This window comes from Odontesthes bonariensis, chromosome 12 (genome assembly GCF_027942865.1).
Source record: "Odontesthes bonariensis isolate fOdoBon6 chromosome 12, fOdoBon6.hap1, whole genome shotgun sequence".
Taxonomy (NCBI): Eukaryota; Metazoa; Chordata; class Actinopteri; order Atheriniformes; family Atherinopsidae; genus Odontesthes; species Odontesthes bonariensis.
In genome coordinates this window covers 16,281,465-16,352,053 of record NC_134517.1, presented here as the reverse complement: position 1 = coordinate 16,352,053, position 70,589 = coordinate 16,281,465, and the positions used below count along the sequence as shown (strand labels likewise).

At 41.2% G+C, this 70,589-nt stretch overlaps 4 protein-coding genes across 10 annotated transcripts; 3 read left to right on the top strand and 1 right to left on the bottom strand.

Moving 5' to 3' along the window:
- Positions 1–15,661: 15,661 nt before the first annotated feature.
- col8a1a (collagen, type VIII, alpha 1a) lies at positions 15,662–18,933 on the top strand. Of its 2 annotated transcripts, none has more exons than XM_075478654.1 (2): positions 15,662–15,920; positions 16,979–18,933. In XM_075478654.1, the coding sequence occupies exons 1-2, from the start codon at positions 15,662–15,664 to the stop codon at positions 18,916–18,918; spliced, it is 2,199 nt and encodes a 732-aa protein (XP_075334769.1). In that variant the 3' UTR covers positions 18,919–18,933. The 2 variants fall into 2 exon arrangements, with proteins under 2 accessions (XP_075334769.1, XP_075334768.1); XM_075478653.1 differs by having other exon boundaries at positions 15,662–15,956.
- Positions 18,934–22,286: 3,353 nt separating this feature from the next.
- Positions 22,287–25,039, top strand: jagn1a (jagunal homolog 1a). Its single transcript, XM_075478652.1, has 3 exons — positions 22,287–22,396; positions 23,071–23,171; positions 24,152–25,039. Exons 2-3 carry the CDS (start codon positions 23,083–23,085, stop codon positions 24,612–24,614), a joined length of 552 nt encoding a protein of 183 aa, XP_075334767.1. The 5' UTR covers positions 22,287–22,396; positions 23,071–23,082; the 3' UTR covers positions 24,615–25,039.
- Positions 25,040–25,676: 637 nt separating this feature from the next.
- On the top strand, positions 25,677–40,703 carry tfg (trafficking from ER to golgi regulator). 3 transcript variants are annotated; one of them, XM_075479301.1, is made up of 8 exons: positions 25,677–25,820; positions 28,893–29,106; positions 29,261–29,344; positions 31,364–31,513; positions 32,523–32,690; positions 32,821–32,967; positions 39,279–39,371; positions 39,482–40,703. In XM_075479301.1, the coding sequence occupies exons 2-8, from the start codon at positions 28,923–28,925 to the stop codon at positions 39,880–39,882; spliced, it is 1,227 nt and encodes a 408-aa protein (XP_075335416.1). In that variant the 5' UTR covers positions 25,677–25,820; positions 28,893–28,922; the 3' UTR covers positions 39,883–40,703. The 3 variants fall into 3 exon arrangements, with proteins under 3 accessions (XP_075335416.1, XP_075335417.1, XP_075335415.1); XM_075479302.1 differs by having other exon boundaries at positions 32,818–32,967; positions 39,485–40,703; XM_075479300.1 differs by having other exon boundaries at positions 32,818–32,967.
- A 1,857-nt stretch (positions 40,704–42,560) lies between these two features.
- Positions 42,561–68,477, bottom strand: abi3bpa (ABI family, member 3 (NESH) binding protein a). 4 transcript variants are annotated; one of them, XM_075479296.1, is made up of 23 exons: positions 68,203–68,477; positions 61,379–61,561; positions 61,154–61,222; positions 60,932–61,064; positions 59,646–59,836; positions 58,820–58,863; positions 58,107–58,155; positions 56,606–56,671; positions 56,355–56,435; positions 53,509–54,531; positions 53,183–53,260; positions 52,625–52,813; positions 51,909–51,974; positions 48,844–48,909; positions 46,676–46,798; positions 46,210–46,299; positions 45,903–46,112; positions 45,620–45,725; positions 44,864–44,943; positions 44,317–44,346; positions 44,072–44,230; positions 43,732–43,854; positions 42,561–43,655 (listed from the first exon to the last, which is right to left on the bottom strand). In XM_075479296.1, the coding sequence occupies exons 1-23, from the start codon at positions 68,297–68,299 to the stop codon at positions 43,540–43,542; spliced, it is 3,372 nt and encodes a 1,123-aa protein (XP_075335411.1). In that variant the 5' UTR covers positions 68,300–68,477; the 3' UTR covers positions 42,561–43,539. The 4 variants fall into 4 exon arrangements, with proteins under 4 accessions (XP_075335411.1, XP_075335412.1, XP_075335413.1 ...); XM_075479297.1 differs by lacking the exons at positions 53,183–53,260; positions 53,509–54,531; XM_075479298.1 differs by lacking the exons at positions 53,183–53,260; positions 53,509–54,531; positions 56,355–56,435; positions 56,606–56,671.
- Between the last annotated feature and the right edge of the window lie 2,112 nt (positions 68,478–70,589).

Sequence of the window (70,589 nt, the reverse complement as noted above, 5' to 3'; positions counted from 1 at the left end):
AAACTGAATAACAAACCCCTGGCCTTGTTGGTGGTGAGAAGGGCAATTTTTATATGACACGGGGGAGTCTTAAAGCCAGTGATTTATGGCTCGACACATGGTATGGGGCAAGAAACAAGAAATACCCTCCTGAGTGTAGCAGGTGTGGGGTGAAGGCTGCGACACTTTGGTCATCTCAGTCAGTGACAAATGGGAGGAGATTTAAGCATAAATCTGTTTTCAAATAGGGCATGTAGAGAAATGGTGAAACTTAACCAACTGAATGTGGGGCTTTAAGAATAATATAAAGAACAATAAGTGGTGGATATAAAATGATTACTATACATCAATCAAATACATTGCCATGCGAATGTGGGGATGATGTTATCAGCTGCTATCTGTTTAGGTTTTTTGGTGCCACTAATAGTAAAGTGACCTTGCAAAAAAACTGTATTTAAATGTATCTATGTTGAAGCACTATAATTCTTGCTTCAACTTGAAATTAACATAATTTCAACTGAATATCAGATGAACCAAAGAAAACCTTTGTTTTTTACTCCTGAAACAGTTAAGCTGCATGAAAACACACATTTGCATTGAGAAATGTCAGTTTTGTGTTCACATACTAAAAAAAAAAAGGAAAAGACACTTGTTTTCCAAAAGTACACAAAAAGCTAATATTGAAAATCATTGAAAAAATCATATGCTGAGTTAGCCTGGCTGACGTGTCCACAATCTCGATGTGGTCTGGGAACTAGGTGTGCATTTTCTCGTATTTGAGGCGTGGTTCACGAATGCCTTGAGCCGTTTATTGTGCGCTACGAATGTCTATCAAATGGCGTCTGGTTCTTCCCATGCTGCTTTGCGCACGAGTCATAGCCAATTGTATCACTTATACCAGATGACGACAGAAATTCGACGAGGAAGAAGAAGAAAAAAAAATAAAATAGAAGTAAACTTGCGCTCTAAGCTACTTAAAACCCTTTCTAAGGCTGCATCGAACGGTAACGTTGTGTCCGCTGCCATGTTGGATTAACACTCTACAAGCTTCGGTGTCGCGCATAGACGTCGTCATAGTCTTGCCCCCCCCCCCCCCGTTCTATGATTGGTTCCCTAACTCAGGCAAAAATAAGGGCAGTGGTTTCCAGGCTGACTTTGCAGTGAGAATGAAATCGCGCGCAAAGCACCATGGGAATTCCCAGGCTAACGCAGAGTAGAAATAATGAATGACTTTCTCTGTCGACAGTTTCAGTTTTTAATTTCCAGTTCAGTATAAGCTGAATGACAACGTATCCACAGGTCTCTGCCTGTTTGATTTTGACATGAATTTACAAACTCGGAGAGCTCACATACATTTGACTCATATCATGCAGGTACTGACATCAGGTTGGGACGTCCAGCATGGGGGAAACACAAGACTCCACAGCCATGAGACTGGACTCCACATGCTAATGTTAGCGTGCTAACAAACTAACTTGTTAGCTCAGAGGATATTCAGTAATATTTACTCTATCACAGTCACAATTTAGAGTGTTTACTATTTCATAAGCAGCACAAAATACAAATTACAGGTGAGAAATATTGCTGGTATCTAAACAAAATCCACAATATTGGATTTTTTTTCGTGGCAGCTATTTTTCCTGACATCGATTTCATTGTTTATGCACAGGGCATGTTCAGTGTGAGTTATAAGGTCAGCGAAGGATGGTCAAGGTTCACAGCTCTGGACACTGGGGCAAAGGGTCAAAATAATAAAAGTCTGAAAAGAAAGAAGTGGATTACACACTTGTTGAAAAGCATTATGACCCTGATTTACTTGTTGTTCTCTGAAAGAATCCCCGCTAGCAGAGTGACATCATGAAGGGGTAAATATTAGTTCAGTGCGAGATCAGAATTGGGTAAACGAAGAATGTATTTTTTTTTTTAAACGTATTAGTATGGGAAGCTTTGAAAAAAAGGTTTGAACACTGGTTCCATCAGCGGTGAGGGAGGAATCACAGCCCGTTGATCAAATGTTGGTCATGCAGACTGATAAGGATAATGGTTCACCATCATCTTGGGGTGTTTCTGGCTGGTCTAAATTCCACTGCTCTCTGTGCCTACAGATGAGGTGACACGGACACTTTTAGATGTTTACTTCTGTTTGCGCTACAAATTCCTGGATTGCCTCATGGTAAAGAGGGAAGGAACGAGGAATGTGGGAGTCTTACAAGCTCTGATGCCATAAACCCATCTGAAAATGTGACCAAACTATGGGACAGCAATTCTTAAACTGTTAAAAGCAGATTCTTAAGAGTCAGTTACTATGGCGATGGGCTAACTGTTGCTTCTTTATGACTGTAAAATGTAAAGAGCACTGCAAATATTTAAGAATGCATACAGTTGCCATGTTGCACTGAAACAGAGACAGTGAGCTGGAGAAACCTAGTACATGAACACGCCAGCACATACAGCTGAACGGACGTCACAAAAAAATAGTCTGTGAGAGTTGATGACCAAGAAAGTGACAGTGACAAATGGTGGACTTGGTCTGGATTGCCTGGCCTGGAGCTTACAAAAATTCATCCTGAGAGCAGCACTTTCCTACACATTGGCTTTTAAACTGTATTTTCTGTCCAACTGCCAATCTGTCTGCCATGTATTGATAAGCAGTATATAAACGGGCCAAATGGGTGTTTATGTTTAGCCAGGATTCATCAGGGACTCTGGACAATGTCAGGCATAATATGCATCATAAACTTTCTCAGGGTGCAAAGGAGGCGTGCCGGCTGGTGGGAAAACAAGGCCACTCAGTCTTGCATACTGCTGTATTACATGCTATGTTAGTGTGTTTTAAATAAGTGCAAACAAAATGAGTGTATATTTGTGTTCGATGATGCTGTTTTCTGGATGCAAGTTGTTAAATGCTATTAACTATGTCTTTATTTCACTCAAACAGGCCAGGAAGGTAAGTGCTCCTGATGGCCTGCTCATGCCCTCTGAATCCTGGACTGCAGCAGATGGAAAGACAGTTGGCATGCACAGTTTTTATTTCTTCAGATAACATAAAACAAAAGCTTCATTACTGTCCTTTCTAACCCCAAAGTCATAGAATGTTTTCACAGCACATGTCCTTCCCTCTGTTTTCCTGCTCTACATACAATTTTCCTAAGTCGCACAAAAAAAAATCCACTAACACACAGAGACATCTGGCTTGTGTCTTCAGTGGGAAAAGGTAAAAATCCACAATCATTCCCAAGTCAGTGGCAAGAACCACTTATTCAGTCTGTGTCCAGTCCATCCAAACTGAGCTTGAATATATTCAGCTGGTCTTGACTTAAAATATAGCAAAAGGTCACTCCTTTTATCACCAGAAATGGTACAATCTGAGAGTATGTCTACACATTCAATATGCACTAGTTTCACAATTCAGGCTTCAAAATTGTGGCAACAACTTTTTTTAGCCTGTTTAAGTTCATGTAACATGTTTTGTGCCGAGTAGAGTCACATCACAGCATGAAAACTGCAACAAATAAGTATAAAGCTTTGTAGTCATTTATAATGTGCATATTTCTAACCCTGACCGTGTATTTTTTAACATGTATACCTTTACATTTACATTAATCCTAACCTCAACCATGTACGTTTAACTCATCAAAAGCACGACGGGAGCTGCATCACTGTGGAGAACTGCGGAAGCTGCTTTAACATTGTCTCAGTGTCAGTTTGGGTGGGTGAGAAGGACACGGATGCGGAAATTCAAAAAGCAAACTAGATTTATTTTCAAAAAACAAAGTTCAAACAAAAAGCGCGGCTGAGCCGGATTCAAAAACCTAAACTGTGGAATAATTATTTAACAAAACAAAACACTTGGCATAGCATGGAGAAACCCCACTTATCTTGGTCGTGGCATGGCATGGGGGATGTTGACGGGTAAGGATCTCACAAAACAATGAGGGAACCTGGAAACTAAATGCTGTGGAGGGTGATTAGGGATAGAGTGCAGCTGATGGGGAAAACACAGGTGCAGTGAATGAACTAAGTGCAGGGAAACTAAAACATGGGAAAACTAAAAACTAAACTAAGACATGATCTAAAACATAAAACTAAAAACATAGTCCCATGGCATGACACAGAGTTGTATAAAACCATAATCATCATCAGAAAGATGCTTGTTGCAGAGTTGAATGATAGTTTGTGTGTTCACCACTGTGATCGACTTCTTTCACGTTCCTTCTGTCGTTAAGGTAAAAAAATATTGATCAGTGCATCTTCAAGTTGTATTTGAGTCATGCTTCTCGTCTGACACACACGCAACACGAGTGTTGGACATGGTGAGACAGGTGTGGTGGAATGATATGTGTGAAGTGGCTCTTACTGAGTTTGGCTCTGCTGTCACGTGTTGGAGGGTGGAGGATGGATGCGGGGCAGTTATGAGGCCTGTCGAGGCTTCATTAATGGAACAGGAAGAGAACTGAAGCACAAAGGTAAACACACACAACTCATTACCCCCTGGCTATCGTGTACCTTTCACACCACAACTCAAAGTGTATGTCTATGTGTGTGTGTGTGTGTGTGTGTGTGTTGTATTTATTGCATTTATATGAGTTTTGTGTTTGTATGGGCGGGCAGGGGACAATTAAAAAGTAAGTTCTCAGAGATTAAAACTGCATTATAGTAGCTGGGCAGTAACTTTAAAGAAATGTGGCTTTTAATAATCACTTCACGAGTGATTATAATCACTTTTCCTGCTATTAAGGCAGGAAAATTGCAACATTACCAGACCAACGTTTTTACAGCATTGCTGCTCTCTGTATAGATGGAAAATGTTTGATAGTCTGAGAGTATCCGCTGCACGAACAGTCTCCAGCGACCAAATCACACCTAAACTTAAGCTGACAAAGCTGACACCTGGTTGTCGGAGATGCAACTGGACAGCCACCGTTTTACACCACTGTGTCGCTTTGAAACCACACATATCCACTGTCCCTCATACAAATACACACATTGAATTTGCCATCAGTTAAGACACACTCGTCTCTGTTCTGTAGCTGAAATCAGAAAAGCAGAGAACGCAGCAGTCTACGCACAGTCATACTGTATGTGCACACTGTGTATATTTAGGTGGTCCAACATGTCAGAGTTACTGTAGTTTGTCGTCAAAAGAAGGTTTTTGTGCACAGGTGTCAAAACTGCCTTGGAAACCGTATGACGCCACAGACCAACAAAGAACCTCTGAGTATAAGTGTATTTTTACTCTGAAGCTGTGGCTGAATGCTCCCCTTCTTATTACTCATCGCCACGGTCGGTGCTGCGTTAAGTTTTCACACTTTTACGAGAACACGTCGAAAAGCAAGGTTCTCATTTTCCTTTTATTTTTCAATATGAATGCAGACGTTGAACTCGCAAGGACAATCCTCGCATGACTAAAACCTTAAGCATTGTGAAAATAGACTCTTTTTTTTTCACTGGTTTCAGTTTAATATTGCAGACTTAGCGTACACAGAGGTGGAAGAAAGTTAGTTAGATGCATTATTATACGAATCCTTGCATTTGCACTTTAGTTTAGCAGTACTACAGAAGCATTAAAACAGACTTCTAGCCAAGTTGAAAGTAAACATTCTTATTCAGTAAACAACCGAAAATAATGTACATATTGTACAGTACATATGGTAACAATGCCAAGATAATTACTTTAGAATTATTATTATAATTATCTCTGACTGTGCAGGTAGTTCTATTGATTTTATACACAATTGTTCCCCTGTAATAAACATAGTCCCTGTAAATACTTCATCATAATCCTGAGTGAGTTTGTGTGACTGTGTGTGTCTGTCTTGATTTATAGGTTTTTGCCAGGTGTCTGCCAGAACAAGTGATCTAAAACAACCAATTCCGGTGTGTCTGGCTTTTTACTGCATTCAGTGGCCAGTATATCATAGCATTAATGAGGGAAACATTCCTTTTTATCTTTGTCATCACCGTCGTCCGCAGCGGACGCTTGACAGGGGGATGTGAGCATGTTTTGCCACTATGAATCATAGCATAACTTTATTGGGAGGTTGTGTTTACTCTCTGTCAAATTTCTATCCCTCCATGCTATCCTCCATCCCTCCCTTTCTCCCTCTGTCTCTCCCACCCACCCCACTGACTCCACCCTGCAGCAGATAAAAAGCTGTGTCCACAAGGTGTGCATCTCTTATGTGCACATATGCTGGGGTTCCCTCTGTGTGGTTTTCTGTCTGCCTGCTTTTCTGTCTGTCAGTGAGACTGCAGTGATTATTCCACAATAAACAGCCACTCAGAAAGGTAAGGTCCTTACTAAAGCCAGTGCCTTCTATTCATTTGATTATACTCGTTTTCCTTAATTCACATCTGTATTTTGCTGAACATTAAATTGCTTTTCTGAGTTGTACTTTAAGTGTTGTTCTGCGACATATGAGTCAACCAACACATCTTGAAACGAGGGCGTTCCGGTTTTCTTTAATCTAATTGTGAAATATGGTGAATGCTTGTTGTGGTGACAAAAAAACAATCCTAACCCTCCTTTGAAATGTAACTACCTTCGGCTTTTGTCAAGTTTTGAATTGTTTGTGAATATTACTCCTGAACTCATGCACGTGTTTTCAGGACAGAAGGATCTTAGAAGCTTCACAAATGTGGCCTTTTGCTCGGGAGCATTATTTTTCCACGTCATCGTCCTGCAGACAAGCAGGCAGAACATCTCCAAAGCCAGACGAGTGTCTTTCAAGCTGCTGCATGCACAGCATCTCTCACAGTGTGAGCTATGCATCCATCTGTGTGTGAGAGAGACGGAGACTGTGCTTAAGGCAAATATCCATTCAAAGGCTCTGTGTGCATGCGTGTGTGCAGAAAGTTGAAGCCAAACTGACAGATTAATGCGATGGGGGCAAGAGCAGCAGTTTGGTGAGAACAGACTGCAGAGCAAACAGCTCCGTCTCTTCGGTCTGATATGCTTTATAAAGCTTTCTTTCTCTGATGCCGTTCAGTGTTTTGTCAGTCACAGCTACGGGACTCCTTCGTGACTTGGTTAAATCTTCATCAAGGATTAAGCCACCTGTACAGATATTTAGGAGGACTGTACAATTGAGGAAGAGTTGAACAAAATTTGCATTCTTATCCCAATATTTTGACATGGGCTTAATTTTGAGCCATTCCTACAATATTGTTGACGTTTTTTTTGTGCCAGGTCTGCCGTCAACAAGTGGTATCAACACAGATCACCCCCCACCAAAAAAAGAAAGGTGTAGAAAATGCTGATGTAAAAAAAAAAAAAGTGCAGCGATTCTCACAGTATGAACCCAAGATATTTAGGGATATTTAGTGTTTTCTCTTCGTTTTATTTGGTAACATGCATCCAGTTTTGCGTTCCAGGCTTGCAACACATTCTTTTCTAGTGGTGAGAATACAAAGTGATGAAGTGTCCATCTTGAATTGGTCTGAACATTTTGTACATTTCCGCTGTGTGATGGTCCATTATAGATGTCTTGAAACCTCGCAAAGTCATTGCCGACTCTAGAGAAGGTTAACATGATTTTTATTTATTTTTTTTGCGTGGTATAGTTTGAAGTGGTATCAGCGAATAGATCTCTGTATTGCAGTCCTTGACAAAGCTTTCCCTGTGTAATCCCTTGCCCGTGTGGTTAAATCAGCTATTGATGAATGTCAGTTTGTGATGCAATGTTGTCTGAGAGATCAGAGATAACTAGTCCAACTTAGCTCTCTCTTGCCCTTTCACTGAAATTCGTTCAGTTCATTGAATCGCTTTATGACATCGATGAGAAAAGATACAAATTCCTTCCAATCTTCTTTGGAGGAACACTGATTTGTTTTCTTTTATTTCAATGATGTTCTTACACATTTGTCGACAAACTGTAGATCTTCTGCCCATCTTTGCTCCTCGAGAACTTGGCCTTTTATGGGTGCTGATTTGTACCAAATCACGATAACAATTATCCGTTGAAATCACCCATAAAGTCCCTGTCCAAGAACTTCTGGAACATGTTGCAAGTCTAACATTTAAAAAAAGAATGTTTATTGACAAATTAAATGAAGTAGACAATAAATAAAAAAACGCTATCGTGGGTTTCATCAAATAAAAGTCAAACTAGATGTATGAATCACTGCATTCTTTTTTAATTATTATTGCCTGTATCAACTTCTCTAATTTGGGGTTGTAGCATGCAAGGGATATTTTGGTTGTCATGCTATCTGTGTTTTGTTTAAATCAGAATCAGGTGTTTTCCCTTTTGCTTGACTTTTTATTTATTTTTTATTGTAGTTTTGTCTTTTGTCTTGTTTTAACTGGATCTGTGTGCATTACATTCAGGGCTGAAGACTTTTTGTAAAGCAAATTTTTTAGGAGGGTGTCAGTTACTTTTCTCGTGTTGCACGGCGTCATTGTGTGCGGCCTATAGGTTTTGACCTTTGTGTGTAAAAGGTGCAGAAGAAGACCTTAAATTTTTGTCAGGTTCTGTGCACAAAAAGTAACCTTTCAAAAGGAGTGTGTGCTCATACAACATTGCACCCCCTGAATGCATTATTCAGCAAACTTCAGGAATGCACAGGACAAAAGGGCAAAAGAATGCTATGAAAACCGAGAATGATGGTTGGGTAAAGGAGAGGGAAAGGGAGGTAAACACTTGGTCATTTAGCTGCACAGCTGTGGCAGTGTGTGTGTGTGTGTGTGTGTGTGTGTGTGTGTGTGTGTGTGTGTGTGTGTGTGCGTGTGTGTGTAGTAGCTATGTTCCTCTGGCATGTGTGTGGGGTTTGTTTGACTGAAAACGTTTGCAGCGTGACTTGAAGAGGTGTTAATTTTACAAGGTGTGCTTTGTGATAAAAGCTGCGTTTAGGGAGGCGAGGAGCTGCAAACGTTTTTCCCTTTTCACTGAGAAACCACCACGAAAGGGCAGCTGAGATTGAGTGCCAGTGTGCTGCTGACTTAAGCATGAATTTGCGGATGGTTTGCGGTGCAGAGAGGAAGGCAGAGCGGTTTGTCAAGTGGCACTCAAAGACAAACGTTGTCTAAAGCTGCCCGTTTTGTGAATTCAATGTAATTTCGCTTGCTATTTTTTGACGAATGCTCCTCATATTCCTTCTTTTTTACACAAACAAACACACGGCACGGGAAAAGCGTTGTGCTGACAGTGCTTCTCAACTTATACATCTCATCCCCCCTGGACTCTTCTCCCTCTTTTTGCTCGTCCAATAGCATGGTGGTTTGAAGAAACGCGCTGTCCCGACCTTTGACCCCCACGGCTGTCTGGGGCTGGCTGCAGGTCACTGAACCAGCACATTTCCAAAGGCAGAACAGGGCGAGCGAGGGCAGCCACACAAGATGGAGACAGAGAGTACAGAAATAAGACTGATGGTGCAGAACAGTTGCAGCTCTGTACACGCAGAGACACGGGAAGGAAGGGAGACGGTGAGAGAAGTCTGTGAAAGAGAAGCGAGTTCTGGAAACACGAGGAGACTGCTAATAATTCCATTCGATTGATGGAAAAGAATTGCTTTTGAGGAAGAATGTGGCACATTAATCACCTCTGTGTACTCGGCTGTCACATCCATCAGCTGAGATCTCTCACTGTGTGTATATAAGCTCATGCTTTTGTGTACTAGTGTGTGTATGTGTGTGTGTGTGTGTGTGTGTGTGTGTGTGTGTGTGTGTGTGTGTGTGTGTGTGTGTGTGTGTGTGTGTGTGTGTGTGTGTGTGTGTGCATGATCAATAGAAAGCTGAACACCAAACACAGGTGTTTCCATGAATGAGGAATCTGCCAGCTGCGACTTTTCTCCATGATCTGCTTTCCGTTTTTCTTTTATTGTGATAAACAAATACTTAATATATGGGATTTCTTTTAATACAGTAGTACAGCAGCAATTACATCATTTCCCCCCAATTCTTTTCCAAAAAATCTGTATATCAGTCGCTCTTTAGCTAACAGAGCTAAAGAACAATTTAAAGGTTTTATCCCCATGATATATTCACCACCTTTTTCTCATTTTATTTTAGGTGCTACCACAATTTCTGTAAGGTAGACATACAATTAGGTAGACATGTAATTCCAAAGCAAAGTTGTGTGATGGATTTTGTAAATAGCAATATGTCTATTTGCCTTAAGAAGATATTTGAAAGTTGAGAACTAGACGTAAAAACATTTATCCATCATGTTTAAATATTCATGTTCTGGTATTCTTATTCCTCACCTGTGTCTTGTGTATTGCATAGCTCTTGCACTTCTAATGAGATTCCAGAGATCGCAGCTTGTATGAACGGGTTCAACACCTGCGTTTGTGGCGACTCAGCATTAAATGACAGCTTACAGCTATGAGTCTCCTCGCGTTGCTCGTCTGATGGACAAATCGCTGTGTTTTGTTTATGAAAAATGCCAAAAAAGATTGACATCTGGAAGCCGTCAAAGAAGCGGAGGCACATAGATGGACACCGAAACACATACATGAAACATACTGTAGACTTACAAGGTAGACTACTTGGAGGTTTGATTATTTTTTCAAACTGCGGGTCCCAGCACAGATGTAGAGAGCTCAGTGATGTATGACCAACTGCAAACGATCCAGACAGCAGATGTTAAACAATGTATCTTCTGAATACGGATATTTGTGCCTCCTTGTCTCCTCGTGCTGATGTCTCATGGTTTGCGTGCAGTGGCTGTCTATAGAGAGGCCTTTGTTAGCCATGTTTGTTGCATAGTTTGCTGAAAAAAACTTAAAAATCTCAGTTACAATTGAATGGATTTTACGATGTTCAGAATCACCATTGGATGAATCCTAATGATTTTGAAGTCCCAATATTAATGTCTATGTTTTTAAACGGGTGAGTGGATAGTCTACAATTACATTTACTCACATTTGAGACCAGTTGTAAAACTTCAGTCTTCTTTTAACCCTTCTTCATGATTGTGTACCAAAGTCAATTTGGTTCATGACTAAATGAAAAAAAATCTAATGGCATCCATAGCCTTAGCTCCTCTAGCTAAATTGGCTGCCAGATGTTAACAGCATTCCCATAGGGTGTCAGAAGCTAAGAAAGTTGAACATTTCGGTAGTTGTAGATGTATATTTAGAAGATGGAGTAAAAGTGAAGGTCTGAATCTATCAGTTGCAGCTTATCTTCTATGGTGTTTCACTAGTTTTTATTACCTGCTTTAATTGCAGCACTCTCATATCAAACATTTTTATACACGAGGAGGGATTTATTGTTGAGGTTAAGGATTATCCCCAGCTATACAACCCGCAGTCCCAATTAATTAATGAAACACGTTTCCTGGTGATTTATCGCTCTTCAAGTTACAAGGTTAAGTAGTGGGTTTCCCTCTTAAACTTCTAATTTTGAAATAATGTCTGAATGTTGCTGAAAGCATTTCCATAGTGAACTGTTTTTTTTTTTTTTTTATCATATAATGCAATTCATTTTAGTATGGTCATTATGTGTTTCATAGCAGTTCAGGTTAAATCCCACTAAATGCTACAACTATGCCATCTAGTGACATAAATTGATAGCTGGATCGTCCCTTTGTCAGCAAAGTATGACATTTAATCATAGAACAACTACTATATGGTAGTATATCAGCTTCATTTCCCAACTTGAGAAATATGACTTGAGGAGCATGTGAATGTAAAAACACATGTTAGGCTAACACTTTCATTCTGAGTATGTTAGCATGCTAATATTTGCGTGTTACTGGGTGTAATATAGCTGCACAGAACATCTGTGACTGACTGACTGCAGTCTTAATGTCTGTAATTCATTATCAAAGGTTGGGAACTAAGTGAAAGCATCCTAGTGCAATGAGAAAAAAAAACAGTTTGAAGAAAGTAGCTCTAAATTATTACAGTGCTAAAGCTCACAAACGCCCCCAGAATGACCATAAACTCTTTTATAGAAGACACAGGCTGTTATTAGACTATATAAATGATCGCAAATAATGTAGACAAAAACTCCATTTCAAAATATTTGGAGTTGAACACATCTAGATGTATAGTTGACTAATTGCTGCTCTTGTTTTGACCTGTAAACAATGTGACGATCGACTATCTGAGCTGCTGCTTGTCTTGGTCAGAAGAATTATACATTTTAAAAGTATTTTTTCAGGTATGGTAGGTATGTTATATATGGTTAGAGGTAAGAGCATCGTGTCCCAGTGTTTATGTACATATCTTAAAATGTTTGGAAAATTAAAAAAAAAGAAAAAAGAGAGAGAGATTCTGGTTTAATATCAAATAAATCTTGTTTCTGGCTGCTAGCACCATCATGTCCCACACTGCAGTGTTGCACTGTTTCAAAGGTTTGTTACCAATTAAACCCTTGCCTTCTAAACCAGTATGAGTAAGACTGCCCTCGCTACGTTACATTCTCATGGCAAATTTTGCTTGTGTTAAGTCTTGTGGTATATCAAATATCCATTTCGACAGCTGAAAACTTGTTTTGGAATGGAAACTATAAATGAGTTCAGTTGTGATCTATTATTGGCAAAGGATGTGCACTTGCACTAAATGTTGTGAATGTTGTTGCTGGCAAAAAACAACATTTGATTTGTTTTTCTGCATTCTATTGTGAATGAAAAATTGTTTTATGAGACTTGCAAGTTACTGAGTTCCGTTTTTATTTTCATTTTACACGGAATGAAAATGTGAAACATTTTGGTTCTTCCTGTTTAGTTGCAAATGAAAGCTCGGCCGGGAGTCATGATTGAGAGTTTTGTGTCATTCTGTTGCACTTGTGCTTGAAAAGCAATGCATAAATAACGACGAGTTGAAAGAGTCAAAATGGTTTAAGCAAGTGCGTAAAACATTCGCCTGAAAATCCGACAAATGCGAGTAACAGTTGACAACTCAAGCAATTGTTACTCCCCACAACTGTACCACATTTAAATGTAACTGCCTTCTGTATGGATCCAGAGAGACGAGAAAAGCAGCTGAGCATAACTTAAATCATTGTAATAGACTTCTTTATAGTAACTTTGTTAGAAGCCAGCCATCTGTTATTCTGTTTTCATGAATAACAATCCGAAAAAAATAGAAATTGCAAGTTAATGTTTACGCTGGAGTCAAAAACTGGCCCTCATGTATGAATAAGCCACCAGGGAGGCAACACTTATGGAGAGCAATGTGTTGGAGAAAAACACACAAGGTAAAGACAGGAGGTGTTTCAATCACTCTGCTGTCGCTACGACAATGCTTCAGTGTTGCCACGTGACACCGAACAGACCCTTGTAGTATGGACACACTGACCAGCAGCTGCAAGTTTTGTCAGAATATTTCCAACACTTGTGCACACAAACATTTGTGCATACACAGAAAACACATACCAAAATTGACCTGGGACGTGCCTAAAGGGCCGTAAAACTGTAAAAATGTTAATGATGTTGGAGATTTAAAATTGCCTGAATGAACATGATGAGTGACGAGAGGATTGTAACATATGCGTGCACACTTAACTTTAATTTTTCTTTTTACAAGTGTAAGTCTTTTATCTCGCTTGTGTGCCTGTCCCTTTTTCATATCAGTTCATATCAATAAGAGCATCCTGATCTTTTCTGGATAATGGTGAATTCCAAAACAATAGAAGAATCATCAGCAATGATGCAAAAAAATAAATCAAGCTGTCCTATAAATCAGTGTCCAGACAAATACAAGCGCCTCTCAGAGATACAAGATAAACACAGCCTTGAATAAACCTTTGAACAAAACGTGTGTTCTTTGGGAAGGGAATCGTTCTTTATGGCCTGCATTCAAATTCTTCGTCCGATAATCACGTTTTTGACCAAAAGGAGTTGCAGTTGAGCTGCAAAGTTCGGACTAGTTCTACACATCTTAAATCTTACAACCCTCTGTCATTAAAACACTACGTTTTCAGCTGTCAGGTGTTAGTTAAGGAACAAGAAGATGACTAAACATTAATGAGCCTCTTAGCTGCTCCTCCACTTAACATATATTTGGTCTATCCTAATGGCATCATTTCCATCCCAGTCAACCAAGTTCAGATGTGCTCTTTTGTTATTGACAGATCATCTGTAGATGATAATAATTCACATCCCAAATTACATACTCAGTGTTCCATCCATTAGCAGCAATTTGGATCCTTTCCACCCTTTGACCTTTTCTCAGGCATCTGGTAATTTTGACATGGCTGTGCCACTGTCTCTTCCAATGAGAGCTGGTCTTTGAAGGAAATCCACCTAGTTTCCACAGCGACAGAGGCCAGACATGCCAAAGTGTACAGAGGAATGCCAATAACTTTTTTAACAAGAACCGGAGCTATTTCTACCTGCTGGTTAGAAGTTGCGATTTATTTCAATATCCTTGTCAATGTCCTTGTCAATAGTATGAGTCTTAAGACTTTACTTAGAGGTGGTAGGAAGAAATGGATTAATAAAATGTGTGAGGCTGCGTAAAGGTTCCTAAGCACATCAAATGGACACTATGTACGACAGTGCTGACTTATTAGTACATGCAGGCTAACAGGAAGAAATGGAAGGTATCAGTAAAAGTTTTGGCAACAGAAGACCCAATAGTGTTTCATTGATGAAAACACAGTCTGACAAAGACTAACTACATAGATAATCAAAATGCATGGTTAACTTGAGAACATTTCTAATACTCCAGATAATTAGTAATATTTAATAACTTAGCACTGGCAAAAAGCACACATTTCTTTAAAATGAACGACACTCTCAACAGTATAAGTTTGCCAACGACTGAAATAATGAACGTCATCTACGAGCCAGGACTAAGTGAGAAGGTGTGAAGTGAAGCATAAAGATGATCTCAGGTTAAAATATTTAGACGCACTTTTGCAAACAAATACCTAAAGGAAAGAAATTCATAAAAATCTACCAAAGCCCCGACATCTCCTAAAAATGTTCTAAAAACGGGTCAATGTTTGACCCACAATCTAACAGTATGCCAGACAGTCACTCCTCTTTCTATCACGCTCTATGCTGAGGTTTGTGTCCCCAAAACATTTGGGCTTTTAATGTGAAGTTGATAATAAAATTACTTGATGCACTAATAATGACTTTGGATATATTGATAGAAAAATGATCGAAGAAAAAATAAGTTCTGTGTCGTTCCCTCTTGTGGACAGTTTTTGTAAGTGTGAACATTCAAGTTGAAATTAATCAACATTCCATGTTAAAACATCTATAAATCAACACCAGACTAATATTATAAATCGCTCACTTAATAATAATCACATATTGATATAAACCTCCTTTTATGCCATATTTGGAACATTTTTGTATGTTAGAATATACCATCATGTATTAAAGTACATCAAGGTAAGTCCAAAATTAAATACAATTGAAATATTTGATAGCTCTGAGAATGGACATGTTAAATGTAATAAAACTCAGATAAATGTAAAAGATGTTGTCTTCCGATGTCTTCTGTGATAGAATGTCAGTGCAGCTGTGTAAAACCACTTTACAGCTCCATTGTGAGGTTTCAATGAATATCCAGCAGAGGGAGACAGAGTGTGACCTCTCAGAACAGACAGAGTATGACTCGATTTACTTCACAGTGTAAACAGAGCTGTTCACCTGGCACAGCTAAGTGATACTGAAAGTACTGCTCAAGTGTTAGCCCGCATTGAAACAAGACAGAGAAAGAGATACAGCTTTTCTTTGATATTTTGCCTTATCTCCTTCCCATACAGGCTTTGGCCATGTCTTCCCTCCCTGCCCCCCTCCTCCTAACTCTGCTACAGCTTGTAGTCCTTACATATGCAAGTGGTGGAGCCTATTATGGACACAAACAACATCCTCAACCATACCAGCAAATGCAGCACATCCAGCACATGGGAATGGGAAAGGGAGGCTTTCCTCAGCAACAGTACCATGGCAAAGACGTGCCCTATATGCAGTATCCCCACTATAGAAAGGAGCTCCCCCAGATGCCCATGCTAAAAGGCAATGAAAACACTCGTAAAGGGGGCAACTTTAATGGTGGCCAAGACAAAGGTAAGAAATTTATTATTTTCAAACAAATACCACAAATCTTCACAAATCCAAGAATTGAGACCTTGGACACGGCCAAGCATGTGCCAAAATGATTGCCAAAAATTTAATTGAATGATACATCATGGATTCTAATAAAGGGGAATATAAATTGTTGTGGTAGATTTAGTTGACCAAAAGAAAAGATGAGAACATTTTAAGTACAAAAAATGTAGCTAGAGCTTAAAGTCATTGTCGTTAGTCATTGTGCTATTGCAGTGGGAAGAAATAACCTGAACCCTGTTCCTGTAGTCATTGTTCTAGTATTGCTGGAGAAGACCTTCTCATGTCTCACCAGTTTACTGTTTGGAATGTGTACAATGTAGAGTATATGTGTATGTTGATGGATTTGTACAGCATTTTTCTTTGCACAATCAGCCAAACTGCTCCCAGAGCTGGCCCACCAGAGAGCCAGTCCTCTTTTTTCAATTTGCTCAGTTTTGTTTTTAAAATCATTAGCTGTACATATTGCAACTTTGCCACAGACATTCAAGGACATTAGCGGATCAAAGCCTCCTCAAGAAATAAGATCATCTCTCTCCCTGCTCTGTGTTGTCTTTCCAGTCCAACCTGTTATCCAGGTAAACACCCACATATCTAATGTCCTCGAAATCCTCCACCTCCTTTCCCAGGATGGAATAGTGTTCGGCTTATTCCTGGTCTTTCTAAAATCAACAATTTTCTCCTTTGTCTTCTTTTAGTTCGAGATGAGGTGATGGTTGCCACACAATTTCACAAATTGGCCCACAGCTTGTCATTGTTCGTGACGATGGCACAATAGTTTCTTATCCTTAATAAAAATACATTAAATTGTTAGTTAGAGCATTCTACAGTGCATAGTTAAAGCTATTGGTTGGGTTCATTTACTACACCTAACTTTATTTCTTCATGTGGACCTGGTTCATTTGGTAATTTCATAACTAAAAGTTAATTCCTGTATTTCCAAATACATCATTTCTGCATTAATATCTATATAATCCTAACAGGTCAGACAATCACTCAAGGTGTAGAGGGTATTCCCCAAGGAGAACCAGGTCCAGCTGGGCCACCTGGACCAGAGGGGCCTCCGGGACCTCCTGGACCTCCAGGGAATGGACAGCCAGGTCCAGCAGGCCGACCAGGACCTCCAGGTCCACCTGGAATACCTGGAATAGGAAAACCAGGTTTGCCAGGGTTGCCAGGAAAATCAGGAGGGAATGGTGAAGCTGGACCACAAGGAGAAATGGGCCCAAGGGGTGGCGAAGGGCCGGCTGGTCAGACAGGGCCTCAGGGTCCCCCAGGACCACCTGGACTTCCAGGAATAGGTAAACCAGGGGTACAGGGATTATCAGGCCAACCAGGGCCCAAAGGAGAGCCAGGTCACAAGGGCCTGCCAGGTCTACCAGGATTACCTGGACCCAAAGGAGACAAAGGGATGGGTCTGCCAGGACAACCTGGCCACAAAGGGCTCCCAGGGCCTCATGGACCTGCTGGTCCTAGAGGCTTGCCTGGTTTTGGGAAACCGGGGTTGAATGGGGCACCAGGTCCACAAGGACCACCAGGAGTTAAAGGACATCCAGGAGAACCAGGACCTCCTGGGTCAGCTGGGGAAGGTGGACAGTCTGGTCCACCAGGCCTACCTGGTCAAGGAAAGCCTGGTCAAAATGGCCTGCCGGGACAACCAGGTATGCCAGGTGGAAAAGGCCACCCAGGGCAACCTGGCTTGCCAGGAAAGCCAGGACTGCCTGGATTTGGTAAACCAGGACTCCCAGGACCAAAAGGTGATAAAGGAATGGGTGGGCCACCCGGACTTCCGGGACCTAAAGGAGATAAAGGTTATGGTGGATTACCTGGCTTGCTTGGACCTCCTGGACCGAATGGTCCACCTGGTCTCCCAGGTCCTATGGGACCCCCAGGAGGTATGGGTGCACCTGGTCCTAAAGGAGACTGTGGAGATGGGGGACCTAAAGGGCTTGATGGAGCCAAGGGTGATCCAGGTCAACCAGGACTACCTGGTAAGAATGGTCTGCCAGGAGACCGTGGAGAGCCAGGTCCAAGAGGTTCACCAGGACCAAGTGGTCCCAAAGGAGATGAAGGCCACAAAGGACTACCTGGCATGCCTGGTCCCCCAGGGATTCATGGTCCAAAAGGACAAGGTGGAATACCTGGCGATGTTGGACCTCAAGGTCCTAAAGGAATCCCAGGACTGGATGGTGCAGCAGGACCAAATGGCCCCCCTGGTCCTCCTGGTCCTAAAGGAGATAATGGTACTCCTGGTAAACCAGGGATTGCATCTAATGGTAATCCAGGTCTACCTGGTCCAATAGGACCCCGAGGAGTAGAGGGCCCATCTGGACCTCATGGACAGCCTGGTCAGCCTGGTCCTCCTGGTCCACCAGGACCACCAGGGGTAGCCGGTTTCTCTCCGGAAATGGCTGGAGTTCTCTCTGAAATGGGCCCAGGGCTAGATGGTGTTAAGGCTGGAAGTTATGGTAAGAAGGGAAAGTATGGCAGCGATGGGGCAGAAATAATGGGCCCAAGTAGTGGGCTAGAAATGCCAGCATTTACTGCTGTGGCAACAACTCCTTTTCCACCTGTGGGCACTCCAGTTGTATTTGAGAAGCTCTTGTACAATGGTCGCCAAAACTATGATCCCCAGACTGGAATTTTCACCTGTGATATGCCTGGCATTTATTACTTTGCCTACCACATTCATTGCAAAGGAGCTAATGTGTGGGTGGCTTTGATGAGAAACAATGAGCCAGTGATGTATACATATGATGAATATAAAAAGGGTTTCTTAGATCAAGCATCAGGGAGTGCAGTATTACCTCTACAGTCTGGGGATACAGTGTATATTCAGTTGCCTTCAGATCAGGCCTCTGGACTTTATGCTGGGCAGTATGTGCATTCCTCTTTTTCTGGGTACTTGTTATATCCAATGTAATAGCACAAATTTCTGGGAGAGAGGCCTAAATGAGAAGGAAGAGAAAACTTATTTTGTAAAATATAAGATATGATCATACATTATCTTAGACTGACCAATCATCTAATGTAAACAAAATGTTGATCTCATCAACAGAGATGAGGTGACAAGATTTATATTGTAAAAGCTTGTAGCCGTTTTTATAAATGGGAGAACTAAGATCTTTTTTCTTTTGAAAAGTATAAGAGAATTCACAAACGGTACACAAAGAACACCTAGAAATGGCTTTAGATGTATTTTCATACACAAAGGTGCAAGAAACCCTTAAGAGTGCAATGTGTTACTATGTACAAACACGTGACGAGAGCATGTGAAGTATATGTAAGATGGCAAAACAAACTGTACAAAGTTTATTACACTGTTGCAACAGTGTCACATTTATTTCCTGCACAACTTCATAATTGGCAGCTAACTCTTGCAGCAGAAATGTGAAAGAAAAACACGATTTGCAAAACATGATTACATAGACTATTTTGGAAGGAAATTATTGTTTATTTATGCATGCATATTCTTATATGAGTACAGCTTTTGTGTCTCTACATATTAAAGCAATTGTATAAAGAATTATCTCCTTAGAAAGACAATGCAGATCATTATGATGTTTGCGCCACGGCAGTTTGTACATGTTTTGTTTTGTTCCTTTAAGGTGAACACATTTCTTGTTGTGCAGCCAGCAAATGACTGACTCATGGGGAAAGTTTATCTGATTCTAATTTTCAGCGGACTGAATGAACTCTATGGGTGCAACCTAATTGACTTTGAGTTACATCAGCTAAAATGAAAAGTTCTTTATCTTCCTAAAGGGCCAAATCACAAGATGCATGAAGGAATTGCATACATCAAGGGCACCAGTGACACGTGGTTGACTGTTCATTTGCTTACCTTTGTGTACTTTGAAGCTTCAATGTTCAAAAGTCAAATAGGATCAGCAAGCTGTGCAAGTATGTCACTGACTGCCTACAGCTTTTTTAGTGAGATCGAAAGAGAATGTATTGTTAATTTTATGTTTTAGTGTTTGCAGATGGTTTTGTGGGTGTACAGCTGTAAACAATCTCGTGCAACAAAAAAAAAACCTACAGTATTTCAAAACAATATACAAATTTGTTCTGAACTATTGAAACCACTTAACACACTAGATTAAACATTACAGCACAGTCAAACGGAAAATCTTCACAATACAGCAATTAAAAACACGGTGGATACATGCAAACGCTCACTTTGGATGTTAACATACATTTGCATGTGAACAACTGCACAAGTTCCAATACTCCACACAGAAAAAGCTGTGTCTCAGTTAATCCTGCTGCCAGAACACACATCATTTTTTGAACAAATAACCCAGTATGGGGCTAGTTTAATTCAAAAACATGTTTAAAACAAATTGTTAAATTAAATCTTTTTCACTTACTGCTTCGATTTAAGATTCATTCAGTGTTCTATAATTGTTCTGTAAGACATTAATTAAATTAGGACATGAATCAAAGTAGAGTACATTATCCGTTTTAGCTGCAATGGGTTATGTGTGCATTCAAATGGAAATCTTTAACAGTGGGATTATGTTGTTTCTTTAGAAGTGAGATGAGTACACCAAGTTCCACTGTGACCTTGACATGCTTTATTTAATCAGTTTTGCTGTAATACAGTCAGTGGACTCCAACATGCAATGATGAAAACATACAGTTCTTCTTTAAAGGAGAAGAATCATGGTGCTAATATTGTCATCGTAATCGAAATAATCTGTGTATTAATGTGTCAAGTTTGTTATCATTGTCTGTTTTTTTTCTAAATAAAATTTGTTTATTTAAAAGAAAAATGTCCTGGGCATTATCTTGAACTTCAACAACAGCCAGTCGACGCCACGTGGGTGTAAGAGGGCTAAATATCAAGAAATGTTAGAATCTTTGGCTCTCACAAGTAGTGGTTATCTGACATTTTACTCTGCAGAACAGCTTCACTGGCAAGATTATAAGGCAAGAAAAGGTCACATTCAGGACATTGCTGCTTTTTTTTTCATTCACTTCATTCGCTGTAATTGAGTTGAGAGTCACGTCTTGTGGAAAGTTGGGCAGTTCAAATTGAAAGCATCCCCACAATGATTATCATTGTTATCAATATTTGATAATAACTCATTTGAATTGCATGGAAAACCATCTAGTTTGTTAATCAGTTTTCATCACTGAGGCTGCTTCAGAATTAATGGCTTGTTTTTAAGGGCTCCAAATTTACATTTCGCCAAAAGTCAAATCCATCACCAGATAACAGTGTAAAACGTCTGTTAGCAAAGTGATCAACTACCCAGGACCACAGAGCTCCATTTACCAGGTGAGCTACAGACTTGTGTGCCAACTGCTTTGTGTGAATTTAACTGAAAATGTATTTGGCAATACATGCAAAACTGAAGAAAGGCATTAACTGACATAATAATGGATTTTGTTAATATAATACATTTTTTTTTTATTCCAGTTACATTTCACTGAGTTACTAACGCACAAGAGAAGGTGGCTTTTGCTGCAGAAAGCCCATTCCTAAATACAAAAAAACAAAATTTTATGTTAATTTATATTCTGGCAAATAAATCACAGAAGGATGTGAAGCAAGCTCTTAGTAAGTCAGGTGCCCACAGCAGGCTCATATGTACTACGCTGAAATTGGCTTCCGATTGACAGCTTCCGAAATAATTTTCTGATTTGTGAAAATGCAGTAAAGGGCCATTTCACTGCTTTTTTTGGCATTCTGATCACCTTAGACTTTGTCCAGTATGAAAATTACAATAGTTAGACTGCTCAAATCTGGACAAAATTATTCTAAAGAGGCTGTAGATTTATTAATACCTTAATTGGGATTTGGGTAGACTAACTAGTTCAGATTTGAGTAGACTAACTATTGGGATTTTGATACGGGACCGAGTCGAGGGTGATCAGCATGCGGAAAAAAAGGATTGAAATGGCCCTTTTCTACATTTTCACTGATCCGAAAAAGTTTTCACAAATCCCAAATAATGTATTAATGAATCTACAGCCTCTTTAGAATAATGATATGCAGATTTGAGCAGTTTAACTATTGTGGTATTCATACAGGACCTAAACCTATGTGATAAGCATCAGACAAAAGCAGTGAAATGGCCCTTTATGCCCATCCCTTTAATTCGCGAATTGGAAGCCAACTTCAGCGTCGTCTCACTCTTGCAAAGTAAAACATAGTCACAAAATGAGAACAAAAGTTTGAAATTGACACAGTATATCCCAGCTCCAGATCAAACCGTGAGCTGTCTGTTTCATGAGCAGAGTAGAGATGCTGATGCTGCAGCCGGATGGACGTTCGGGTGTGTTGTGCGCACGCGCAAAGCTGTTTTGCAATATTTATCACCTATTCTGTTAATCCTTGTTCCAACGACAAGCTTGGCCAGCCGTAAGAAAAAACGCAGCGGTGGACATTGTCGGTAAGCTTCATTCTAGTTGGTCTCAATCTTTATTGTCGTTGCTGATGCTACAAAAGACGCTAGCTAAACATACATTCACCCATATGTTCAAAGGAAATACTAATACGAATTTTGCTAGTAGCAGCAGCTAATGCGCTAGCTTGCTTCAAATCATAGCCCAGCTCATATCCCAGAAAATGGTAATTTTAGATTTAAATATTCTGGTTTGTGAAGGCATATTCAGTGTCATTCATTAGCTTGATTTATCGTTTAGTCACTCTTGCCTCTCATGTCCATGTTTGATATTGGTATATGGGCAGCTTAAATAAGTCTGAATGTGGTGTGGTGATGCCTAAACAAAAAGCAGGCTCAGCTAGTAGTTTTTCCGATAAAGGAAACTTGAATGTCATTAGTTTTTTCATGACTGATCGTTTGGGTCTTTCTCATGCAAGAAAAACTCAAACATTGCACAGTTCCAGCTGTTTGGATGTGATGGCTCATTAAACATCTTGAATTTCCCACGTTTTTTTTTTTTTGAGTAATTGCATAGACACTGAAGACGTAATTATTAAGGGAAAATTATGATATGCGTGTTGTCACTGTTTACCGTCATTCTTTAAACAATTAGTTGATGAATTCATGAGAAAACGTTGCTGCCCTTGTTGTGTCGGGTCATTTGTTTTGTTTGTTTGAAGGATTCTCTCAACATGACGTCACGTGTTGGCTTCAGAGCTGCCGGTACCAATGGAAGTGACTTCAAACACAGAGAGAGGGTGGTCCCGCATTACCAGATGAGGCGAGTATCTTTGTCTGGTGTAATCTTTATCTTTGACAGGAAATGGGGCTCATCTCAACTGTCTTAGTGGTGTGCCCGTAACAACCTCTCCAAGAACATTATAAAATAAACAATTAAATCGTCATTGATTTCAGGCAACACGGAGCTGGAGCTCAGGCCACTGGAAATAGACTGAGAGGAGGTGGAGACGGTGCCTAGTTTTACATTTCTGGAGGTTAACATCAGCGAGGATCTTAAATGGTCTTTGAACTGTGCTGCAAAAAAAAAAGGCTCAACAGAGAGTTTACTTCCTCTGAACACAAAGGAAGGCCCATCTGTCTGAAAAGCTGCTGGAGAAAGCGTTTTGATATACTGCAAAACTGTCTGGTTTTGGAACTGTTCAGCAGCTGACAGAGCACCCTCTCCAGAGGGTGATAAAAACTGCACAGGGTATCACTGGCCTCCCCCTGCCCCCTCTGAAGAACATCAACCAGTCCAGATGCCGCGGCAGGGCTTCTAACATCGTTAAAGACACCACACAATCCTCCTCACCACTCTGCTGCCCTCTGGAAAACTGCACAGGACACTAAAGACAAGCACTGCCAGATTTAGGAACAGTTTTTACCCAATAGCCATCACTGAGCTGAACTGAATTCTGTTTCTACCCTGCCCATCCACCCCGGTGACCTCACAACAGTCAGTGTAACCATTGACCGAATGCCATAGCCACTTTATATTTGCTATAGGCCACTATGTCACAAGTCACTTGGTATTATGGTTTGACCATAAGCAGCTTAGATTACTCTCATAGTTTTATTCCTCAGGAATATTGAAATGGGTGTGCCGATGTGAAGGCGCGTGTGAGCAGAGATAGAGGGACGGTGGGATTGTACATGCAAATGTATGTTTACAGTTCTTTTAAAGGAGTGCGGAACATGCAGTGACAATAAAGCTTTCTGATTCTGATGCTGTAATGCCAGCGTCTGCTTCTTGTTTTGCAGTGCTCCCCTGAAGTCAGAGGTACGGAAGCTAAACTTGGTCCACCTTCTGCTCTGGCTGCTGGTGGCTGCGCAAGTGACTGTCAGCCACTTCAACCTGCTGCCACATGACACCGTGTCCATGCCGTACCAATGGGAATATCCCTACCTGCTCAGCATCCTCCCTCTGCTCCTCAGCAGCCTGTCACTCCCAAAGAACAATATCAGTTACCTGGTCATATCCATGATCAGTGGGGGGCTGTTCTCTGTGGCACCTCTTATTTATGGAGGTATGGAGATGTTTCCTGTGGCACAGCAGCTCTACCGCCATGGCAAAGCCTACCGCTTCATTTTTGGCTTCTCAGCAGTGACTGTTATGTACCTCATCATGGTGGTCGCTGTTCAAGTGCATGCCTGGCAGTTGTATTACATGAAGAAACTGTTAGACTCATGGTTTAATGCCACTCAGGAAAAGAAGAAGAAGTAATGGATTGAAAATAACTGCAAGTGGGGAAAAAAAACTTTTTTTTAATCCTAATTTATACATGTACGATAAGTCTTATTTATGCTAACCTACTGAGTCATCATTTAGTTTGGCTTCTTTTTTTTTTTTATCTAAAAAAATAGGTCATTTAGTCCCAGGATAATGCAGATCTCAAAAATATGGTACCAAGATTAGTACGGGTGAGACATTAAAGTAATCGTAACAGCGCGCGTTACAATACTATATTTATAGCAGGAATTGTTCCCGCTCTGCGATTTTGCCTAGAAATACCTTTTAGTTTGTGTTAAAGAAAGCCGGTTTACCTTTGCCTCATATGTGCTTATGCTGTCTCATTACTAGGTCTACCTCTACCTCTCACAATATTATTTTGTAAATCTTTAAAATCAACAATAAAAAAAAAAGAGAAAAATGGCAATCAGAATTTCTGTCGGCACTGTTATTTTTAGTTTAGATATTCACATTCATCCTCATAACACAAAGAGCTTTTGGCATCTACAAAGACTATAACGTGCATTGTAAGCAGAATAAACAAACGGAGGCACGTTCGATTGCATCTTTGAAAGAAAGTCTAAGAAGAAAGAATTTAAATCTGTAGATGTATGTGCCACCGTGTTTTTTTGAAGTGATAAATTGTCTGACAAGTCAGAAATACCAAATATGTTCTGCTGAATATCAAGGTGAGTTGCTCCTCTCGGGCTGGCAATATTTTTGTTTTTTAGATATTATTTTTATGGATAACTAAGCCCTTTTTTTTAAATTTTGATTTAAATTTGAAAGGGAAGACGACCATTTCACAATCACAAAAATGTGTTATGAGGAGCAATAACATTTTTTTGCTATAAGGATTTTGTGTGTGATCTAACAGATTACACTACTAATAAAAAACATTGCTTTTTTAAAAAAAACATTTGCAATTCTTACATAGTTCATACATATCGACTGTCAAAGTAACCTTGACCCAACCCTAATGCTTGATAAACTCCATAATTAACGAAGTCAATACCAGCGCACTTTGCTCCAGACACTCTGCGACTGCGCGTGAAGTATGCCACGTACTGGTTGACGTTGACAGTCTGGAGGACACTTCCTGATGCTGGTCCCCGGGTCTAGCTAGGCTAGCTTACAGATTTGAAATTCACGGTTTGGGGAGACCTGTGAAATACTGCGTGGTCAAGTTGTCTGGTTCAGGTAAAATACTCTATTGAGCTTTGATTTCAGTTGTTAAATAATTCAGATGTAATAACAAAGCTCTGTCTTAGCCATCACTGTGTGACTGATAGGTTGCTGCTAGCAATCTGTTAGCAAGCTATACAGTTAGTGCTAGCTGGCTAATGTTACAGTTTCTACGCAGAGAGCTTAGCTACGCTGGTTCTTCCAAACAGGTGTTGGGACTTATTTGTCGAAGATTACGTAAGAAACTATTCGCAGATGCGCTAGAGTACATCTAATTTGAGTAGGGATATGTTGACACATTTTCATATGCAGGATAAACTATCTTACTTGGCTCTCTATTCGCGTTAAATGTAGCTACACAGGAAACCGCTTCTTGCTGACCCGTTAGTATAAAGTCAAATTTAACCAGGCCGTCGATTTATTACTGTGCTAAAATTATACAGTGGGACATGTTAATGTTATTGTTTTCCACTCAGTTTATGTCGTTTACGTTGTCACCATCACATGACAGCGGTGGAACGGCCTATCAAACAGATGAACCTCTTGTACAACCAACACACCCTAAGTTCTTGCTCGGTGTCATTCAAAACGTTTGATTCCAGTTCAGGACGGGTTTGTTTGAGAGAGCCGATGCCGATAGAATACTGTTTACCGTCGTGCCCATAGTATAAACTATATGCTAAACGTTAGCAACTACACAATCCCTAGCATCCAGCTAATTACTCATCTGGCTAGGATAGCCGAAGCCGTAGCATTTCTGGAATTAAACTCACAGTAGTATATTGTTCAGCTTACAACATCAGCCGGTCACGTCATAGTTAATCCAACTGGTGACCAGAAACAGACAATGTGCGTCACAGACGGAAGATGTTATTTGCTGTTTTGATACGGATCTTACACTGCATAATAAACAAAATAGCTAATGTGCCTGGTTACAATGCACATTAACACCCCTTTCGTCCGATGACTGGGCAGTTGAAATGAAGATTCAAAGGCAATGCATTGGCCGCATCTCAAAATTCTTATATAACCCCCTTTGTTACTTTTCTGTTATTATGGAGCATTACCAATAAGGGATTTTGCATTTTTGACTTCAGTTTTCAGGAAACATCACCAGTAGTGAATCCCAGGTTCACTGAGTGCCCTCAGTGAACCTGGGATTACACTCTTCCCTGAAGTGTCCCCCAGGGGACCCCCACAAGGTTGATCAAGTCCTGTATGCCATGTCAAAGAAATGTCTCTGTTAATGACATTACATTTTTAGCTTTAGACTGCCGTCTTTTTGTTGCAAGTGGGACGAATGGCTTTCTCCAAGCTGTTTCTAGCTTCTTCAGACAAAAACACACCTGTCGCAGTTCTGTGTTTAAATACAACCAGTAAAATATTATATAAGTCAAGTAGCATTAAAACGGCGGCGGAAACGAGACATCCATTAGTTTCGTTGCAGCTGTTTCTGTAAAAGTCAAAAGGAAACCATTCTAATTGTTATTCAAGATGATGATGACTTGCAGTAAATGAAGCTGCAGGCTTTCCCTTATCAAAAGTAGCGGTCGTTGATGTTTTTGGTCATAGTCTACGTGGAGGTAGGAGGAGGAAGAGTCTGCCACTTCACTGGATTGTATTTGACCCTTAGACTCTGGAGTTCAGCTAAAGTACTGATGTTAACTCATACTGAACTTCAAACTGCATTTATCACCACAAGATCTCTCAGTTGAGTGGAGACGAGAGCTGATATTTTCAACAGAATGGCATTGTCCTTGATAATGTAACAACCATATTTGAATCATAAATGATTCTCACTGCAGTCGCTCCCCCCTGACCTGTTAACCTACTTAAAGTGCACAGATCCAGTGTCTCTTTGGAGTCCTCATTTAGACTATAGTCAGTTCAAATGAATGATAATAATGTGGTGTTTTTACTGTATTAAGACACATTTAGCTTTACCTGACTAAAACTAATAAGACATTTCAATACTAAGTACAGTTTATTTTGAATATCATCCTTCAGTCATGTGGTGCAACAGTTCACCAGCATTGGTGGATGCTGTTATTTGATCAAATCAAATCAAATTTTATTTATATGGCACCTTTCATACTTAAAAAGAAAGCAACACAAAACGCCTCACAGAGGCTAAAAACAACAATGATAAAACAAACACGCGCACACACAAGCTCAGACCCACTGCACCTATTAGACAGAGACATGGCCGGGCACCGAGACCTAAGGCAAGGAACAAGCCACTCTTGGGGGGCCAACCACACTGAGAGGGCTCACGGCTACAGGGAGTGCCGCAACTGAAACAGCACCGACCCGGGCAGACAAGAGGCTGCACACCAAGGTGCAGAGCCCTCCAGTCACTTGGGCCAGAGCAGTCCATGGGGCAGCACAGCACCCCCGTCAGAAAGCAGCTCCCAGTGTGGGCCCCCCACGAGGAAAGACTGAAGCAGTAAAATAAGATAAAAAGGTGTAAAATGAACAAAATAGATAAAATGGTTTTCAGCTCGTGTAATTAAAATGTAGTACTAAAACATGTAGTTGAAACATATAATTAAAATAGTATAGAACAAAAATTAAATATGATAAAAAGTCTTATTAAAGGAAATCAATAAAATCAAATAAAAGCCTGATTTTAAAAAGTTGAGTCTTGAGCCTCTTTTTAGAAACAACAGTCTCTCAGCAGCAAAAAAAAATTTAAACGATACATAGTAACCAAACGTTTTTGTCACGTGAAACTGAATGAAGCGTTCGGGTTTATCTGAAATGTTCCTCTTTCCGAAGACTTGATAACTTACAGTAGTTGCAGTAATCATTTTTGTAGTTTGCAACTTCTGCCCTGTAGTTTCTATGAAACAAAAGAAACGTGAAATGATGATTTAAACTATAACTTCATTATATATAACTTCATCATGTCATTATTGTTCATATCTTGCTACTCATATGTCTGCGCTCTCCACAAATTTGCCTCCGATGTAAGAAGAGATTCAAATTAAAATGGACATTTAGAAAGAAGAAAGGAAAACTGAGATAACAGTCAAGTTGTTTTTGTCGGTCTGTTTCTAAAACTACCTCTGCTCTCCCTCTATTCAGTGGTGGGAGAAGAAGAGGTCAGACGGCACCATGAACGGCCAGCTGGACCTGAGCGGGAAGCTGATCATTAAAGCCCAGTTGGGCGACGACATCAGACGCATCCCTATCCATAATGAAGACATTACATATGATGAGCTGGTGTTGATGATGCAGCGCGTCTTCAGGGGCAAGCTGCAGAGCAATGATGAAGTTACCATTAAATACAAGGATGAAGGTGAGCTGGGAAACAGGCCCCCTGTGTTCTGGTCTCCTCTGTATGAATTTCTTATCAGTGTACAATATAATTTATTGTAATTTCAGCATTTTTATCTTTTGATGTTATGACCAGCGGTGCAATCATATTGTCTTTGTTTGCCCCTCGATTTCAGACGATGATCTCATCACCATCTTCGACAGCTCTGACCTCTCCTTTGCCATACAGTGCAGTAGAATACTCAAACTGACTTTGTTTGGTAAGAGTACATCTTTACCCTACGTTTATCTCTCTGCTGCCTCTCCTATAGGCATTCACAGCTGCAGAACAAATTTTTGCCTTGAGGAATTTTTTTCACAATTCTGCACACAATTCCCTTCGATTCTTGAGGAAACTTTGAACGTTCCAGTTAGGCTGTTACAGCAGACAGACACTGGAGGGCAGTCCAGCTTCTGTTTCGCACCCCAACCCTCAGGTCTTCGCCGCACAAGTGGAAGCTGTCTGCACTCCCTTCTGACTAATTTGGGGGTGGAATTTCTATGTTTCCTAGCATTGGTTGAGAAAACAAATAATGACAGGTTGTAAATGGATATTCTCACAAAAGCCTTTTGTACCAGCTACACTGGTCTCTAATGATGATTTCAAGTATGTGCCAGCCCCGTTGAGTTGGGGATGTAGCTCATGGAAGAATTAATATCCCCCCAAATAACCAATAGGCCTCACCCTATCGTGGCAGTTGGTGCTCGTTTTGGGCTGTAGTCTCAGGGATTTAAACATGGCTCGTTGCCTTTATAGTGCATTACTCTTCCTAAAGTATGATTATCATCATTGCCCGAAAAGAAATGAAAATGTCCTTAAAAGCACAAGTCTAACAGCTGTATTTTACCCACATCATCTTCATGTGTGAAGGGTGTTTTGTAGCTTTTTTTTTTTTTTTTTTCCCCAGGACATAAACAGTACACAGGAGTTTTTGTTAATAAGTGCTCATATTTTGTTTTGTTTTATCAAAATCGGCCTACATCATGAATTCTTTAGGAAAATGAAAAAATAGATCAATCTTAACTTTTTCCAAATCAAATGTGATCACCGGCTGGTCACCACGTGCCACGACCTCGCATGGAAATAATTCTTCTTCTTTTGAGATTTAAAGGCGTAGATCTCATGACGGCCTAACACCTTAGCTCAGTGCCTCGGGACCCCCGCCGCCTCGATTCAGCTTTGTCCACTCGGACAGGGAAACGGACAGTGAGCATTGAATGCGTTTCCATCGGAAAGATGAGGCTTGGAAGATTGCAGGGACCTGTGTCTTGTGTGTCCTGCTGATTGATAGGTTTCACTTCGCCAGTGTCTCACAGCCATTGTTAGTTTAGTGCTTTGCTGGCAGACTCTGCTGCTGATGATGACAAAAGTTCCCAATTCCTCTGCCGGTCTGGTTATTGTCATGAATGGCTTTGTACAACCAACCACATGAGAAGTAATCCCTTTAATCCCACATGTTTGGAGTATGGAGATCATTGAGCTGGGTCAGATCCTCATTCATAGTGATTGCATACTTGATGTATAACGAGTGCAGAATTCAGGTGTCCTATGTTTATGTTTTACACTCCACTACACCACATAACATCATAGTTATGACACTGTTTTGAGCTCAGTTATCTCTTTTCTCCAGTTATCTGGGCCTGGATCACTGTGGACAGCAGTCTAAGGATAATTTTTTGCACCACAGGAACTTTTTTTTCATAGTTTTTAAAGGTTTTTGACGAAGCATTATTTGTGTCTACGCCGCAGAGGCTACAGGGTAATTGTTGATCATAGAGCTCCGTTCATGATATATATATATTTTTTTTATTATAATTTTTTTTTTAAGCTTCCAGTAGGTACTTTCCCAACATACTTGAAACATTCTGGGACGTATCTGTCTGGTGATGGGTTCAGATGATGCAAGTATGCAGTGATTGGGGAATTTGAACACTGCACCACTTGAAATCATTCACAAAACATCACTCGTGCAAACATTTTCTTTTATAACGTTAGCTCTCCAACTCAAACAGAATTCAGAGGAATTGGCTGAAATTGAAGCAAAGGGTTTGTAGAGGAATTGCAAGATTTTATTTATTTATTTTCTTTAAGAATACATTATGCTTTATTTTATTATATCTGCCAACTGCCGAATCACTGTTATGTTGCGTTAATGTTGCTTTTGGTGTGCTAATGCAGCCAAAAAAGCAAAAACGATTTACATAAATTTACGGCTCTCTTTCCATCATATCGTCTGCAGTGAATGGTCAGCCGCGACCTTTGGAATCCAGTCAGGTGAAGTACCTGCGCAGGGAGCTGATCGAGCTCAGGAACAAAGTCAACAACCTCCTGGACAGCCTGGAGCCCCCCACAGATCTGGCTGGTCTGGCTGCTACAGCACCGGGGAGCGGTAAGCCTCTGCACACCCCCAAAGAGAACCAAAAACAAAAAATGACTCGGTCCTTGCTCGTGGCCTTTGCGGTGCTTGCCCAGCACATCTGGTTGGTATTCAAACAAAAGGAAAAAAAAAAAAAACATCAACAGTGTTTGTAGCCCACTGGGTGGGAGCATATTCACACATCTCTACAGCCAGGTGACCCGATATATCCTGTTGCTGTTCATGTGGTTTTGGTTTGGTTTAGCTATGGGTTATGGCTCTTAATCTTACTAAAGTACACTGCGTGTCCTCCTTAACAAATAACACTTGTTCATATTCCACATCTCTTACAGCCAGAGTTGTAAGAGCTGTGTCCCACACAGACGCTGGCAGCAGACTGAGACAGTTTATAAGAGGCCGTTGATGTTGGAGTAATTTAATGCTTTTTAATAGAAGATTTGTCTGCAGTTATACACCAAATTTGTGGTGCTAGTTCAGTCCAGTTCGACTGTGGTCGCACTCGCCCACATGTGTATGCACGGCAGGCAAAAAAGCGGGCCCTTCCCTCTTCCTCATAGCAGCGACCAAAAGCTTTTATTAGAAGTGCGCGAGAAGTTATAGCACCGCCGCAGGCCGCTGCATTAACGGTGCTTTTTGTAATTCTCAGTCAGCTAAAGCTTCATGCAGCTTTGAGTTCCTGGTCATTTCTGGGCTAAATATGTGCTCGTGATATTTTCCTGCATCTAGAAATAAAGTAGATAAAGCCTTGAGTTTGGAGAGCAGCACTGTGCTGAGACAAACGGGTCAATAAAAACTTGTGTTATTAGGCTTCGGCGACGCTCGTGTTTTGAAGTTTGTAGTTTATTAGGAACACTCAGACCCTCGTGTCCTTACATCGCATGGCTTGTGCTATGATGCAATAACCACATGGATGGAAATCAACCCAAAATGTTGGATGCTTGCATTGTGTTCTTTGCACATTTTCTCTTTCTACCTGCAAGGGCTTTTAACCCCTTTCTGGATGTTTTTTTTTTCCCCCCAGAAACAGTGGATGGACGTGAAGGCAAATTTGTGGCAGCTGACCCCACAGTGAAACAAGTCACTCCGGTCAGTGCAGCCAGCATGTCAGCCTTCGACCCCTTAAAAAACCAAGACGAGGTCAATAAGAATGTGATCTCTGCTTTCGGTCTGAGCGAGGACCAGGCCGCAGGTACTGCCCGCCACACAGCTCCAGGAAATGGAAATAAAGACGCCGTCTTTCAGTATTCGCGTTTGATCGCACAGCCGTCAAGATAAAGCATTGATGTTTTTCCCCCCTACTCTGTTTCCTTTTTCAGTAGCTACTGCAGCAGTTGCTACAGAAGAGCGCTCAGGAACCCCTGACAGCATTGCTTCCTCCTCATCTGCAGCACCTCAGCCTGGAGTTCCCCCTCAGCCGCAGGCTGCCTATGCTGGAGTACAACAGGGACCCCCAGCTGGAATGGATGGTAAGACACTTTCACTCGAATCTACTGTGCTGGATACTGGAAAAAAAAAAGTCCCGAAATATTCTCGAAGTAAGTGTGTTTTTAAGAAGGGACAGGGAGTCTGCGATTGTCTGCTGTGTGTGGTGTGTGTGGTTAGGCTGTTAGATGTTTTACAGAGATGCTGTTAAATGGGAGATTTTTCCAGATGTTGCCACCAAAGTAGCCTAAAAAATACTGTTTCCAGTCTATTTGGCACTTCTTGCTAAAAGTACCAATCCCGCTGTTATAATTTCTTGGCTTATCTTTTTTCTTTTTTTTTTTTTAACCCGTCTGACCGGTGAGTCACTTTTATGATCGGTTTGGAAGTTGTAGCTGGTGTGCTGTTGATCTGCATCGGTTTTGATTGAGTTATTTGCATACCCTTGTCACTATAGTACAGCGGGAAAAGATTTAGCGGTGTGCCCAGCCTCTGCGCCAACCATCTGCACAGTATCTAAGATGCATTTTTCCCCTTTACTATTTATTTCATGCCGTTGTTGACTGTGCCCAGTTCTAACTTAGTTCCACACAGTATTCATGTGTCATCTAGCAAAGCAGAAGGTTCTGGAGTTCCATTGTTCAGTGGATTTAACTTCCATTATTTGCCATTTATTGCTCACTGATCTCCACCACTCGCGCATCCTGCCAGTGATCCCTAATGGATTAGGTTCGGAACATATTAATGAGCTGGAAGAATATTGTTTGGATCTGAGCAGAAATCTAAGATAAACACGCTTTAAATGATGAAAAACGAAGAGTCTTAATTCCGGCTATGCTGACATGCTTTTCATCTCTTTATTCACACACACACAACCACAGACGGTTTCCTTGTTTGTTTCCTCTCTTGCTGTTGAAGCTGGAGGTTTTTAATGAGGAATTACCCACAGTGTAATCTTCAGCTCGGTATAAACGAGTTTACCCATAAAAGGCCATATTTATCTCGGTCAGTAAAGACCTTATGGGCTCTCCCCTGTGTGCAATCTGAAACTCACAACGTTTGTTCCAAACTTGAGGCCTTGATAAAGATGGATGAACGAAATATCAGGTGGTGTGTTTGGAAAAAACTATTTTCTCAGCACAGCACCGCTGCGAGATCCAGCTCAGAGGGGGATGTTCCCTAATGTGCCAGTCAAACGCCAGCAATTCATTTTTAGTCCAAACTCATCACTTAATGTTCTTTTTGCTTGTTTCCTTTTTCTTTTTGAAGAACGGCCAACGCAGGTGCAGCAACAGAGGGGAACCCATCCATGTTGTTTATCTCCTTGCTGGCAGTTTGTTGGGTTGTTAATAAATTGCGGTTTTGGCTCGGCTGAATATGCACTCCTCCGGAGCAAAGGAAAGGGTCTCGTGTTGCTCCCTATGTGGATTGTAAATGGCACTCTGAGCAGTCACTAGGCTTGACTCCTGACCACAGCTGCAACCCCGAAGACCAGCACACATGTCGTTTGACTACTTCCATTACCGTTTAACTGGTGGTTTGGCCTATCCGCTTGGCTTAGTAATGTTGGTCCACAAGGAAGGCTTTTGCAGTCACTAGGTTAGCCAGTAACACACCATGTTTCACAGAAACGGCCAACTCAACAGAAGGCTGTGTGGTGTCCCTTTTTTTTCCTTTTCCTTCCTCCTACTGTAACAGAAAACTAGGGTATTTGACCAAGTAACCGGTTCTTGCTAACATATTGTTTTACCTGGTTTTTTGGATTTTGTCAGATGTGGTGATGACAATAACCCACGTTTAATCTGCGAATTTAGCGTGTCCGCTGTTGCGTTCACACTGCCGACCCGGGCTGCCGCGTCAACTCGACTCGCCTTTCGACCCGCGTCAGACCCTAGTCTTTTTGCCGAGCCGAGTTTGGTGTGAACACAATCGACGCGGGTCGGACGTGGGCGTGACGTGGCGTGACGTGAGGATTTTAAAAGACAGAATGGACAGCTGATTCAGAACAACAGCGACAGGTGAGGACAAGTTTCACTCTGTTTTAGCCTACATCAAGTTCGAGATATTTTTTAATATGGCCAACTGGGGAGACAAGGAGGTCCGCGAGCTCCTCAGCCTCCGAGCAGAGGACGTTATTTACAGCCACATGTCGGGGACTATAGTGCTCTTGTATTCTCCGCATATGTTCTTCGGCGGCATCCCACGTTGTAACCATCCACACCCCGTAAAATAACATCTCCATGAACTGCATATACAATTGCAAAAACGAGTCCTCAAGGTGTATTTAACCCTACCTCCGACGCATGGCTTGTGCCTACGTCATTGTACACGCCCAGAATTTTCTGTGTTTCGTGTGACGCTCTGCCACTAGGCAACGCCCCCTGAACTCGGCTTCAGGCGACACGGGTCACCAACACGCCAAGCGTTCACATTGCTCGACGCGGGTCGACGGTGCAATTTGGACCCGCTAAGGTAGCGGGTCGCAGTGTGAAAGGGGCTATTAAGTTGGCTGAACGCCAATGTTCCCTCTAAGCTGCGCACCTGTGCTCGCACATTCTCAGCACACAAGAAAATCTATGCAGCGCATAAAATATTTTTCACCATTAATATCTAATACTAGACCTAATCTAATCTAATTAATTAGACCAATAATGGGTTTTTCTATACCATTTTTCAATATAACGCAGTGAGTGACAGCTGTTCAGCCAATGATACGATACGGTTAGTTACGCAATGCAGCCAATCAGAGCATTGATAGTGCTTTCATACGTGCCCTGGCCATACGCGCCGTGCAGGTTAGCTAGCTAACAACAGTGCGGCGGAGTTAGGAGCTAAGAGACGCAACCCCTTATCATGGAGAAACGAACGGGCAGCGCCAGCGACACATCCTCTCACCAAGCCAAAGTAAAAAAGAAATGCGGTTCTTTGAGGATGGAATGGCTGTCTGAGTATGTGCAAATAGAAGAACAAGCAGTGCAACTGGGTCAATTTTTTTCTTTTTTGAGTGACAAAGGTCTACTCTGCAAAACATGCAGGCTGCAAGCATGACTCTCACATATAACAGATAACATACTACACATCTCATGAACAAGATTTTTGTCTTTTTCATTTTAAGTGGGCCAAATCGCTTAAATTAAAAGTAAACTAATGAAAATTGCTGCTGTAAGTTGATTCTTTTAATAAGCCATGTAACTTGCTATGATCCAAGGTTTTGGACAGGTGTGATACTGGTGTGTGGCCACAGCATGCACATCTGATCTTGCTCACAGTGGTCCTCACTGTGCTCAGGGAGCTTGTGTGTTTGCCCAGACACATGAAAAATTAGAGAGAACATTGCTGAACGCCACTGGATGTTGACCAGGGATTTAAACTAACATCTGCATATAAGCAAACACAACCATACCCGCGCTATAGCTAAGGAAGATTTCCTTGTTCGGTGCTCAGCTGCTCTCTGACCTCCCTGTGAATGTAGGAAAAGGGAAAAAAAAAAGATTATTACTGTGATTCAATAAATCTTCTAATTTTGTTTTTAAATATATCCCCGGGCCCAACATGGTAACATGTAGTTTATCTCCTTATCTGTTCCTTGGTATTTCTTACTTCCAAGGCCGCAGATGGTTGGCACACAAAGAAAGTAAACAAGTTCTGTATGATCTCCTCTTTCACTCTGTGGTTTCTTCACTCCCTCCCCTCAGATTATTGCTTTCTGTGGCTGCAGACTGTTAGTCTGATGGCCTCGGGGCAAATCCGACCAGCCAGCTGGTGCACAATGTGTTTTTTTTTTTTGTTTGTTTGTTTTTTTTTAAAGGGCAATATGTGAGTTTTGGATGCCAACTAAGCATATGTGGCTTTTTTAAAAGGTACCCGGAAGGTTGCTTTTAATTCTAGCTTAGGTTACCCTGTTGGCATAAGAATGCAGAAGATTCATAAGCAGATGGTAAAGATTTCACCCTGTTGTCTGATGCTGATTGACCTGTGGCAATCATTTACATCTGTACAAGAAAGAAACCATAAAGCCCGTGTGGATCTTTATCAGATGGACAGATGTTTGGTGTGACATGTCGTTTGATGCCTCCCCCTGAAGGCGTATAGACCCAAATGTTGTTTATTCCAAATAAAAATAATTCATCTGACTTTTTTTTTTTTCCTCCTGAATCCCTGCTAGCTGTCTTCTTTTTTTTTTTTGGCCCCGATGGTTGACCTCTTGACTACACTGGAGTGAAATGAACTCCAGGACCAAATATGTCTAACAGCCCATCCTTCCATCGGTCTTACATAACACTCGTGATTGATTGCAGGCGAAGAAAACACGAGAGGAAACCAATTTGACACACATACCTCCTCTCACAATAAAGGCCAGCATGATCATGTTAAAGGAGATAGCAGATGACTGCCACATCACTTCAGTCTGTTTAAAAGGCAGCACAGAAGTGCACAGATCCCAGCAAAGCATTTAGTTGTCAAGTTTCCTCCAGATGAGTCCAAAGCAGCACGAGGTGTTTTTTTTTTTTTTTTTTTTTTTTTTTTTTTTTTTTTTTTTGGTAGAACACTGGCAAACGTCTTTGCGAATAATCCTTTTAAGGACAGTAAAGGAATTGCGGCGCATGGAACGTTATAAATCAGTGATTTTTCTTCCACAGAATCGAGTGACGAAGAGTTATTTGTTTGAGAGCGTCGATCCTCTTGTAGTTTTCGGAGCAATTGAATAGCTCGCTCTCCGCCGTGCCAGTTTTGAGACGCTCGAGAACTCGATATCATTCTCCCAAACAGTGAAACAGTGAAGTTTTCGCAGCACTTGAAAAAGCCTTTTTTTTTATTTTTTATTTTTTTATTTTTTCCCCCCAGGTGCAGACCTCTTTCATTAAGCGCTCTCTCCTTGTGCTATTTATGTATCGTCACCACCATTCTGTGCCAGGCCGGAGAGATTTGGGAGTGAGATTGTGGCCTTGGAAAAGGGAGAGCTCCAGTTTGCCAAGTCTTTGCATTTTTATTTTTTGTTTTTTTTGGGGGGGGGGGGGGTTGCCTTGGTATACTTAGACATTCAATGGAAAATCTGACAAAGAAGTTAAAATCGTAGGGGAAAAGGATTGGGTTTTCCTTTTTTAATTTATTTTTGTTTTGTTTTACAACGGCATTACTGTTCAGCAAAATATACCTCTGATTATTGTATATTCCACTCAGAAAGTGAAACTTTATTCCTCAGAAAATCAGAGGCTTTTAGAAAATTGCTATTCGGCGCGTATCCTTAAGTTGAGTGCAGTCCCAGATGTGACGGTGACCATTCTCCATTAGTGCAAATGGCAGTGTGGCACAATGAAGTCATGGTCAATTAAAGTCTATGGTAAGTCACTGTCTGCAAAGACGGGCGTGGCTGGCAGCGCGAATATCATTTCCTTGTTGTGATGCAGAGAAATGCCGTTGCACTTGAGTCTGCGGCGTGTTGACATCTGCCGCATTCGGATCTTTCGTCAACGTGCCAGACAAATATGTCTGTTGCTGATTACGAGCCACGGAGAGTTGTATCAGAGTGTTTGCAGCTGCTCTCATTGAAGCAGTTATGTAATAATCTGTCCTGATGAACAGGTGTTTCCAGGAAGAAACGGGCAAACCATCTACACTTTGTCTCACGTGTGTCTCGGGCCAAAAAAAAAAAAGGAAAGAAAGAAAGAAAGAAATGGATCAACCAAGAGGCGTTGATGTTTAAAAACTGTAAATGTTTCCAGATTTCCAGGTATACACATAATTTGGTATATGTCTGTTTAACCTTGAGTTGGATGAGCTATAGTTTCACAGTTAATCTCTCACAAAGACGCGTCAGATTTAGTATTATTATTTTTTTATTTATTATTTTTTTTCCAAAAGGCTCCGAGAGCTGTCGCAGAGATAGTTTGATCCTGATCAGTGTAGCCGCTGAGTGATCTGTAGGGGTTAGGGAGCAGTGGGAGTTTGAGCCAGCGTAGGACAATAAAACTTGTCTCTTGCCTGTTGTCCATTAATGTGATTTATGTTCTATGGGTGGGTTATTTTATGGACAGTTGTTAGCCAGCTAACTGTTCTTACCAAGTCTTAATTATTTAAACTTAAAGTCTCAAACACGACAGTTCCATCTGTAGTTCCTGGCCCTATTGTAGGGCTGAGGGGGGGAGGGGATTTTCACTATGCCCTGAAAAGCCACCATCGAGTACAGTCCGATTGATGTCCCGAGCGATGAAGGAGGGTGACTGTAAATAGAATTGTATTGCTTTGCGTCTGGAATTAATCTGGATGCAGTGCAATCGGGAAATTAGATGTGTTGTCGGACAGTATGTGATATCTAATACTTGGGTTCTGATGATGTTTGTCTCTGCTTTTTCAGGTCAGGTGTACCAGCAATACCAGGCTCCAGGTGGCTACCCGCCTCAGCAACCAGGTGCCCCACCGCAGCCACAGTATGGTATGCAGTACCCTGGTAAGAATCAGACTAGTCACAGTTTAAGAAAAGTATAAGTACCCGCTGCACAGTGGAGTGCATTTCCTTTATTTTTTGGGTGAATTATTGAGACCTCCTTCCTTTCTTAGCAGGATACAGCCCTCAGCCCGGAGCCCCTCAGCCCGGCCCTCCACAGCCGCAGCAGCAGTTTCAGAATTACCCTCCCGCCTCCTCCCAGGCTCCAGCTCCTGGCCCAACTCCAACTCCTGGTTTCCAGGGTGGGCAGCAGCAGCCCCATCCATCTCAGGGAGGCCAACAGTATCCACCAGGAGCCTTCCCTCCCCAAAACTATACCTCCCAGGCCAACCAGCCTGCCAACTACAGCATGCCGCCCAGCTCCCAGCCAGGCGCAGGGTACCAACCCCGCCCAGGATACACGCCGCCTCCAGGCAACACTGTCACCCCTCCACCCGGAGCTGCTAACCCGTATGCCCGTAATCGCCCTCCTTACGGCCAGGGCTACACTCAGCCAGGCCCTGGATACCGGTAAAAGAGGAGAGTAGGTGCTCCTCACACAACCCTAATCCCCCTACCCTAACATGTGGCTTCAACTGTTTGGAGCGGGTGCAGATATCAGGTCTCCTGCTCTGCACCCTCCTCCTCGTACAAATGTCCAGTCCAAATATGAAACAAGCAACCCCTCCCAGTCTGATGGTTAGTGTTTGTGCGTCGTGTCTCCAACACGCCTCTCTGTTCTGGCCCTTGCGTATGATCCCTGTGTTATTTTCCCCCTCTTCTCCTGCCATTTCGTCTGGCTGCTCTGCCCTCCTGTATCTGTCGTAACAATATAACCGGTCTGTATGCACACACCTGGAAGACCAAAACAGGCTGTTGCACAAACTGTTTATCGTCCTCTTCATGGTAAGGTTTTTATTTTGAGTGAGATAGGGCATCTGCGACAAAAAGAATCTCAAAACAGCTGTGAGTTTGCTCTGCATCTGAGCGTTCATGAGGCACCATCACAACGACACCCCTTTACGTTTGGTTTTGTTTTGTTTTTTCGGTTTCAGTTTCACCACCATGTTGGTATTAATAATGTGTCGATGAAACTGCCCCATGCTGGGAACACTAGCTAAGTGATGGCTTACGGGAGGCGTCACGATGAAAGGCTTCTTTAGTTTAGCTTCTTAGTCTCTCTCACCTCCAGAACAGCTTGCTATTCCTTTCTCTCTTTATCTTATCACTGCTTTTTACTAATATATCAAATCAAAATCCACCCTTAAGTGAGATTAGTTGTTTATGTATAAACTGTAACATTTCTTTTTTTTTTCTTCTTTTTTTTCTTGAACCTAATAAATGATTGAGATTGAATTGGAGTCCTTTCTTCTTTTTTCTTCATTTCGTCTTGCTCTTTGTCCCATGTTGTCTCTCTTAACGGTCTCTCCTATTTTTTTTTCCCGACGGTTTGTGAGTTTGTTGAAATTGGCTCGTCTCATCCTCTTCGCCTCCACCCAGATTTGGAAAACTGAGGTAATACTGGTATTCCTAGTTTGTTTTCCCGCCTGAGCTGTTGTTGGCAGGGACACGTGTCTTTGGAGTGTGCGGTTGGTCTCATGTCTCTTAAGTGAGAGGAATTAAACTCGTGTGGCTATTAATGATGATTTAGAGACGTGTTGTCTGTGACTAGTATTGCTCTCCACCTTTTCTGTGCCAAATTGAAAGTTTTTGTCTGCTGAATAGGGGCAGCATAAATTTTATGCAGTTATTAAAATTGGTTCAGATCTACATTGGCAGCTCTATGAAGAAAAGAAAAGCAACTGTTTTGCAGATGACTTATCACAAAGTCACAAAGTGGAACTACTGCTACTATAATGTATTGATGCCTTAAAATGATCTTTTGTGCTTTTAGTTTGCCTGATTTGATCCACTGTGCAGATACTATTTAAGACATGTCAGCATAAAAACGTTAAGTCAATCCGTGGAAGCTGGTAGCTTTGTGCAAGTATGACTAAGATGGACTTGGCTGCCAAAGGCAACTAAATTTGCCTGATGGCGGGATTGAAGCACAAAGAGACTCAATTAGCTGGAAAATCCATACGGGGAGAAAAAAAATGAATGGATCAAACAAGCAGCACATGACTTATATTCCAGCTGAAGGGGGGCGTGGGTGGCTGTGCGCCAGGTAGAAGAACCGCTTGCCCCCCCGAATAGTAAGATTTGCAGTTCAGCCTTGGAGTTTGTTTGGAAACCCAGTCTTGGTTGTGAATAAACGATGGCGAACAGATGCTGTGAAAATTCAAATATTTAAGAGGCCAAAAATCTATGGTGGAACCAACTCATGATGTAGTTTATTGAATGTGTTTCCGGGAGAATCGGGAGCACCAATTTGTGGATGTTGCTTTTCTGTGGCATTCGCTGTTTTAGGATTGCAGCTTGATTGATAAACTGCATAGACTTGGTCACGATTGATTTGTATGAGCTCTTGCATCTATAGAACTACAATCTCATGGCAAATATTTGGCAGCATGAGAGCCTGTGTTGTCAAAGATATCCGTGTTCGTATTTAGATTTGGAAACTAATAAGATACCCAAGATGTTTATATTAATATGGCCTGGAAAAAAGACGGAAATTTGAAATTGGCCTGCTCATAATTCATAAATGTAGCACCGCGTTAGTTCTGGCAGACCACGTTAGTCAACGCGCCCTTTGCCTATTGGCTGACGCCAACCCAACCCTTATGGCTGTCCACAACCAGCTTCGCTCAATGGGTAATCAGCTGCTGCTCGCAATTGGATGCTGGCATTTGGGGCACTTCATTTAAACTTGGTTTGCTGTCACTGCTTTTTCTTGCTTTCTGCTTGCACCCACCCCCTCCCCTGCTCCACCGACTTCTCATTGCCAGACAATGTCATACTGTTGTTCATTGTTGCCCACTCTGTTCTAGGGGGTTTGTTGCCTTTACAGCAAATGGAAGGCACTCCACCTGAGGATGCTGCTGTTCCCTGTCTTGGCTTCCATGGAGCTCATGGAAAAGTCGGGAACTTCCTCCTAACAGAGCCATACCACCAAACACAATTGTATGCATTCAGAATAAGCTTCTTAAATTCATCTCTGTTTCTCGTCTCGTTTTGACGAGAGTGGTTCTGACAGAAATATCTTTAATGGGAATAAACCCCAGTTGGAAGGCTGTGTTGCACGTAAAAGTCAGAAGAAAGAAAGAAAATCGGTAAATATAAAAACAAGATTTATTGCTGACAACATACATGGTACATCAAACAACTGCAGTCATGAAAGATCGGGGTACAAAAGGTGCTATGTACACTTTGAACAGCTCAACTCAAATGATTTTTTTTTTCCACAATGAAGCTTGCTTTGAGCATTTCTACATGAAGCATTTGTTCATGGGCATCGAAAAAAAACGTACATTGTTCTATGTGGCCTCACTGCAACGTTGGGTTAAACCTTTTGCAGTCTTACAAAAAAAAAAAAACAGTTTGGCTACAGCCACTTTGTCTTTCACCTGCGATGTATTAAACTATATGATCCCTGGAAAACTGTATTTTTACACCATATACATAAACGAACAAAAGTTTAATACTGTGCAAACTGCAACTACTTCTAATCCCTTAAGGCCAGCAGAAGGTCAATTCTGCTCATCTGTGTGTAGTTGTGTTTTACGTCGACAACGTGTACCATGAAACTATGATTGGTACCTTTCTGTTTAGTCATGACCAGTGTGTGTGTGCTCACTGACAAACAAGTATTGGAACCCTTATTTTTTTTATTTTGTTTTTTTTGTACTTTCTCATCTAAACACCTGAGCACACACAGAATATTCATTAACGACCCTTTGATAAATAGTATCATACAAGTTATTACACTTTGGGAGCCAGCTTCCCAAAATTATCTCTGTATATTCATCGCTTTGGTTCACTCTAACCCTGCCTTCTTTCATCTGGTGTGACATTTTCTTTTGATAAATAGAGAAATTAAGTTGTTACAAATGCTCAAGGGTTTTTGACACCCAATAGTCCTTTTTTAGGGGTTTCCCACTTGGGAAAGTTGGGAGAGTTCAAACAGATAGAGCCAACTGCAGTATCCGTGGTAACCCAGAAGAAAGGCTCTCATCCCTTTAGGCCCAAGCAGGCATCTCATCTTCTTCCTCACCACAGAGAAAGTCATCCTCCCAGGTAGCCTCGTGGGTTCTCACCATTTCCCAGGTATGGGCGTGCCACACTCATACCAGCCTACGTATGTCGCATGTGACTTTCCTCCGATCTCTCCAAAGCTGACTGGTTCCTGTCTCATCGCTCTGAAGAACCCTGATACGCAGACAGAAAAGATGAGCTTCCTCTAATGAAATACATACCGTGCTCAGCTAACAGTTCACCAAAGTACCTGATCTACTTGGTAGCTGGTCAGCCAACATCTGAGTTCCAGTTCGACCATCCAAGAAGGAGTCCACAAACTGACAGTGGTCCTCACCATACCCCGTCTGATCTCCTATGTTGTAAAACTTCCCTAAAGTGTGGAAAGAGGAGATGATGGTTCATACCGATAGAAAATGAGTCAAAAAATCGGGTTTACTTTTTAAGATCAATTAAGATTTTTTTCCTTTCTTCACTAGGCCGTATTTGTATGGTTCACCAGCACTCCTGCTAACGATGCATAGGGATTCGCAGATATACTGAAAAGGCTTCTCATATACCCAAGTTCAGTTATTTATGTGTGTAAATACCAGTGAGTGAGTCGCTTAGGTAGATCTTATATCTCAACGAGTTGCAGAGCTGAATTCCCACAAACTTTCGGTACCAGGTCCTCTTCACAAACTGCTTTCCGTTGCATTCAGAGTAGGCATCTGATTTAAAGGGGAACTGAGTCCAGATGGCATCTTTACCTGTAAGAAAACAAACGGAAGCAAACCCTTAATATAGCAACTGCGGTGTAAATGAAAAGACTGATATGAAGAACAAAAATATTCACCCGAAGCATGCTCGCTCACACGTGGATCCGCTGCAGACGTGAGGGAAAGTCGCAATGAATAACATCATCAAAACAACTTGGAATGAGCACACAGTGATGAAACATTGTACTAGACAAACCCTGACTTGTTTCAGAGCCGATTTGGCGTTGTATTATCAGTGTTCACCACCAAAAGGCTGGGCTTTGATTGCAAAGAGCAGGAGACTGTCGAAGCAAAGCAATCCCCTTACAGTAAGGTAATTTAGAGTTAAAACACAACAGCTAATCCCCACCGGGACTTAATTCAGCTGCTTTCTGAGCAGTTTTTATCACCAGGTGGATGACATGTTAGAAACCAGCCTTTGAGGTCGTCTGGTGAACTGAGAAGGCCCTCAACTCTTAGTCAGCACGATGTGTAAAACCATTAGTTCTAATCACTGCCATATGATCTTTTTTTTTTTTTTTTTTTATTGAAAAGGGGCCTTATCAGGAAAATTACACATTATTTTTCAAGTGTAATCACGTCAGGGTTTGTGACCGATTAGAGCAAATGTTTTGGAAAACTTGCCTGACTCTGTGCTAAAGGTCACAGGATCACTGGAGGGTCCACTTCCAAGCTCATTCTTTGGTGTCACTTTGAATTCATAACTGAAATGAAAATAAATGTGGACAGCAATAGGTTTATTCGTATGAAGAAGAAAAGAAAGAAATGGCATAATCTGAACTTTGAGTAGCTTTTCATATGAAGTCCACCCATTTCCAGACCCGAGATGCTTAGTATTTAATGTCTTTGACAGCTAAGTATGGGTTCACACTTATACACACACACACACACACACACAAAGTTGATGGTTATTCCACGTGCTGCGTTCAGATGTGCTGGCAATAGCCCGTCTAGCAAACCCTCCCCGGGGGAGGGGTTCTGCTGAGTCGAGAGACTCCAGATGCTGAGATCTAATTAAAAACTCAGTGACCGACTCCAACTCCACCCAAATTTCTCCAACATTTGTGTCACTCTGGCCGTTTTTCTGCGTGCAAAACCAAATGTGATTCATTGCATGAGCTGCCAGAGTTCATGTGAATCCAAAGACAAACAAAAGTAGAGTGCTGAATGTTCTACTGTGCCATTTGATATCTTTCTCCTGATTAGATCAACAGCGAGCCCCTTAACAATGTGGTCACTCGCTGGTTGAAGCATACGGTAATTGTTAAGCTCAGAATTATTATCAACAACCTCAAAAGCATGTAAACCTGCCGGTTGATCCAAGAGCACCTGAGCGGCTGGTAGATGGAGGAGTTGTTTCACCATGTTTACGCTGCATACCTGCTCTCTGGTGTGAGATTCTCCACAGCTGTGTGTGTCTGGTTGGTTGTTAGTATGGACACCTCCTGTCCATTGGGTCCCGTGGTTGTGGAGACAACTTCATACTCTGACAAATGAGACAGAGAAAGCTGTCAGAAGTGACGACTAAAGTCGACTGGCATGGACCAATATCTCGAGCATAATTTGGCCCCAAAGCTTACCAACCCACAACGGGTGGCAGGCCGGAGTTTCACAAATACGGCTTTTGCACCACGGGTAGCCTTTTCATGCACATGCTCTTTACCTGTGGTGTCATTATCTGTTTTCTCCCAGTCAAGAATGACGAAGGACGGGCATCCCTCCACGGTAACCACGGTAAGGTTTGACGGGGCTGTGCGAGGAGGACCAGTTACATTCTGATCACTGGCTTCCTCATCGGGGAAGTAAGCCAGAGAGGAGGTGATGGAGCAGGGCTCATCTGGTTTTTTATCCGTCTTGTAGATGACATGGGGAGCTATAGACAAGCACAACAAACATTTACTCTAGATAGTGCCAGCAAAGTCACTACGAAGCTTAAGAAGAGATGTAAGACAGCCCTGTTGAAGTCTTACCCACAAAGCGCTTCTTGCCCATGATGTCTACCTCTGATGCAGGCAAGGGCCTAAAAATGGAGGAGTTTTCATTTATGTCAAAACGGCTGCCTTAAAAGGAAACAAAAGGGAGGAGGGTGGGGTTAGTTGTGTGTTGCCAGCAGTAGCTGGCAGCTCTCTGTGTCCTCTTTTTTTTACAGCTTTGGCCTATGTCACCAACCATCCAGCCCAGCACCTGCTCTGGCCTGCACTCATACTCTTGGTACTCAAAATTTTCTTCCCTCTTTCATGCTCTTACGACTATACACATGCAGGCTTCATTACCAACAAATCCTGTTTATTATCTTGTACATGCAAAGACTGCAAAGCTGTTCCAGTCAAACATTTGCCTCACAATCCTGAAGATACTTTTACATCTAGGTGCGAATCCACTCTCTGTAAGTTTTAATGTCCCTCATAAGAAGCATTAAAGTTGTGTTGCTCGTACTGTTTACTGCTGGGACTGCTGTGGTCGTCGGCTGCCTGCGCTCTTGCTTTGGTTTGGCTGTGACCACAGTGAATGGCTTCAAGATGGACTCCTTGTCTCCTTGTTTTAGGTCCATGGGTTTATCTGAGGACGGAGAGCAGGAGGAGGAGAAGAGATCAGTTCCTCTCCCTCGTCATCTGAGTCGCAGTCATACACAGTTGTGATCCATCTGCTCTGGCCATCCACACTAAGCAACTCAGTGGCCTCTTCCTGGCTGCTGGGATATCTGAGATTGCTTGCTGAATAATATCTCTTGTTCAGTTTAAAAAGGATACAGTTCTCCAAGAATTTACCCTCATAGACCAAGGGTGCCCAGATGTGCAAACTCAAATACAAACACTCTTCCTTTGTGTTCACATGTGCAAAAAAGACGGCTAAGATCAACTGCGATGTTCAGATAGTGTTATTTTGTGTATTTGCAAGTACTTCTTAATATGCAGAATACAGCTTAACATGAAAGAACCGCACCTGAGATCCTGTGGGGGAAAAAATGAGAATTTGAAGTTGAATAAACGAGGATAGCTTTCTCACAGGGCTTATGAGGATTGAGTTCAGGAAGCATCATTCAGATAACAAAAGAACATGTAGAACACAAGGTGGGGGGGTTAAGACAGGGGGAAGATCAGGAAAGCAACCAACAATTGTCAAATAGATGGATTGATGACGCAAACCATGTGGGGTTTTTTTTTGTTATCTTTGGAAACCGGCTCAATTCTTCTGACAGTTAAATATTTGTACTTTTAATTTGAAACCTTTTTTAAGATTGGAGATGGAAAACGGCTCACTCAAAGCTTAAAGCTCACTAATTGTTTCATTACAACTCATTAGCATCTACAGTATATTCAATGTGCGCAAAAAACTAAGTGAAAGCTAGAATTACCCCTTTGCGGTTGCATGTATCTTCTAGTCAGTCCAATAGCATTTTACATCCAAGTCTGACCAGAATTAACCGTTGACTTTTGTGTCTAACATGTTAGAACTTCGTTATTTCATCCTCATAAACAATTGTGTTAAATATTGTTACAATCAATATATGAATTCTTGAGTTATGGCAGTGTCCTTTGAGCATCAAATTCTAATCAGTTCATTCTTGTGTCAGAATTGCTTTTGTTTGCAGTTTGAATACATTCCAGCTAGGTATTAAAACTCTGTTGTGTTCCTGATAAAAGCACAGGTAGATGGATAAAATCAAAAATGTTCAAATTAAAGGTCCCTTCTACAACAGCTACTGCAAGCACAGAGGCATAGATTGTAACCTTATTCGAGGTGTTGCCGGACACTTCAAATGACCGGGTGCAATGACTGCATGAAGTCTTATAAGTATATAATGTGTGGTAATCATATGCTCTAACACATAGCGATGCTAACTGAGAGTCAGTCAGTGGCTTTTTCTTAGTGGACTTCATGAATGTAAAAGACTAACTCGAGAGACCTTGATCTTGTTCCTGTGTTGAATTTCTTTGCCCCATTCTTCAATGGGTCAGTGTAACTACCATTTTAAGTCGATATTCGGTTAAGTTTTGGCATATTGTTTTTATTTTTCGCTGTTAGTCTGTGTTTGTTTAAATTTAGGCAAAAAAAAAAAACTAATTGGTTAGGTTTAGGCACCAGAAATACTTTATGTTTCTGAAAGTGAATTATTTGAACACACCTCTGCTTTGTCAAATAAGTTAATATGGCCTTTTCACAGAGGTGATAGTTCCCTCAAACCCACTTAGAGTAGGACCATCGTCTACGAAACCAAGTCAGTGGAGGAGAAGTTTCTCGCTTTCCATATTACTGGTACTTAACTTCAACACATGACACGACACCCCCATCTAATGCAGAGTTAAGAGGTCATGCTAATTGTTAGTATTTCTGTGAGACTAACCTGCTTTGGACAGTCAAATGAGCTGTTTCCACCTACTTTAAGTCTCTTTACTAACTCTCAGCATAAGAGTGATTTAATTAATTCACCAGTGTCAAACTATTCCTTAAACTTACATTTTATCACATTTTACAAAAGAGTGCAAATAAATAAAAGAAAATGCACTTTTAATCAAGTCTTTCTCTGGGCATGCAGCCTGTGGAATTAGAGTTTACATGAGGAGATGCAGTGGTCTGTCTACATCCGCCACTGTTGGCCTCACCATGATCACTTGGTTTCCCCACCAGGTTGGGTCTCTTGTTGCCTGGAACAGGAGTACGCAGAACAGCTGGAAATTGTGGGAAACAAGAGTCTCTTTCAGGTTAAATTCACAAACAAAACAAAGAAACAGATGGCCAACACTGGAGAAAAGATACAAAGCTGAAAACAAGTGTTGTTGATTAATTTAACAGTGCAATGAAATCATGAAAGAATGCCAAGTTTGAAGATACATGAGGGGGGAGACATTAAGAAGCACAGAGGTCTGCAGAAATACTTTGCGCTGGGGGGGAAAAAGTGTGCAAACACATATACAGGCAACAATAAAGCAGCCAGGCAGACTGTATGTGCAAGTCCCATTGTGGAGTGCCGCCACAGAGCACCACTATAAACTCTGACTAATGAAAACCAATGTTGCTGTTGAAACTATATAGTAGTTCTTGAACTGCTCTCCCTCAAATCGCCAGTAGAATAACAGATTACATGTAAATCCAGAGCACGAAAATAAGGCAGCAGTTTTATCTGGATGTGATGATGTTTGACCAACAAATGTTCCACAGAAGACTTAAAACACAGACAAAAAAACCAAGAAAAAAAACAGCCAGGGTGTGAGACGAAGACCAAATGGCAGTTTTTCACTCTGAAGTGCTTAGGTGAACACAAGGAATGAACTGGCTTTGCTGAAGTGGATGATGGATCCTAATGAGCTGAAGGGCTTCGTAATGAAATCACCACAGCTACAAACTGTCATGCTCTGATTTATTAACACAAGGGTTCTACCATGATTTAATGTTTTTAAATCGTGGAGCAAAAATTATCCCAAATTAGTGTTGTGGTATCTCAGAGGAGCTGGCAAAAAATTCTGGGAGGCTTGACACATGAAATTTCCTTTACATGTCTCATACCCGTGTTGCTGAGAGAGCCTACATTAAGAATTCAGATTTGTTTCCAGAGCTTACACTCCCCTTGCAATTTGTAATTTCATATCTTGGAGATTCATTAAAGGTCTGCTGACGAGATACAACAACTGTCCATGTTTAAGGTTCAAACCCATTTCTTACTGCCGAGACAAAAGAGTTCAGGTTATCAGGACAAGCAGAGGACAACATCTGCCTGAAAGTCTCACTGATTAACACAAAGAACACGGTGTAGGAGTGCCTCTGACTCACATATGATCTAACTGTCAGTTAATGGCAAACATATGCTCACATGTAAAGTCATACTGTATGTTGATCCAGCAATTTAAATGCCAGTGACAAAATAAACAGACAGAGAACACAAGGGTGTTTGAAGCACGAAGAACTACAGTAACAGGTCAGATGAGTGATGTCATGGTTGACTGGCCAGGAAATAAGATGCGATGCCAATTACATGTGTCAACAATATGTCTGCATGGTATATGATAAGAGCACTTCTGCGGCAGGTGTATTTGGTTTGGCCCTCCCTCTAAAAGAGTGTGCTGAGGTTCACAGTAAGATTAAAAACAGCAGCAGCGGTGGGAGTGCTGGTTTCTGTCAGATACATTCATCGTCTGAGTGAGGACGTTAACAGATTAACATGATAATGGAAATATCATTCCCTCGCAAATATAAACCAGTGTCTCATGACAATGGAGTTAAGAGACAAGGTTTTTAAGGTTAAATGTGACTGACATAAAAAGCACACGCTATACCAGCTGTCTTTGTACTAGTAAAATAGATCTTTGGAATTGGTTACTTGCCATTTACAAGTATAACCACTGGTTGCTGCAAATATCTAAGAGAGCAGAAGATAAACTGATATTCAGAGGGGTAGTAAACAGTTCTACTGTGCACCCACACCTGCACAAATGATTATGATCCTAATGGAGGGTACATGAGAAGAAAATCTTTTCTAATTATATGCGACAGAGTTTTGTTTTCTTGTGATACTATGAAGTTAAAACATAAGCTTTTGGCTGCAGTGAGTAAAGGTATGTTTCGAGATGGTGCAAAATTGAATTATGAGGGGGGAAATAACTCTTTAATTGTTAAGCATGAGGATAAATCAATCATGCTTTAAACTTGTACTGCTGCCACAAGGCATGGCACAAACCTTTCACTGATGAGATTGCATTTGTCAGAAAATCTGCAAAGTTGAGAAAAAAAAAAAATAAATTTCACCGGTGGTGACTGGAATGGATTCGATTAAGGACCTGCAAATTCAGGAAGAAATAATCAAAACACCGGTAAAAAGGCTTAAAGACTTGAAGAGAATGACTTCTAGTACAAGATAATTATCTTAAACCCACTTCAAAAACCAACAACAACTACCTGAAGAAGCCCCTGACCAGAAGATGATCAAAAATTCAAAGACCACATAAGTTTAATGCATGGAGGACGATCCAAGAGTCTGACACAAGCGTTGTGAAAAATAACATTTAAGAGATACTCTCCTAGGCACTGATAGTGACTGAAATCTTGACATGGGGTGCCCAGACATTTGCATGGCACTGTATATAGACAGTTAATGTGTGCTTAGCTGTACAGGCTGACAGACAAAACCAGAATTACTTTCCATAGAGCTGCTTCCAGGGAGTCTTGCGACTCCTTGAAGACCTCTGAAACTGTCCAAGTTTCCAGCAGTAACACATACCAGCTGTGACATGGGACTGAAGCGCAATCTCTCTTCACAACTCCAAACAATAAGAAGTTGAGCAGATTCACCATTAATACATGTGGCCCAGACATGGTTTGTGTTAACAGTTATGGATGGATTAATTTACTCTAATTAGCTGAGCCTGCCTGGCAGAATGGAAACAATGTGATTGACCCAAAAAAGTAGCAAACCACATTCACCATTCCTAACAAGCACAACAACGTATATATATAGAGAGATATATTTGTATATATCGATATATAATTATACATGGCTTCAGTCTCAGTCAAATATAAGTTATAGCGACTGTATGAACAACAAAGACAACAAAGACCATGACTTGACACAAAATCACAGAGCATGAGAGCATTGTGACAAAAGCACAGATCAGTGTGGCCGTGTGCAATGGGATATAACAGTGCCGCTGAGGTTATTATCTTGGTTTGTCTTTACCAGGTTTTTCTTTGGACCACACCACAGGTTTAGGAAGAGCATTGCCCCTATGATGCGCCCCATTGGCTGTTGGAGGGAGAGAAAGGTCTGTTATGACAAAGATACCAACATCAGACAAGCATAAAGTCAAGTAAAGTAAAGTTACTTTCTTTTTCATATCCAGTGTCAACAAAGCAGGAAAAGATTGTGTACCTATTCTTCTTTTACAGATCTTCTGGATAAACAATGGATCTGCCATAACTTTAAAGAATACATTTCATGTCTTTCTACATTTCTCGCTTTCGTTTCTACAACCCCTCTGGGAGTTTGTGTGTTTGAAAGCGAAAGAGGTACAGAGACAGACTGAGAGACTATGGAGGCTGTAGTGTCTGCACAGTGCTTGGCGAGGTTGGTGTGAAAATGTGGTGTCCTGCCCAGTGCTGCGGCCAGACTTCCCACCTGGCCAGCAAGTGGGGCCGTAAATCATGTTAACGACCCTGACCCCGGAGACGCCACTGCAGCCCGTGGTGAAGGTGTAAAATGCACACCAAGCACATGTGGCAGAGCGTAAAGAGCATATGTACTGTAAGAGATGGTGAAGGAGGAGAGAGCAAGGGAAGAAGAAAGCCTTTCAGCATGGACCGTGTGGCTAAATAAAGCCAAGACTTTGTCTTCTGTTGCTGAAGATGTGTAGCTGCAAAGGAGGTAGCTGCTTAGTAAAAGGGAATAAGCATTACCACCAGGTGTGTTGGAGTTGTGAGAGGAGGTAGCTGTCTTGGATGGAGAGAATGGTCTGACACCAAGATTAGTGGAATGAGGAAGAGTCTGGATGCGAGGCAGTGTGGCATTTCTTTCTGCGGTAGGAACTGATGAGCTAATGGGAGAATGAGGGACTTCAGCAACGGATGATCTGACGACGCCAGTACCTAGATGAGCAAAAAGGCAATTGAAAATTAGAGAGGATCCACATCTGATCTTCAAACCTTTACCTAGATGGAACAAATGATAAAGCTCTTCAATGAAAGAGAATGAAAGGAATGTTGACAATTGATGAAATGACTCAGAGGCATAAAGTGAGATCAAAAGCTAGCCAGACTGCCGTGGTTGTGAGTTGGCAGGGGTGAGGTGAGTGTGCTGTGCTGAAAATGGACGCACACATGGAGACAGGGACGACGATAGGGTGGGGTGTGTAGGCTGGCAGGATGGAGATGGAGATGGGAAAGCGCTGTGTTCCATGTGACTTGGTGAAAAAGCAGAGATGGTAATGGGACAAACTTGTTATAGTGATTGTTTACCATGATTGTAACTACCAGCCTTCTCTGTGGCCAGGGCAGGTCTTGGTATAGGCATGCCCTCTTCTAGTGGACTAGGAGCTGTATGAAAGAAAATTGACCATTTATCTGGGATGATATGAGTATGGTTTTGACTTTTAAAGGGGGCATACTAGACTCCCACTTGCACCAAAGGAATTGTGGGTTTCACAATCTATGGGATGGTAAAATATATTTTTTTAAAAACTGAATACAGATCATTCAAAAAATTTGTTGATATGCCCCCCTTAAAACATTATTTGAAATATGCTTAATTAAGGAATGCTGGTGGCAGAATGTAGGGTCTTTACCCATAGGAACTGCCTTCCTTGGGGTACCCTTGGAGCGATCAGATTGGATCCTGGTATGAGGCAGAAGACGAAGCCTTGGCCGAGGTTGTGGTTGAGCACTTGATTCAGGGTGTGGCAGAAGTTCTGGTTGGAACTGGGACTTTGGTGGAGGTTGTGGCTGGGGGTGTGGCTGAACGTTTGGTTGATATCGTTTCCGTTCCCTAATTCTTGGGTTTGTTGGGGGCTTCAACAGCTTTTTTGGTTTAGGCTGTAGCTGAGGATTGGTCTGGTTCTTGGGTTTGGGTTGTGCTTTGGGCTCAGAATCTGCAAAGACCATCTTTGGTTCAGGTGTTTGCTGGGTGATCTGGGGCTGTGTATGTGGTGTCTTTGGCTGATGTTGTGTTTGATGTTGGGGGTTGGGGTGAAACTTTCGTGGTGCCTCTTGCATATGAGATATGTGCTGAGGTGTCGGCCTTGTGGTTTGATCGTGAAACATAGGTGTGGGCTGAGGAACAGGCTGAATTTGTGCTTGAAGCTCTCTGTAGGTCTTTTGTTGAAGTTGTGCTGGAAGTAAGATCTGATGTATGCTCTGAGGTACTGGTTGAGGCTTTGGTGTAGATTGGAGTAGTGGTGTGGTTTGAGGACGTGATTGATGAAGTCGTGTCGATTGAGGTTTTGACAGAAGGTGGGTCTGCAGTGTGGACTGGGATATTACTTGGGGTTGTGGTTCGGTGTTGAGTTCTGGCTGGGATGTTGTGTGCAGTTGTGGTATACTTTGCCTGTGGAGTTGTGGTGGAGGTTGTAGGGGTTGGGGCTTTGTCTGTGGAGCCTGATATTGCTCTTGGTGCTTGGAGTTGGATTGAGGTTGTGCGTGAAGATGAGTCTGGGGCTTTTTTTGTGAATGCCCTCCATTTTTGTCTAGTTTGGCTTGATATACTGGCGCTGGTGCCACGGTGGCTGTTATGTGTACTTGAGGACGGAGCTTGGGAGTCAAAGGCACCTCCAGAAAAGGAGGAAAAATGGGTCTGGAGAGCTCTCCTCCTCCTAGGTTTTGTGAGAGAGACAAAATATGGCCATGAAGCCACAATAATATAAACTCTCATTCAAATGTACTTTTTTTTTGTAAAAGCAAAACATTCAGAGAACAGCACAAAGAAAAAAGTGCCAACAGCTATTGACCCCACAACTCATATGTCAAAACTTTAACTGAAGCAGAGGCAACACAATCATTTCTATCTTGAAATAGTCTGATAGAACAGGTCCAATTTCAAAGGGAGTCAGACCATATGGAGCTATCTGCAGTGTAACAGCCATGTTACTGCACACAGATTCGGCCATGATGGCCAGGATGCCTGTGATTGATGGCCATCCAAATCTATTGGCTATGCCTCTGAGAGGGTGTGACACATGAGGGTTTAATAGTTGCTGGACCATTCTAAATTGGTTGTTCAATCTAGTCAGATGTTCACCTTATTCAGAGGATGAACGAAGAAAAATGAGGTAGGTAAATAAGAGAAAAAAGAAAACTGCAGTACAGGAAAGCAATCAAAAGACAACATGGAATTCAAGGGATTTGGTATTCCTAGTCAATTTTAGGCCCACAAAATATCTAAAATGACCTTTAAAATGTTCTGTGCTGTGGGGGTGGTGGGTTTTGTACAAAAATATAAATGCTACTTTATCTAAATTCTTTTTTACAGAATCCACAGTCACGGTTAGCAATTGTTTAACTCTTGTTTGATTGTTAACTTGTTGTTACTAATTAGCATGAAACTGACATAGCCAAATACCTCCTGGAACTGCTCTCCTAATGTTGAAAAAATATATAAACTGAATAGTAAAAGTTAACCATTGGAAAATTTCTCACAAAGCAACACTAAATGTTGCATTTTGGATCACTGTGCTCACGTTAACATTGACACACAGTGTACAAATAGTGTGCAGCAGAGTATTGGTCAAAAACAAATGGGGCTAAACAAAAAGCACCTTGTAGATTTCTCCCTAGGTTCATTTTGGACCAGTTACTCTCTTTATTGGTAGGTTTCTAGTTAAAAATAAAAATAAAAAATATGGTAATTTGCTTCTTCTGAGGTTTATTGCAGGTGACTCGCATGCACTAACAAGCATGCAGGCTGCCTCAACATAGAACAGAGCAACTCAAAGTAAGTCAACGAGGCAGAGCTACTTCTATCTGTGATAGCAATGCCTTTATATCTTTTCTTCACAAATGGTTATTTGGTATCATGTGAAGCTTCAATAAATTGCATGTCTAACTTTTAGATTTATAAATGTAAGGGAAGGAGGACACCGAGGGACAATGTAGTGCAGACAGAAAGAAAAGGAAATAAGATATATTCTGCTAAAGCTCCTGCTGGAGAGCGAGAAACATCTGCTTAAAGCATTTTTGTGATGTAGAATTCAAACATTGGCTCGCACTGCACTGAAATCAATCATCCAGCAAATCCTGAAAAAGTGGCATCATGGATTAAAAGAAATGCCAAAAAGAGAAAAATGTAGGAATACGTTGAGGTGTATGATTTCCGAAATGCTCTGTTTAACTGAGCAGCACCCAACTGTTATCCGTGTTTTGCTGAAAGTCTCTGGGTACAATTCTCTGTAGTACATTTGGCCTGTAGACTTGTCCAGCTAACTTCCAAAAACACATTGCCAATCGATCAATGGAAAATAACCGTAGGGGGGTTGTATTGCTTAACATCCATCTAAGGCCACCTATTTTACCTGCAGCATCATTTGGGTTCCACAGGGAGGGTCTAGCTACTGGTCAAAGCCACTCCATTACAGTCTACCACTCCTATAAATAAATACAGCTGGATTCAAAGCCATGAAATATTCTAGGAAAGGTTTACCGATTGGCTGTTTTTTGTTGGCCACAGGCAGTTTGGGTCCGAGGGTCGGCAGAAATTCCTGTCTAGCAGCTGTGCTAGGAGCTGAGAAATACAGTGTAGGTTAGTAGACCTGAGAAAAAAATGTATTACTGTAAGCCCTGTATGAATAACAAGCAATAAGTTAAGATTTCCAACTTGACAGAATTGTCAGATATAAAGTCCAGAGTTCTTTCTGATTCCTGAACTCAGTTTTAGGTCAGATTGATGTTTACCAAGAGTTGTTTGTGGGATTATGTTCCGGGGGGTGGGCTGTCTGCCCCGGGTCCTGTTTTGGGGAACTGACAGGGACAAAAAAGAAATTAGTCAGACCTTTGATGAATTAAGAGTCCTGAAAAATGAGTTATCATTAGTGAGCTTACACGCAACCATTTCACCAAAACAAAATGTGTCTTGGAGGAAAACATGTCACACACATTTGAGTTAAGTATGTCAAACATCAGCAAAACTTTTTTGTAAAAATGTAACTGCATATTTCATACAAAATTCAAACCTTTCACAAAAGCTCCAGTAGGGTTAAGATTTGAAAAGTACAAGCATATTTCGGCAGCAGAAACCTGCTGTAAATACAATGTTGACCTTTTATCTTCTTTGAAACTAGTCTTACCCGAAAATATATGTATTTGCCTCTGTAGTGCTCATTCTTTTCTAAATGCTGTGCTATATTCAACAGCTGGTTACTGCTATATGGATATATATATATATATATATATATGCCCTACCATTGAAAGCAGCAGCCTTGGAAAAAAGTAAAGTCGCAATGTGTAAAAGGGTTAGAAAGCCTCCTCTCAATACATATAATCTTTAGATAAATTGTAAAAACAATAAGTCTTCTTCCACGGCCAATACTGTATTTTGCTAATTTAAGAGAGTGACCCCAATCTGCACCAAAATGGCTCTCACTGAGACTACGCTTTATCTCCTCGTTAAGTTTTATCAAATCCAACAAAATAGTTTTTGTATAATCTTACTAAGAAATAAAAGAATGGGACATCTAGCTCGACTCTCGCCTTGGTGGGTAAAATTAGCCGATTCACCAGGGCAATATTAACCATATAGATTGGGTTCTGTGAGTCCTTTGCAAATGTTTTAGACACATTGGCTCTTAAGCTTGTTATCCATCTCACAGTACAATCAGAGGGACATGTGATCATTACCAAATTAATCTCGATCTCAGTGTCATTAAGTGAGTCTGGGGTTGCTTCATGTGCAAGATGCTTGCCACTATGCCCGCCATTTTTGTTGTAAACCACACTTTTCTTCAAGTTATTCAACAATAAGTGCAACTTACTCAGATATTTTTTGCGGATCTGCACCCTATTTTTTGTTAAAACATTTGCACATTACTGCACATCAGTGCGCGGCCCTCCATACGCTAATGCTCGATCAACAAATCTTTAATAGTTGAATATGATATTTCTTGCTAAACCTGACATCAGTAACACATTGTTAAAACAGCTTTACTGTATTTGGTCTTGGCAATAAGTCAACATGAAAAACTTTGAGTGGATATGATGAGGTCCCATCTGCTTTATGATAAATCACGTCTCTAGTTAAAATTCTTTCAGTGCTGAGTCTTAAAACAAGGGTCAGCGAATAAGTCTGAAACAGACATTTCAGCAATAAATAATAGTACATCGTTAAAAACTAATCTTCTGCTGTGTCAGATATGGTTCAGTGGATTAAAACAACAGCTGTGTGTCTCTATTGGCTTACCATGTTGAGGAGAAAAGGGGAACGAGTGAAGACCTGGTGTTAAGGGTTTCTGAAGGGTAAAAGACAAGAAGACAAGGAGAAGTGGTTCTTAGTGTCTACCGATCAGGACACGGCAGAACGGTAATATTTCTCGTCTGACAACCCTTTCTCTGTATCATAGAACTAAAAAAGTCTCTAGTGAGAAGCTTGTTGGATAGTTTCCCCATGGTAGGATGTTTTATGGGTTCAATCATGTGACAGAAAATGGGTGCCACCTTTCTTCTCTCCATTGTTTTTTTTGTCATACTTCTCCCCTGTCCTTCCAACTCATCTGTCATTTGGATACTCCAGAAGCTAGCTTGCTACAGACTGCTCCCTTTGGCTCGGCTAGTCCTGGCTGCACTGATGCCGTTTCCATTCAGCAGTTGAATGGAAAATTATTGAGGTAACCCTGAGAACCGCACGAGTTCACTTAAATGAACAACAAGGAGTCCGAAAGAGATGATCTGTTCCAAATGCCCACCCAGTGACATTTATCATTCTTTTTTTTCTTTTTTTTTTAAGAGAAAAGGTGTACCTGAAGTTTAACCACTCAAAAAAGTAATACAGTATATGAAATATTATTATTATTATTATAACTATATATCAACATTGTTGGTTCCATAAAAGCTAGATTTAAGAAAAATCTACAAGACTTTGATTTCGTTTGGATACTTAGTGAATTTATTACATACCCCGGAGTTGACAGGTCGTTTAAAGATTTTCCTGACGACCCTCTCTGGAATCACAAAATAAAGAACAGTTACGAAATTAATGGAACAAACCAGAGGGTAAAACAATATGGTCAAACTGCATTTCAAACACTTGTCATTGCAAAAGGATATAAATCATACTGCATACACACTTATTGTCACTTATACTGCACAAATATTCCGAGTAACAGAAATTCTGTCCAAATTTGACCCTTTTTTCCCTTAAGCACAGCTGCAGCACAAAATATTGCTAATCCTGATGGCCTTTGCTTAAATCTCAGTCTGGTTATAGATTTTTTCAAACTTTGTTATTATACCAATAAGTTGTGCTTTACAAGTCTTGTGTTACAATACATTTTATGGGTAAAAATAGCCATGAATGCTGGTATTTCTGCTGCGAATCTGCAGAGCACTGCCAACAGTCCTAGAAAGGTAAGGTCAGACCACCTGCACGGTCCTCATAGAAGTGTGGAGTAACCAATCCTGACTACTTTGGTGAGGTTGACAGCTGTGAGGAACCTATGAAATGAGAAGCTGGTGCAAGTTAGGGCCCTTACACATCAAACCGACACCTGTGAATGCATGTCTCTCTTGTGTTTTTGGTGTGTGGGTCCCGTCACGATTACAGGACTCATAGGATCAAAGGACTCCATCAGTGTATTTTCTAAGCTGATTCAACTTGTACGATCGCCTTTGTCGGTGAATAACCTCACTCTGATTGGCTGTTCAGCAAATTTTATATTTATGTGTTATATTCACAGCAGCCGTAACAAGTAGTACTTTGGCATCACAGATAAATCAGACATACCTTCTACGCTTGCCATGCTGATGTTGTGAATGACCGGCTTGCTCCACACCCCAGAGCCATCTTTAGAATTAGGCTGAACACCGAACTCGTAGACTGTGTTTGGCTTCAGTTTGTCAATGACTGTATCACTTGTTGGGCAGGTCTGGTAGTTCCACTTCCTGTTCTTCTCACGATAACGCACCATGAAGTGTCTGAGCCCAAGACAGAGCGGAAACAAACATAAACAGTAAACCCAGTGCGCAATAAGAAGCACATGTGAGAAAGTAACTAAAACTAAAAGGAGAAAAAAGGCATCAGGATCTTGATACCGAGTCCTAGGTATGTTTGAGTGTCACGATATGTCCCACTGCATTGTATACTGGGACAATAGCGCTATATTGTAACGTCTGCTCTGCCATTCCATCTGAGACATATTCTTGCTTGGTTAGATTTTGTTTTGTTTGGCTAAAAGAATGGTCAAGAAAAGAAAGAAAGAAGATGGGCTTTACAAGGAGTAATTGAATCCAATCACTGAATGGGAGGTCTACTAATAACAAGCTGGTAATCAGATCGAAATCAGATCCATCGCATGGTTCGACCCCGATTTTTGACAGATGTATAAGTAAACAAATTCTGAAACTTTCTAAAATGTTAGCTTCATGGAGTCTTATGTAGGGGATGTTTTTTAGCCACTATACTGAATAACTATGTGCTCTGATATTGAAACTCATTAAAAATGTGTTTTTTTTTTACTTGCAGTGGACAGATATACTTAACATTTGGTTATGAGGATTAGAAATTAACTAAATTAGGATTTTACAGTTTTAGTGGAGAGACGTTATCTTAAAGGTCAAATTTAGGGACTGTACATACAAAAGACATCCTCAGAGCAAGCAAGAATGTAAAATGGTGTCCAAACAAACCGACACATGATTTCAATTCCTCTATTGTATGGAGAGAAAAAAAAACAGACTTTTCCAACTCTTCTGGCTGTTTTTCTTTGAAACTGTAGATAAACCAGCTCAGGTGAGCAAACTAAAGACTAACAATAGGATTTCCAAGTGAATGAGGCAAGCAGCTGAATCTCCCCCGGTGGAGCTTAGTAGGAGTCCATCTGGTAAGAGTTTGTTTTTGGTACATTTGAAGTGTATGTCTGTGTGAGTACTCATCTGGTGGGAGAGGCTTAGGAGGGAGTGCGCAGAAGGAGCTCTACCAGTAGATGGTTATATTCTTAAATTCTGACTTGAAAAAGTCTGCTCTATGTGATGACAGTCCAAGTTTTGAAAAGGATGAATATTTAGGCTCACCCATCTTCTAGACAGTCATTCATAACGTTGCCTTCATAAGGGGTTTTCAGCAGCATTCCCCAAGACAGGAGAACTGAGGTAGGTGTCACCGATCCAATGACCAAGTGTAGCGGCTTCTCCAGCTCAACTTTTCCTGAAAAATCAGTGCGAATTACCTTGATATCCAATTTAATTATATTCCTTGCCTAAAAAAGCACATTCGTTATTACTTTTGAGATATACCTGCACACTGCTTTTTCACCTCATTGGTTGGGATAGGCTGGACAGCTATAAGGTATTTGGGCTCAGCATCTAAAAAAAAAAAACAGAGGTTGGGTTTGGTGTTAATGTCCTCACAGCCCCCACAGACATGCTCATACCTTTCAGCAGCCACTAATATGAACAATATACATTTCACATGTGCATCCCAACTCTTTGTCTTCACGGAGAAACACTAGCCTATCTTACCAAACTCAGTCTCATACGGTTGTCCATTGTTCTCCGGCAGCTGGATGAACTGTTTGGAGAACAAGCTGCTGCCGTAACCCAGGATGTATCCCTCAAGCTTGGTGTCAGCGTTGGGACGCAGAAACTTCATCACTATAGTGTCTCCTGTGGCGCTTATGCGGACTTTCATGTTCTGGCGCCTCACTGAGGAGTTAGGAGAGGACACCATTAATGCATATATCATTCATACATTTTCACTTACATTCTTGTTAATAAACTCTGAGAGCATTGTGGCATTAATTACAACAACAATTGTTGTAATTGTTGTGTAATTACAACACTACTTAGATTTTCATGATAGGGGAAGCCTCAAAGCTTCTACTGATGTGAAATAGAGCTCACCTTTGCTTTTTCATGAAAAATATACATGAGAAATGTAGTTTGAAATTGTAGATTCTGTGATAAAAAAATGCACGGGAAATTGCCCAGATACAACATATCAAAATGAATTTGGATAACACAAAAAGATCGGGAAACCTGCACAAAAGACTGATAAAGAAAAATGCTTCTATCTCAATATTATAAATAGTGGTGATGAAGACTAATTTGATATGAACATTACTTTTATTGCAGTTATTGCAAGATATTCGTCCATTCTCACGATGAGGTTTTTAAGAACATTTGTCTTCAAATATGAAGTCAGCGAAAAAAGCGCCAAGCTTGTGTTGATTAAGCAAGAAAAAATTTGGAGATAACTCTTGAACTCCACATAATAACATCATTTTTCCACTGAAAGTGACTTCTACAGAACACAGTCCAAATCAGCAGAGCCCAGGGACCGAAGTGAGATGATAACATGCAGCAGAGGGTGGGACACAGTAAACCAAGAGAGGTTACAAATGAGCTTGTTTTCACAGGTCAAGAAAAACACATAAAACCTGACTTGGTCTGAGATGCTGCTTGGAGAGCCACTCAGCACAACACAATGCAAAAACAGAAAAAAATATAACTCAGTGGCACTGGAAAAAACAGCAAGCATAACGACGCAATGACCATATCTTCAGTGTATACGTGTATCAACAATGATTTAAATGAGGTTAATTTATTCAGAACACACAAAAAAATTGTAAACAGTGAGTTTTGATTGTCATGCAACCACTGTTTCACAAGTTTCACAAGTTTATGTGAAACTTGTCATGAGTAGTTCATGTGTACTTATGCAACTATGTCACTAGAACTACTGGATCTGGCATTATTCCTTTCCAAAGAGAAAAAAAATATATGTTTTAAAAGAAAAGTTAAAGAGAAAGATGTATAAACAAAGGCTAGTAATTGGGTATATTCAATTTTCATTGCTAAAGTTTACAAAGTTAAATCAATACACTAGTATCTTTGGAGGGTTTGACATTTCCGTGGTTACCAACTCAATCTCACGGAAAAACGTGAACTTTTTCTGTTTTTATGTGCTGCAATGAAGATAACTGCTGTAACACAGTATTTAGCCTTATCAACTGTTGCTTCAAATTTAAGACGCAGGAACCAGAAATCCTATTGAAAAAAAAAAATTAAAGTACAGACTTCATCTTCTTCAAGTTTTCTTTTTTGGGACTATTTTCCATTTCCCCTGTCAGCTCACATATGGTTATAGGTTATAGGGGAACACTGTGACCAAGAATTGAAACCTGAAAAAAAGGTAACTGTGTCCTAAATGGATCAGCTCAAAAAAAAAAAAGAGTTCTTTCTTCTTGAGTACTTTTTCTGTTAGAAAATCAGAATGTATTCAACCACAACATCAAAACCGCTGACAGGTAAAGTGAATATCACTGATCATTTCTCTGTTGGGAAATTTTCTCATCCCGGCATACACTTGAATGCTCCTTTGGCATGTACCACACCTCTAAAGATTTCTGCAATTCACGCCAGGTGGAACAAAACTCCACAATGACAGTGACCTTCCCATATGGGACAATGTCCTCTGCCACACCACAGGGAACAAATAACTAAACAAACAAAAAAATAGCCAAAGGCATTAACCAGGCATCAAAACACTTCATAATCCAATATTATCATACCTGTGGGATACACCAGAATGAGCTCAGCTCACTGAGACCACACCTCAACACCAACAGGACCCAGAGTCCCAGTCACCACAAGAGTAGCCATGGCAATGCCCTGAATGGTCAGAACTTGTTTAGATGGCATGAGGGAGACCAACAGAATTTTAGGTCGGTGGTGTAAATGTTAGAAAACACACGTTACGTGAATGTTTTGGTAAGTTTAGTTTGAAGCATGGTTATTAAAGCAGGTCCTGGAGTTTTCGGAGTCGGAGAAACTCAGACACAGGGGGGAGTGGCAGAAAGACATCGCCAATAAACACTTCCATTACTTGCGTCTGTCATGTTGCCTGTGGAAACAAACAGTGAGTTATGACTGCTGTCTGCTGCTTGTTGCACACACCGAAGCAGACTTAGATTCAATGGTTATAAAATCGAGCCTGTTTTGCGTCTCCTCTGTTTCTATCTCTTCTATTTTGAATCTACAGGTCCTAAAACGTCTAACCCTCATAGTCGACAAGCCATATAATAATGGACTTTTTGCCTGAATTTGTTCTGTGCTCTCCACAGCACATGTCCTTGGCTCATATTTCAGCGCTAAATGAAATAGTGGAACTTTGCTTTAGCAATATTGCCAGAAGCTGCCAGATGCCAAAATAGACACTGACAGTGAAAGAGGGGGAAGCCCTGGATTTGAAAAACACCCTCGAGCTTTTCCAGCTATGTGTTTCCTATCAAAACTGCATTTGTTTCATTTCTCCCATCAATATTTCCGTTAAAACACTAGAGGGATTGGCTCCAAGGGAGATGGGCTCAGAGTGCATGAAGCATTAGGAAACTTCTGGCAGCATGTTTCATATCCAGTACAAGCAAACACTGGATCTGCCCCATGACAACCTGTCCACAGCCCTGCCATTTGGCCTATACACCACTTAGAGACTGTTCAGGCTTATCAGTATTTCCAAACTAAAGTGAAAGTTTTAGTAATGAATCCAGTGTCCTGGCAGTCAGTCAGCTACAGCACAAAGGAAAATAACTGACATTTAGCAACCAAGACAAAAAACTGCTAAGCTGCTAAGTTCTGTTGTGTGTGTCCGTGTTGTCGACATCTGAGGAAAACAAAGACTGTTAATCAGAATCTTAAGTCTTTTCAAGGGCAGCTCCATTGTTGTCTGATGTGTCATACACATGAGCTCACTGAATATATAAAGTATCAACAAAAGACGACTAACTTAAGAGAAATTAAATCCATAATCTCCTCCTTCATAACTATAGAGATAACTGCCCCATACTGTAATATAACTAAATCGTTCTCTCTCTAGGAGGTATATCATATAAAGTGCTACACATGTGGTAAGGGCCCCCCAGTTAAATCAACCTGTTATAAGCAGCTACTTTCCTTGAGAATTCACAAAGAGTAATGCTAATTCATCACTGAACACTTGGCAGTCAGCCAATAAACTTGTCAGATATTGCTCTTAACAATGCCACATCATCTATTAAACATTCATTCTAATCATCCTAGTTTGGAATGACATCAGGAGAATGTATTCCTGCGGGGCAGAAAAAGAAAAATACCATCAAACAGGATGCTTTAATCTGGCTCTGTAAAGCAGCTATCTTGAATCATCAGCAGTGATGAATTATCATCCACAAAAGGTAGAAGGTTAATGAGGTTGTCATTTCAACTCCATTTACTTTCAGCTGTATCGCAACATGATATTTTTGTGTTTTTGGCATTCGAAAGTGAATCTCAAACCCCTCCAGTATGAACAGCTTTGGCTTTAGAAAAGCTTGATTTACTGTCACAGATTTCCACGAGTGGCAGCTTTCTCATGCGCCTCTGTCTCTCTGCTCTGTTGGTTCATGTGAGGAGGGCTTGAAATAGATGCTCTGAAAAGAAACAGACTGAGCTCAACACAGGACTTATCCACTCCCGCTGATGTGTGAGCAAATGTCTCATAAATGGCGAATGCAGAGGTTGAAAAATTTGCTGTTTAGAGCCATGACCTTTTCCCTCATTTTTTTGGATTTGGTTTTCATTTGGTCTGTTTGGATTGATGGAAAGAGATACATGTCATGTTTGTCTGGACCTGAAGATCACTGCTGTGCAAAAAATACTAAATGCGAAATAGGATTTCTTATTGCCACAACATCTCAGCTGCAGGTGACACCCTTACTGCACGTACAGTGGATAAATACACTGCTTTTGAGTGGAGGGTAAAGTCTTGGGGAGATTTAATGCTGCTCTCTGGTGTGCAGTATTCTGGCCTCTCGGGTTTCAATCCTGAAATTGAGGAGGTGGAGAGAAGACGTGGCCTCCCTCACTGTGGAAACAGATGTTTTATTGTGCAGTTTGGAATAACAGTCACCTTCATTTAAGGCAATGAAGTGTAAAAATCTCTCAGCGCCTCATGGACGAAGAAGCTAGGGTTTGAAATATTTTAGCTGATGAGCTAACGACAGCTGAACTAACCCATATAAGCTCTTATGGGAGTAACTTCAGATCGGTATAATAGCCCAGAGAGTATCTCCTACTCAGCAGGAGTGTCTGATCACATCCAGAACAATCAAAACTCTGCGGCTTACTGCAGGTTTCACCTTGCAGCCAAGCAAGCAGCAGAAACTTCCATATCTTACCCCATGCTCTCTTTCCATGCAGGTCTGTCCACTTTTACACTATATCACCCCCCATCAGATTCAGATTCAACTGCAAGCAACAGCTGTTTCCTCTTTTCCCTGTGGCGCTGCTCCATCCCGTCCTTCACCTCCTTCACTAAGCCTTTTCATGTTCATCATTCAGGTCCTCTACTTTCCTCTGTCCTGCTTTATTTCCTTCAAATTAATCTGTAGATGACACAAGGCCATGTTTAATCTGGCACATCTGTACTTTGTAGACCATGTGATTTTGTCCAGTCAGTTAGTGGTAAAAAAAAAAAAAAAAAATATATATATATATATGTCTTGTTTTACAAGTGATTCATTAACATGCAAAATGGAAAACATGTCCAGAAGCACAAACATATTAATAAGAATTAAAGCCTTGGGAAGTGCAATGACAGAGCAGTAAATACACTCTGCTTTCCTCTTTGATCCAAGAGGAACAGATACAGAAATGTAACCCTAGTCCCACAGCAAAAACACAGACAGCTGCTTTCATCTAGCTGCCAAAGCTGCACACCGAGATTTGTCTGCAAGCCAACTTCGGCCAGCACTGGGAGCAGGTCTTTGCACCACATAACATCGAATCACTTTTATTACCATCAGAGTCTTCAAAGGGCACTGGAGTTTACCTTAGAAAATGACTCAGAAATGGAAAGCAGGCTTCAGTGTGTGTGAAATGACACACTACTGTAGTGGGACAATGAGACAATATGGAAAACATTTGTGGAAACTTGTTCTGCTCTCCAAGAATGTTTCAAGAATCCCAATCAGATAGAGGTTCAATATGCTGTTAACTACTTATTAAAGAGTGTGTGTTTTATGGTCTCCTCCGAGGTATATGTTGGAAAAGAAAACTGTGTCAGGGCTAATGAGTTTTAGACCTCCAAGACCAGTCATCTACTAACTGCTGAAAAAAGAAATCCACACAGCAACTCAAAGTGGCTTCACAGATGTTCATTTAAAGCAGCAATTTTATCAATTTCTTTGGTGGGATTTTAGTAAGATTTTGGACTTTTTTTTTTCCACTGAAGACTGACACGTCTATGTTTGACTGTGAAGAGTTTTTCTAAGATTATTTGATTCTAGAGTCTATTAATGAGAGCTGTACCCAGAAAAGAAACTCTCTCGCCCGAGGCAACATATAAAAGCAATAAGGGACTGTTCAAATTCTTCAGATCATCAGCTAGGTGGGAACAGTTCCAGGAAATGCACCCAATCAGGTTGTCTTACAAGTCTAACCCTTGACCCCCAACCTGGAAGCACTTTCTTTAAACCCTTTGAGAAAACGACTGGCCAGCTCGTCTCTTGTCAGGGAAACGTGGATAAAGCATAGGTATTTCTAAAAAAGAAAAAAGTGTCCTCGTAATCAAGGTGAATTGGAAACCTGCCCCATTGCTCTCGGGAGGAAGGCTGATTTCCCTCTTCAGCATCAGTTTACAGATTCAAAAGACTGTGTTGAATCCACTTAATCAATATGTTTAGTTGCTTTGTTTGGGGAGAGGCCAACAAAGAAGATGCTTCAACCATTTTGTGTAACAGAGTTAATGAAGAACTAATCAAGAACTTAAACTGACACATATACAATATATATTATACATTTACATATTAAAGTTTTCTGTTTGGGCTCTTGAAAAAGAAACTTGAATGGGATCCAATATAAGATCAACAGTTGGGATTAACTCTTCTGTACCAAAGCGAAGTGCAGGATTTGATTTGTTTTGGGGAGAGGAAATCTGAAAATCGTGTTTGCATCTCACGTTAACAGTAAGCTAGGACATAACTGAATAATTATGCGAGCAAGAAAACTGAGCTCAAATCGTGGAGCTTAATTTGGCAAATTATGTTCAGTCTCTCAGGTTTCGGGATCTCTGGTCTTATGACAAACTTTTTTATCTTAGAAGTAACGTTTTAGAAGCTTCCATCTCGCACTATGAAGGGTTGTTTAAGAATAACTAACAATAACATGAAGAAGTCATCAGACTATCAAAGCAAGTCTATCAAATACACAGTAACACTAAATCCCACTTACATTGATCTTAGAAAGTGGTGCGACACATACGAGGTGAGAATGAGGACCGAGCCTATGTGACAGTGTCAGCTGATGTCTCAGAAGAAGATATCACCCACCTCTGCTCCTGCGGGAAGTCGAGGGACCAGAGAAGCCTATCCCAGCAATGAAAGCTATGAGGAGAAGGACCAAAAAGCTGCGTGAGTGTTGCTGCATCCTTATCAGTGTCAGGTGTGTTGACTTGTTGCAGCCTGAATGAGCTCAGTGATCTCAGAATGAGGGGCGAGTCACGGAGGTGCACGCTGTCGGCGTCCTTGTTTCAGAGAACTGTGTGCTGCAGATGCAGAAATCAGGCTAGATGCTTCCTGGGTGGCTGAACTTCTCTGTTGCAGCTCACTAGACTGGGCTTGTGGATGCTGCAGGCTGCTCCTGCACCATCTATACCTCTATGTTTGAGGGAGGGGACAGACAGAACAAGTCACACCCACTCTCCTCAAGTTCAACATCTCTACTTTTCTCTCACTTTCTTTCTCTATCTCAGACTAATTTTGTAGAAAATAAGGGTTGGCTTTTCTGTGTGTCCCCACCAACCCTGCTGTTGATCTGCAAAAGCCTTCTCCTTCTTTGTTTGATTCACACTAAGCTTGTTTACATGCTCTCTAAGATCCCAATGAACAATCTTATTATGTTCACTTGAAGCCAAGAAATCTGGTTTTGTCATATTCATAAATATAATTCTATCCAGCATTCTAATAATGTGCACAAACCCTGTCACCAGACAAAACATCAATAATAAACAATCATGCAATATCTGTGCTTGAAAAATATATATGTGTTAAAATATGTGTTTGGCTAATGGATAAACTGTTATTATGGTAAAGCTACTCTAACACTGTTAAGTCACTGTTAACCAGCTAACCCAAAGTCAACATATCCCCAATAGCATCCAACTGCAGCCCCTCAGACCACCCTCCTCAGGACTCTGTCATACAGGTATTATTGCCTCTTCCTGGTTGAAGGTTATCCACATTTACTGCTTTTCCTTTCAGAAATGAATTGCAGTAACTTTCAAATAAGAAAGAAGGATGTCTATGGTGAATAGATGATGTAGTACCAGTAGTACAAGGATAAAAAAAGTCTTTAGAAGAGCCCTCTCTGCCATCAGACTCCTTTTACAATAAAGGATCATTTCACCTCACAGATAGTTATTAATCTACTCTGGTGTTCTCTGGCGCATTGACGTGTCAATTACTCTTTAAAAAACAAAGTAATTGATATCAGATGGTGGCAACGTCAGATCAGGAATCTCCAAGTTCTGTCAGGCAAAAAGCGAGTGAAGAGTGCAGTCGTTCCTTCGATTCACAAAAGCCAAACGACAAGCATGGTTGCATTTATCCCATCTCAGACTTGCTCAGAAACAGTAAGTAAGTAAAAGCTTACTCAGTTTCCGTTTACTTCTACTTCAAACTACAAGCCTACTTCACACAGTGAAAAATGGCTACTCATGCTTAGACCCCACAAGCTAAGAAAACTAGGGGTCTGACGGGATCGTTCTCTCCATCTTGGGATTCCCGCGATTGCATTTAAAAGATAAACATCAACCATTGGCTTGTGAACTATTCTTTTGAAGCTGTGAGTTGAGGAATTGCCCCTTTTCTTTTGTTTGCTTTTGAGTCAGAAGTGATCGTGTTTGGGAAAGGGGCATTCAACACACAAAAAAGTATTTTGCCAATACTTCCTCCTAGATGATTTGTCTGCTGCACCCGGTACAAGAGAGAGTTAAGATTAAGATCAGATTTATTGGTCATGCATACACACAAAATGTGTCCTCCGCTTTTAACCCATCCAGGTTGGCACCTGTTGACACACACATGCACAGGGTCACACACTCATAGAGTCAGATGCCAACCTGGAGCGATGGGCAGCCATTCAAAGCACCCGGGGAGCATGGAGGAACGGTGACTTGCTCAAGGGCACCTCGGCCGTGACAAGGAGGTGGACTGACACCCCTCCAGCTGTCAGTTTCACCAATCTTTTTGAGTGGCGAGAGTGGGAATCGAACCTGCCAACCAGCATATGTTAAAACATCTTCTTGGGCCACTTTAAGACACAATACGGAATTTTCCAGACCTTAAGTAGCCGTTCTAAGAGTCACAAGCTGAGGGATATCGGAGTGTCAGTAGAACAGCAAATTTCAGTATAACAATGATTTGAGGACACCATAGCTGTCAGGGTTTGGCGATGGAGACGAAGGAGGACCCAGATGCAGACACGGGACAGGAGCCAGGGGGAAACTTAAAGGGTTGATTATGATATAAATGAAAATCACAGCCAATGCTGGAGAACCGCAAAACTAAACTAGAAAAAACAACAAACACCTAAAGAAGAAATAACAAAAACCTTAACTATACAAAACAAGAACGCTGAATCAGCGAGCCAGGGAAAATCATGGGTAAATTGGCAGAGGATCTGACAATGACTGAAAAGAACTAGGAGACCAAATACT

What these genes read in the sequence shown, in the direction of transcription:
- jagn1a (XM_075478652.1), top strand. Translation starts at nt 23,083, where the DNA reads ATGACGTCACGTGTTGGCTTCAGAGCTGCCGGTACCAATGGAAGTGAC. An exon ending in GTCCCGCATTACCAGATGAG is followed by an intron (nt 23,172 to 24,151) that starts GCGAGTATCTTT and finishes CTTGTTTTGCAG; the next exon opens with TGCTCCCCTGAAGTCAGAGG.
- abi3bpa (XM_075479296.1), bottom strand. Translation starts at nt 68,299, where the DNA reads ATGCAGCAACACTCACGCAGCTTTTTGGTCCTTCTCCTCATAGCTTTC. An exon ending in AACAGATAATGACACCACAG is followed by an intron (nt 45,726 to 45,902) that starts GTAAAGAGCATG and finishes CTCATTTGTCAG; the next exon opens with AGTATGAAGTTGTCTCCACA. An exon ending in GACCTTTAGCACAGAGTCAG is followed by an intron (nt 44,347 to 44,863) that starts GCAAGTTTTCCA and finishes TCACGTCTGCAG; the next exon opens with CGGATCCACGTGTGAGCGAG.
- col8a1a (XM_075478653.1), top strand. Translation starts at nt 15,662, where the DNA reads ATGTCTTCCCTCCCTGCCCCCCTCCTCCTAACTCTGCTACAGCTTGTA. An exon ending in TAATGGTGGCCAAGACAAAG is followed by an intron (nt 15,957 to 16,978) that starts GTAAGAAATTTA and finishes TAATCCTAACAG; the next exon opens with GTCAGACAATCACTCAAGGT.
- tfg (XM_075479300.1), top strand. Translation starts at nt 28,923, where the DNA reads ATGAACGGCCAGCTGGACCTGAGCGGGAAGCTGATCATTAAAGCCCAG. An exon ending in CATTAAATACAAGGATGAAG is followed by an intron (nt 29,107 to 29,260) that starts GTGAGCTGGGAA and finishes CCTCGATTTCAG; the next exon opens with ACGATGATCTCATCACCATC. An exon ending in GAGCGAGGACCAGGCCGCAG is followed by an intron (nt 32,691 to 32,817) that starts GTACTGCCCGCC and finishes TTCCTTTTTCAG; the next exon opens with TAGCTACTGCAGCAGTTGCT.